Source organism: Strongylocentrotus purpuratus, unplaced genomic scaffold (assembly GCF_000002235.5).
Source record: "Strongylocentrotus purpuratus isolate Spur 01 unplaced genomic scaffold, Spur_5.0 spur5_scaffold_7, whole genome shotgun sequence".
Taxonomy (NCBI): Eukaryota; Metazoa; Echinodermata; class Echinoidea; order Camarodonta; family Strongylocentrotidae; genus Strongylocentrotus; species Strongylocentrotus purpuratus.
This window is the reverse complement of record NW_022145613.1, coordinates 24,061,432-24,133,520: the sequence shown is the minus strand read 5'-3', so window position 1 is coordinate 24,133,520 and position 72,089 is coordinate 24,061,432. Positions and strand designations below refer to the sequence as shown.

Here is a 72,089-nt window from a genome sequence, read left to right as displayed (position 1 = left end):
TCAGCACTAGATGGAGCCAGCATGTTGCACGCTCCTTGTTTTGTACTTTATGGATCAAAATGAAACGAGCGTTTCAAAAGAGGAGAGCTCTTATTTCTATGGGAACATAAAAACAGTCTTGATTGGTTCCATAAATTGTCTTATTACCCCGGTTTCTGGAATTGGTCCCTGAACTATTGCACATTAAAATGTAATGCCTTTCCAGTAAATTGAACAATTCAATTAAATGAAAAAAGCCTAAGTGAACATAAATTTTTTTATGGGAACAAGATAAACAAAACTGCTTAGTATAACCTTTTTAATTTATATATTTTTGTAACACCCAGATTATGCTGGCGTCTCTCGCACACGCCGACACAACCCCACACACAGACACACTCTCTCAGAATTTGTCGATTAATATTTTTATTCTACTAGTGCTTCACTCGGTATTCTTAATCATTGAAGTCAGGATGTGTCTCTTCACTGTAAGTATTTTCACGCGTAATATTGTGTATTTCAGCGATCGGAGATCTGGCGACATTTGATCCGGGATTGAATGCGTCCGAGATATAGGGCTAGGGTAAGGGTTGCATTCGGGTTAAAGGTTAGGATAGGATAAGGGTAAGATATCACTTTTGGTCTAGAGTTGAAGTTAGGAATTCGGTCAGTGTAGGATATTGACTGTGAAACAATATTGTCATCGGAAAAGTTCTCTAACAACCGATATTTTTGGCATAATGTTATTTCAAGGAGATAAAAGGGAGGTCTTCTTGTTTAGTCAATTAATTGAAATATCAGCGTCTTTTTGTATTTAATTTAATGTATGATGAAGAAATCCGTTTTTATCATCATAACCTTTAAAAATTCATGTTAATTGACTAAATGTTTCAGGATGTATTTATCTATTTATCCAGTATTTGTATAACTCACGGCTCTGTATACGATTTCCCTACATTGCCTCTCCCCGAAAATCTAGATTTTAAATTATAGTTTTGTCTAAGTTAAGCCTATATCCCTAATTTGAGTAGTAACGGCATGCGGGATGGATCTATAGGAAGTAAAATACAATGATTATACATTACAATCTCAATCAATGGAAACAAATATAAAAGCACAATTTAAATTAAATAATGATAATTATGACTGGCTTCTGGGGCAATGTATTGTTTGGGTTCGGAATATTATCTTGTCATTATGCAATGTTGAGTTCTTGTTTCTGTTTTCTGGATAAGATCTACTACCCAATCGTGCTTACTGTGATAAATGGAACTGGTCTACCAGGTAGGTCTAAAATATATTTTTTTCTTTCTTAGTTTTATTGACTGCTGAATATCGATCGGTTTTTACCTCTGTTGTTTTGATATTACTATATATTAATAGAAATCCTTACAATAATAACCTTTTGTATTGAAGTGTTGAACTAAATTTTGCCCCCAAATTGCCGAAAATATCTTAAAACAAGCAGAAAGACCGATTTGTCACTTCATGTTCAGAGGGTAACACGTGATCCTGTTTGCGCGAAATCTCTAACAATCATACACAAACACAATCTCAAGATGGAGTGACTTAAAACAGTTAAAGATTTATCATTCAGGATAGAAAAATTGAAGCATTTTGCCTGACTTGCATTCATTGGAATAACTCGTTATTGTTTGATTTCGGAGTGCAAATAGTCTCTTAACCGCTGTTAATCAGAACATTATGTTTTATGTTTTCAGAGCCTCCCCCCCCCCCCCCCCATTTTTGTTTATGTGTAAAATGCATTGATATACATGTAAAAAGTTCTAGGTACAGTGTAATTGCCATTAATATCCACTTTGCACGTTTGAAATCAAAGTCATGTGGCGGATGCAAGATATTCTACTCATTTCACCGTGCATTCTATTTAAAATTCTCTCTCTCTCTCTCTCTCTCTCTCTCTCTCCTCTCACACAGGTGTACATGCCCAGTCATGTCAAGAAAGACCTGAGGATGCGTTAACAAGATTCTTTCGACTCCGATGTCAAAGAAGTGACTCGATGATCGCGTCTGAGCGCAATCTAGCACCGTGGATTCACAAAGGGTGGGGAATAAGAATCAGAAGACAGCACGATGTTTGCAGCGTTCTCGGTAAATACAGAATCAGATATGTCGGATAAATCAACAGATTTACCCGTTCAAGAGCTAGATGTATAGCAATCAATTTACTTTAAATGAAATATTGAATGGAGAGAAGTACTTCTTCAAGTGCCCGATCCAGTGGACTTTAAAGATTATTATTATTATTATTATTATTATTATGTTACTTACTTTCTTGAAAGACAAAAATACTCTAATCCAAGAGCCATTGAGGCATAAAATTGCTGCCGGGGCCTTAAAGGGAGTATTGTTTTGTGTTCAATGTTAACATAATACTTTGCTTTGCCCTCGATTTGCCAATGTCTTTCCTGGCATTTCATCTTTTTAAAAATGATTATAACTATTCTTCAGCGACGTAGAAACCGCAATCATAATTTATGAAACTCAACCTTCTACATTGTCCCCAACAGCACCAACGACACTTTTAGATGACAGAGACTTCCATGGTTCTCTTGCTCGGAGCGGTAACTTCACAGGTAATTAAAATCATGTATTTTATGGGCAAGAAGCTAGTAAGTGGCGTTTCCAGAGATGGATCGCAGGAGGTACAAGAGAGGAAACAATGGAGGGGGAGGGAGTCACCCACGACCCCAACATATTTTGGGGGAAGAAAAAGGGGAAGGGAACTGATGAATTAATGATTACCTTAACATGTGTGGGTTGTCTTTCTTCTATAGTTGGAAATATGTCAGGATGGACAACACCCCCCCCCCCCTTTTTTTTGCCCCCTTCCAAATAGTGAACGTATTGGTGATTTGGTGTCTCATACGTTTCCACGTTTTGTGTTTTATTATGGCATAATAATTACGATATAATTCCCAATGCGCTTTACATTATAAACTTAAACTTAATACAGAACAATTTTTTTGTTTGGTGTTTGTAGAGCATTAATAAAACATTGATTGATTGAGTGAGTGAAACACTCGGTTCACTATAAAAGAAATCTACAAAAAGTTATTTCATGTTATTTCTTTAGGTGATATCCATCTCCGGACTACGCGATGTGATATTATTGGAGAGCGGTTCCCTTTTGACCAATTGCCGCCTGTCCCAGCCGATAAATACATGAATTTGAGTATTCGGTTTTCTACTCGGTCAGTAGGCACTACCGTTATCGCGCTGGCAGAACGATCTACATTACATACGGTTTACAGAGAAAGTGAACTAATCTACAGCATATGTAAGATGATCAAAATGATAATGTAGTTCTTGATTCATTCACAATGTATCATTATAAGTATATAGATCATGCAAAGTGAATGATACTTAAACGAGCAAATATTTTGAGACTTCGATCGTTTGTGTCAGTATCGGGTGTTGCATTACGCAATTCTGTCATAACATATTCATAGGATTATGAACACGGACACGGCGTAAAAAATACAACAATACCAATTTGTTTCCAAAAAAAATGGTTGTCCAAATTTCATAGAAATGAGGGAAGGGCACCAAAATCATCCTACCCCACCCACTACAACGCTTATGTGTAAGTTGTTAGATACAAAGTTCAATCGATGAAGGTAGGTCATTTTGTAAGTTCTGTATATTTGCCCACGAAATGAGTAATTTTTAAGATTTACAGGCATCTACTATCTACAGTCAGATACATTGGCGTATGTACGGGGGGGGGGGGGTACATTGGATCCCCAATTAAATGGCAAAATCCCCAGGAAAATAAGAGATAGCGGGAATATGAAGGAAAGAAGACGCTGCGACACCGCCCACACCCTCCCCTAAGCAATGGCTCTTTTGCTTTTGATCATTTCATCCATCGAGTAAAGCCTGTGTCGCTGCCGCCCCCTCCCCATTATGCCAGTTCCCGTATAACGATGGAATCGTTTATGGACCTGTTGGTTATTAAATTGGCTTGAAAGGACTCAACTGTGCCCCCCCCCCCCCCCTCTCTGTTTCATATCCGGATACACCGATGTTTGTTTAATGCTTGTGGCCGAGAATACGCATTCATTTTATCTGTTTTTATTCTGTTCTCGTAGATATAGGAGGACGTTCTCATCATTCCATTTATCGGTGTAAGGCTACATGTTTGGTAGTGTGGAAACGCAACCCGTCTTACGGACTGAGTATTAACAGGACGATGTCAATCCTCGTCACGTACGAGCAGGGAGTCATCAAGGTGTTCGACGATAACGACCGAACCCCGTTTATGACATACACCGATCCTCACCCGCTCACTATTCGTCATGTTGCAATTTGTAAACTGACTACAGAGGGAAGATTTGTTCTTCACATCTGTGATTCTTATTAACTCACGTGAATCCGACAAAGACTTTCGAAGAATAGCAACCTAAACCCCCCGCCACATACACGGATTTTTCGTACGAGTCCTTACGGATCGCACAAATTCACGGATCTTTCACGGATCCTTACGATTTGGCCATTTTTACGACCGATTTAAGAGTTGTTATGAGTTATTACGAGCTATTAACAATTTCTTACGGATTATTACGATTTTTGTTTTCTTTCCAATTCTCGTTTTATTAATTCCTTCATCCTGATTTCGGATTCTCACAACATATCATAAAAAAGTTCATAAAAACCATACATGTTTTTTTCTTCTTTTTTTTTTCCTCATTTTTTTTAAATGTGCAACATAATATAAACTATACAGTAGGTTTGCGGGTGCACCATGTGTGAGAAAGAGAGAGAGAGAGAGAGAGAGAGAGAGAGGTTTGAGGAGTCCTGAAAAGGACTCTGACTCGGTAATCTTTATTGGAGGAGTGTAGTCCTGAAAAGGACTGTTGTTATCTTTCTTAGCATAATAGTTCTCAGGAGAACTATAGCGCTTGGTTGACTATCCGTCGTCAGGAGTGGAGAATGGCTGGCGTGCGTGATATAATATAAACTGTTACTTATTTGCTTCAAATGTACTCTGATAGTCGATTAAGAATATCATATATTGATTTGTTTTTATTTCTTCGATTCTGATCAATTTCAATTTTTTTTAAAGCTCCGAAGTAAAGATATACTTCAAACCAGATTTTCTAAGATCTTACCCCTTTTTGTTGCGTATAGTATCATTTTATATATTGACCAAAATGCAAAGGAAATTATGTGATCTGTTGAGTTTTCCTCACCTACTTTAATAAGATGATCTGTTGTAATTGTTATTTCTGTATCAAACACTTTTTCTATTAACCAACATGAATATGATATGAAAGAATGATTACATTGACATGACATAAACGCATGAACAATGTCTTCACTTGCTTCACAAGTTTTACGCGAATCATCAGATGCAAGATTCTACTTCAAAAGATTCTCACTGATAGAATGTTATACGAAATCTTAAAGTGAATTTCTTTCATTAATGTTAAATAAATTTCTTTTAAAACAATTTGGCCAGCTGATAACTTTATCTTAACGCTTTTCCCAAAATAGACGACATCTTGTAACCCAATCATCTAGGCGTAGCATGTCATAGTATCGTTTTGTTTACCAGTTAACTGATACAGCCTTTTTATTTTACCTCCACTAAGAATTCTTGAAATTTGTAAATTTGTTCTTTTAAATTGAGAGTTATTTCCTTTGGTAAGCAACTGTTTTGGAATCGCTTTTTGAAGTTTTGCAAGGTCAAACAATACATTGCATTTCCCCTTTTTGTAATTCATACCCAATTTGAGCACTACTTCTAAAGGTACCGTTTCCAAAAATGTCGCCTACATACAAAATGCCAACTCTGAAACCAGTTCTCAAAGAACACCAATTTCTTTTTGAAAATAATGTTCTCATTAAATCATAAGATTTCCGATGAGACATTTTTAACTATATACTCCTTTACTTTATACCATGCTAGTAAGATTTCACAATAAAACATTGGCAATTTTGATACAATATAATGTAAAATTCTTTCATCGAAATCTCGGTTTAATACTAAAGAGAGCCCACCTATCTGGTCAAACCAGAAATTAGCCATTCTTTTTCACAGTGTGTCTGACTCATCAGTAATTCGTCCTAGCCAACGCAATCTGAAACTCATAATCTTAGTTTCAACGTCCATCATACTTACATCCCCATTCTTACAATTTTTGAACATATCAAATCTCCTTACTTTTTCTCTTTTCCCCAGCCAAATAAAATTTAAAAATATTTATATTCATTCTTTTGACATAGATTTTAGGAACAGCTTCAAACATTAATAGATGTACCACCAAGCTAATTGCTCTCCTTCACCAAAACTACTCTTCCAAATATTGTCAGATTTACTATTCTCCAATTATGTAGTTTTTTTCTTCTTCATTTTCTCCATTTTACTATCCCACATGATCTGTATGGCCTTTTCTTTATCTTTTGAAATCAGCATGCCAAGGTACTTTACAGGCTCGTCATACCATGACAATGTGTGGTCCAATAGATTCTTCTCTCTCCAATTCGCTTTCCTAATGACAGAAAACATTTTGTATTTCTCTCACCATCTTCCATCCATCTAACTCTACTTCTTATTCCAGCACCTTTGCATTCTATTTTATATTGCTTTTTGACCTGCTCTTTTACTGACACATACTCATTAAAAATTGTTAAGTTACCATCTATCAGTTTAGTATAGTTGACTTCACAGCTTTCTTTGATTTTCTAACTGCAAACTTCTGAGAGAATTCTTTACATTTTATCCTTATCACTTCCCATTTTGTAACAAAGTCTATATCTTGATGTTCTTCACATTCACTAACAGTTTTTTATTCCCTCTTTGTACGACTCGTCTTTAAGAAGAGAGACATTAAAGCCCCATTGTACTACTTGTAGCTAATTCCTCCCTCTATATAGAAAACAATGCCTAAGCGGTGCCCGTTGGTCCCCTATGATCCTCTTTTTCTTATGTGAATAGCCAGTTGAGTTGATGAGATAACCAACTGTCAGTGACTACGCTAATCACTTTAATCCCTCCTGGCAAAACTAGTGCAGAGGGGCTTAAGCTTCCAGTAGCTTTCACGGCCTTTCGTTGTTTTTATTATCAAAGAAATTGCATAAATATTACGAGTTTTTACGATGTATTTTCGACAAAATTCCACGATTTGTTACGAGTTGTCACGGATAACTACTAGCAACTTAGGGGCATTTACGACCTGTTTACGTGTTAGTTACGAGTTAGTTACGAGTATTTACGAGTCCTTACGATTTTGCAGCTTGTATACCTTTCCCCAAATTGTAAATAATACGCAGTAAGAATAGGCCTACGTTAAGTATACGCATCTATTCGTAAAGTACTCGTAATTACACGTAAAGTGCCCGTAATAACTCATAACGATCCGTAAAGCCAACGTAACACGACCCGAATTGAGTCTTAATCATAATGATAACATTAATCCTAAATCCTAAAACTTAAGCGCAACCCAAACCTTATTTAACTCACATCATAAATCACATTTGTAGGTCTACTAACAACAGGGGTCGTTTTCCGAAACTTTTAGCCGATAGCATTGAAATCATGAATTTGTCCCTAATTATTTTTTTTGTGAAACGGGTTATCCGCTTCCTGACATCTCCGTAGGTCGCGGACAAAGATATGACTGTCATGGAGTTGGTTTCGTCAACCTCAGGTTACTGATTAATGATATCTAATCATTTGTATTAAAAAGAGCATGAATAATTATGAGGTAGTCATCCTACGATAACAAGAATACTTTTTTTTTACAAGGACAATAGACAGGCTATAGAAATTGAGAAAAATTCAGCGTTAGTTTTACGATGTATTTTACTGAATATAATAAAGATACCTAATTCAGCCATTGGCTGTGATAAATTTAAACGAGTAATTTGATTTTTGATATGATTTTTATTTGTTTCCATATATACCGTCAGATGTTTGTATGATTTGTAAAAGTCAGCTCGTTTAAAAGTATACATGGAAAAGGGAGTCGTCATACTAGCACAGCTTAAATTGTTGTCCTCGTCATATTAAATAAAATTAGATCAAAAACAGTGAGAATTTGATATGTAAAAATGCATAATGGAAAGCAGAAGGCCAGTTGAGAAGAAGAAATCAGAAAGAAAAAAAGAATGAAAGACGGAAAGAAGAATGACAGGGTGAGTGACTTGTGTTAATAATTGCCCTAAAGAAGAAAGTATTTGTATCCAATAGAATAAATAAACAATAATCATCGTGATCTTCTTCTTCTTCTTCGGTTGGTGCTATAATGGCAATCAGTCAACTTTAACTATGGTTGCCAATTTCGTCTGTTATTTTCTCTCTTTCTCTTAAAGCCCCTCTAATGTGTTGGGATCCCCAAATAATTTGGGTTTTTTGTTGTACGCAGAAAACCGAAATTTCGTATATCAATATTCGACTTCAAACACATTTGTTTTGAAAATGCAGAAATGTGTCTTAAATGACATCCTCTTTAACATTATGATACAACTTAAGTAAAATTTTGCCATCAAATTTATGGGCCTGTCAATACTTTAGAGGGGCTTTAATAATCCTGTGTAACCATGTACTTGTGTGTATATATGTCCATGTAAAACCATGAGATAATGCTCACTTCACCTGATGAGAATCAATCGAAAGCGCTCGAGAAGTTCAATCCATGCCTCTTGCGTATTCCATCTAGCATTGTGAATTGATATATTTTCTACTATAATTATGTATGTATGTTTATATACATGTATATTGTTTTACTTTCATTTTTTTCCCTTCTTCTTCTTATCTTGTCTTTCTTGTTCTCGCTGGAAAAAACGAAGAGAGAGAAAAGGGTAAGAAAGGGAAAAGAGACAAAGAGAGAAAATAAGTTGTAAAAAGTATTACGAGTAATGTAATTTATTTCATCTCTATTTAATGTTCCAAAGAGACATGCGGCAGTAAGTTAATTTTTAGCTATTCCTGGTTCATGTCATTTTGACATTTGAACTCACTTATCTTTGTTGCACTATAATTTTGAATTTTGTTATCCGTTGATTTAAAAAAGAATTGAGGATTATCCTATTGTTGGGGGGGGGGGGGTCACTGAAGGTGACATGCAGTACTAGTGGCAAGTGAAAATTCTCTAAGTAAGTTGAGTTATGGACTTGAATTTGGTGCACATGTGGGGTAGGGGAAGGAGCAACTTTAGAATTACCCACCACAAAAAATTGACAAGACGTTCGTAGGTTAAAGCCCCCATCCAGGGGCAGCGATCCCGAGGGGAAGAGGGGGGGGGGGGACACGTCCCCCCTCGATTTTCTTTTAGGGGGGATCGTCCCCCCCCCCCTCGGAAAATGTGAAAAAGTGCCCCCCAAAAATGTATAGCAGATACTGACAAAAGATTGCAACATACTTTTTAGGCTCTGGAGGGCCCAAGAGTGCAGTGTTTTGACAAATAAAAATGCTAAAATCTTCTCGCTCTGGAGCTACGCTCCCTCGCATAATATCCTTCAAAATATGCAAGTAAATATTGTAGAAAATGTGAAGTGCGATAAAGGTATATTGTTTGGTTTTATACTATAGTTTTGCTAGGGAATGTAATTTGTTGATACAACAAAACTTCAAAAACCTGTGAGGGGGAAGTCACTTCCGCCACCTTCACCCCTCTCGTTCACTATGCTCCTTCGCAGTGGCGAACTGATGAACCAATGAAATTCAAACGTGGTTTATTTTTAATTCGATACCAGTGATTTACAAATATTGCTGAGCTTCCAGGGGCTCTGCCCCCTGAACCCCACCCAGGGCCCTAAGGCGGGCCCCTGGATGCTCATCTGACCGTTATTAAATGCATAAAACCCCTGAGCTTCATGGGGCTCCACCCCCGGAACCCACGCCAATTTACGCTCCACTTGCTTCGCTCGCTTTACTCTCCCTGATCGAAAATACTTTAGCTCCCCTCTCCCCATTCTGAAAAACGTTCTGCGGGGCTTGCATGTAACATGTACGAGTGGTGGTGATGCGGGAGGGGATGTTTGGGGGTTAGACCCCCTTTGTATTTTTATGTGTATAACCCCCCTAAAAAAAAACCTAACCCCCCCCCCCCTTTGGGTTTTTTTTATTTTTATTTTTTTTAATAATAATAATAATAAAAAAAAATTATTCCCATGGCTGACCTAGAAAAGGCGACCTTACCCCCCCCCCCCAACGGAACGAAATGTCAAATTTTCAAATTAAGAGACCAAAAAAAAAAGTGTCCTCTTACCCCCCTAAAAAAAAAACCAAACCCCCCTCCCCCTTTTGGGTTTTGTTTTGTTGTTTTTTTTGTTTTAATAATAATTAAAAAAAATTAAAAAAATATTCCCATGGCTGACCTAGAAAAGGCGACCTTACCCCTCCCCCCAACGGAGCGAAATGTCAAATTTTCAAATTTCGAGACCAAAAAAAAAGTGTCCTCTTACCCCCCTTAAAAAAACCAACCCCCCCCCCCCCCCCCATTTGGTTTTTTTTGTTTTGTTTTGTTTTTTAATAATAATAAAAAAAAAAAAAAATTATTCCCATGGCTGACCTAAAAAGGCGACCTCCCCCCCCCCCCCCCAACGGAGCAAAATGTCAAATTTTCAAATTTCGAGTTCCCCCCCCCCCCCCCCCCCCCCCCCCCCGCTTATTCAGCGGCTGGCTGAGTCGATGCGAAATTTTCGGCCCGATTTAAAAATGTAAAAACACCCCCTTGAAAAAATCCTGCGTACGCGCCTGTCTGGAACTGTCCCAGAAAATTGTAAAAACGGGTTGTGGTCGGGGTAGAAGGTGTAAATAATGTCTATAATATGACGATTCTAGTTCGTTCATAAACAGTCCTCAATACGTCCATCTCGTCTGTACCCCGTCCATAGTCAGTTCATATCAAGTTCAGATCGGGTAAATTTGCCATTTCCAAGCAGTCCAAGCCCGTCTGTAATCAGTTTAAACTAGTCCTTAAGTAGTTCTACCTCGTTCCCAATACGTCCAAACCTTTCTAACTAGTTCGCAACTTGTTCTAACTAGTTTGTAACCTGACGACCCGTTCAGGAACAGTTCAACTCGTCCTCATCTCGTTCTTAGTGTGTTCGAACGTGCCCCTGTAGTGCATGTGCAATCCTGTTCTGGTTCGAAGGCTATAAAAACCCAGCGCGTTCTTGCTATTCCTCATTTCCGTTCAGTTATACTACTGCTAATTGATGCTCGACCACATCACGTTGTAACACGTTCCTAGTAGGAACGTTGTCACTCCGTCTAATTGCAGGACAGTGACAATTTTTAACAGGCTCAAAGTTCTAGAGCACCCTTTCCGTCCAAGCCAGTCCGAGCCCGTCCATGAAGTTTTTAAACAGATCGTAAACAGTTGCTATACTACGTTCACTCTGTTCGCACACAGTTTAGCCCGTTTGGCAACATTTTACAGAACGTAGTGAGAACTAGTTTGGTGTGATGGGGGCCTAACCAATTATTCTCCAAGGAAGCTAAATCTAAAGACTATTTAAAGTTTAAAGTTTAACTTTAAGGAGGGTGGAGAAGAAACACATTACAATCAATGAAATTCAACAAATTTAATATATTATGCCAGTTTAACACTTCATAAACAATATTCAATTCAATTAATGTCTTGAAAACACCCCCTGATGACACTGATGGAGCCACCCTTCTAGAACAAGACTAATATTAAATAGATACAAAATAATTGAATATACGCCGTATAGTGTGCGGCATTACTTTTACTTGGTATTGGGCAGTGATGACGTTGTGAGTGACATGCACTAAGAAATTGTGCTATTTAATTTTCTTCAGAAGTATGAAATTCGTATACAAAACAATCTTCCTGCTTACCCCCAAGTGCTAAATGATATTTGGAAAAATATCTTATCGTCACATAACTTGCCCTTTCGGCTGTATACTCAATCTAATTCATCAAAGATCAAGATACTAGGCAAATACTGAGGGGTACCCAATAAACAGAACACTAAAAAGTAACCTCTTTTGGGAGTGTATTTTAAGTGATTTTAAAGTATAGTGCCTTTTGAACTAGATTTAAACGTTATCGACACGTGCCTTCATTTAAACAAAAAAGGTACTCCTGTTCACGTTTTCATCTAACCTAAAAACCACCAGTTTATCACGCGACTGGAGTAACGTGATTCCACTTACCTCTGTAAATCAAGTGTTCATGACCAAATAACCACTTGACCAAGCAACGAGTTTTTTGTCAGTTAACCGATGGTGGCGATAAATACGTAATTATTTGGTATTTTAAGCACCTTTATTGATTGGTTTCACAGGTTATCCAAGGTTGATGGTAATACTCACGTTACTTTCACCGGCTAATCGTCTTATTGTTCTGTCAGTAAATCTCTGGTTATATTCAACTAGTAATTCTGAGGTGTCTTACACACCTCTTTAAAAGGTTTTAAAGTTACCATAAATTTCTTGGTTATGATCACGTGGCTCAAGCTGATTACTAATCTAAGCTGTGAAAACGTGATATGTAGGTGTGAAAATTAGTAATTATTAAGTGTTTTAAAACACCTTTTTAAATGGTAGTCAAAGTTGCCATAAGTTCCGCGGTGATGATCTCGTGACTCAAACGGATTATTGTTCTAAGCTGGTCATACGTGACTTTTAGGTCTGAAAAATTAGTCATTATTAGGTGTCTTAAAACACCTATTTAAATGGTTTCAAAGTTACCATAACTTTCTTGGTGGTGATCACGTAGTTAAAACTGATTACTAATCTGAGCTGTGAATCCGTGATATTTAGGTGTGAACAATTAGTAATTATTAGGTGTCTTAAAACACCTATTTAAATGGAAGTCAAAGTTGCCAGCAGTTCTGCGGTGATGATCTCGTGACTCAAACGGATTATTAATCTAAGCTGGGCATACGTGACTTTTAGGTGTGAAAAATTAGTCATGATTAGGTGTCTTAAAACACCTATTTAAATCGTAGTCAAAGTTGCCAGCAGTTCCGCGGTGATGATCGCGTGACTCAAATGGATTTTTAATATAAGCTGGGTATTCCGTGTTTTCCATGTGTGAAAATGAGTTATTCTTGGGTGTCTTGATGGTTTCACAGTTACCATTTAAGTTCCGTGGTGATAATCCCGTGACTGTTGGCATATTTCTATGTTCACCAGTTGATAACTGACTGTTGGCATATTTTCATTGCACCAGTTGGTAACTGGAGTGTGCATATTTCCAGTTGCACCAGTTGATGACTGAGCGTTGGCATATTTCGAGTTGACCCAGCTGACACCAATTCATTTGCATATTGAATATGGGGTGCGTGCAGATCTATGTTTTTTAAACAATTTATCTGAATTTACAGCATATTTCTTAATTACTGATGATTTAGTTATATGCAGTTCATTCCGAAAATACTACAAATATAAATAACCAGTTATTAGGACATTTCGCTACTTCGTATAAATGACATTTAGTTAAACATGAATAAGGGAAACATTAACTGTGAACTAAAATAATTTCAATAAAGTACAAGTATACGAATTTTTTTCGATTAATTCAATTATGTAAGTCTACTTATTACCAATGCCCTTACATTGGAAATACAGACGTACCAGTATTGAAGTATTGTTGCTGTTCAACTGGTTGGAAGTTTTACCAAATGGTTCTAATGGCTCAGCTAGACCAGTTGAATTATAACTGGCCTGGATCAACTGGATCATTTAGCCCATCTCAATTTCCAGGGTTACCAGTTGGCATTAAATGGTCCATCAACTGGACCAGTTGCAACTAGCTTTCTCTTCTGGGATGTTTGCACCCACCCCCCCCCCCCCCCCCACCCAACCCCCTCTGATCCCAAACTGCTTCCGGCGCGCCTGGACGTAATTATGGAAGATCCAAGACACGATGTTCAGAAACGGGATGAGAACGTCATTATTTTGGTTCATTTATTGTGTAACATTTGCGTAATTATTGGGTTGAACGCGGGTTACAGTAACATACTTCCTCTTCGACGTAAATTTCACGTGAATGAAGAACATGATTCATCTCAAGTCAGCCTCGTGATATTCACGTGAATTTTACGCAGATATTTTGACTAAAACTATCACTAATGCTTCACGTGTTTCTGTGACGCGATAATTTCGTGTATGAAGATGTAATTTCATAACCAAACAAACACGGGAGTATTAGGTTTACAAACCATGGTCTCCAAGGTAGGGATAATCACGTTATTATAATGGTGATATTGCAGTGACAATTGCGTGATTTAGTGTACGTGTGTTTTAAGTTACCTAATGCAATAAACGTATTAACATATTTACGTAAATGTCCGGTGTTTGAAGAACGTAACTCTCCTCAAGTCGATACCTTGATATTGACGTGATTTTCACGTGATTTTGTTTATTGGGTAATTTTCAGGGGTGGGAGGTAATTGCCCTGGGCGGGGGGGGGGGGGGGGTAACTGTCCACGGGGTTAACTGTCCTAGGAAGGAATTTTCTGGGGCGTGATTTTCCAGGGGTTAATTGTCCTGATACGTGTGTGTGTGTGTGTGTGTGTGAGCACATATGAAGTATTCATCTGTGTGGGATTTACCATTTTGGTACAAATGACCTTTATCTGCCCATGCGCAGATTGTATCTGTAAACTCCCTAATTGGAGTCCGAATTGTTGTTGTATTAGTGTTTTATGACACTGAATTGTATGGAAGTTAAGGGTTTGATTCAATATTATTTGAACAGAAAGGGCGGGAATCTCCAGGATATGATTGGGTATGAGGATTCTTCTTGGTTGTGTTCCAATCTCTCTGTTCTCTATTCAGTCGCTGGTCACTTTGAACAAGTAAGGGTGTATCAGGGGGAATAATACAAATAAAATAAAATAGCAATATGAAATAAGGATTTGGCGGGAAAGGTAAAGAAGAAGACACAAGTTAACCCGGGAGGAATAATGTATTATGAGGTACATTATCATGGGGAGGGGTGGGTTGGGTTTTCAGTTCAGAGCCATGAGCGGGGTCGGAGGGTGTACTGAAGAATTGTGTTAAATGAATGATATTGTATTATTATGGGTGAGTGTGTTTGTATGCTGTCTGTGTTGTGGTATGTCTGTGCGTGAGGGGGGGGTCTGTTCCTGCCTATACTCACGAGTTACAACTTGGGGCGCATGAAATGAAGCCGTTTGTTTTTAATTTGAGGCCAATAGATGTTCATAATTTCATGGAAACTTTACAATTGATAACAAATTCTTACTGCAATTTTGGTTTAAGTATGTGTATAGATAGAAAAGAAAATCAATGAATAGTGTCAATTTTATTTCGGTAAATGTTAGAGGTTTAAGGGATAGGACTAAACGATTAGCTATTTTTAATTGGATTAAAAGTAAGAAAGGGGTTGTAGTAATGTTGCAAGAAACGTACAGTACACCAGCTATCGAATTGGCGTGAAGAAAGGATTGGGAAGGGCCAATGTACTTTGTCATGGGTCAAATCACAGTAGAGGAGTTCTTCTTCTATTTGCGAAAAATGTAGATGTTAAAGTGGAGGAGGTATTCAAAGATGCGGATGGTCGTTTTATTTTATTAAAAGGTTTGATTTGGGAAATGAGGCTCTTAATAGGGAATGTTTACTTCCCAACAAGGGGAAATATTCAGCAACAAAAATTCATCTTGTAAAAAATAGACTCTGGTATTTCAACTTTGTACTATTTGAATTATTCGATCATTCTAGGAGGAGACTTTAATGTTATTTTTGATGAAAAAGTGGATTACATGGGAGCTACGAGAGTAGTTAGATCAACCTTTGTAAAGGATTTAGAGATGTTTTTGAAAAAATTAGAATTGTACGACGTATGGAGGAAAAATAATCCGGATTTAAAACAGTACACGTTTAGGCAAAAGACGCCATTGGTTCAAAGTCGGTTAGACTATTGGTTTATTTCAAATCAATTGGAACAAGCTGTATCTACTTGCGAAATATTACCGTCTATCACTCCTGATCATGCCGGAATCATTCTGGGAGTTAAGTTTGTAAACTTATGTTTGTACCTTATTTCTAAAAAATTAATTTGTATTGTTTGGAATCAATAAAAAAAAAAGTGTGTGTGTGTGTTGTGTGTGTTTGTGCGTGCGCGATCGCGCGCGCTTGCGTAAATTAGTGTGGGCGTGTGCTCGTGCTAGTATGTGTATATCGCCGATCACCCCCCCCCCCCCCACTCCTCGGTACGTATTTACGCCCCTGATGTCAACGATAGTGGCAAAAGTGAATGAGATAGACTTACCTGGTTCTTAGTCAGTTTAATACCAGCTAGGCTATTTACCTCTGTGCTGCACGTTCGGCATAGTCCGTTCGACTGATTGACATAAGTCTATTTTGTACAGTTATAAAGAGTGACAAATGCAAAGAACTAAAGAGCGCGGCGGGTCAATCGGATAATAAATTAGGCGCCGCAATAGCGAATAAATACAATTACCGCTTCTTGGGGGTTCGCACTAGCTCGATACCAAAGAAAATTAAAATTCATAGTAACTTTTTTTTCTGAAGACACTTAAATACAAACTTAAGTTCTGGTTATGCGACTGCACTTTGAAAGAAATTATGTGGAAGCGATTGGAAAGGTTGATCATCCAGCACATAATTGTATACTGTGAGGGATCAGTCGTGCTAATTAAGTTGCCTATAATATTGCCTAAAAGTCACATGCACTGTACACATACATTATGTGAGTATGGGACTACACAAACTTGTGGCATGAAAGTTGTGGCCCACAACCTTTAGATGTTACTTTTCATAGCCATAATAGGTCCTATATCACAACTATATACAGTTAAAGACATTAGAATAACTGAATGAGTAGAGCGAATATTGGTATTTTTAGAATGTTCGGGACTGAGGGGAGCAGGTGCAGCAGTCCCTAGCCCCCTGCCACGTATTATTTGTATACGTGCACTCCGGATCATTCTAAAATGTCATTTCACTGCACAAAAGTAACACAAATTCAAACTGAAGTAACATCACAATCCTCATCATGAAGAGGGCGGATCAAGGATATTTTTTTTAATGTTTGGTGGAGGGGGCGTGATTTTAACAAAATTGAAATACACTAGAAGGCAACTATTTTTGATTATCAGGTAGGAACTGACGGTCAGTAAGGGGCAACAAACCGATGGTGCCCCCATTCCACCTGCACAGTCGTGCAGTGAATGAGGTAAACTTGTATAATATTACACTGATCAGAAACAGAAAACAAGTCTTGTGATTATTCACAAGCGAAAACATAAATGGTTTCATAACGAATGTTGATCTTCGAAGAGGAAACAAATACAGCCAAATAATTTACAACAGCAAACATTTTAAAGGTTACGTTTTACCTAGTCACCGTAGTGGGCGTATGTTTATGTTAAAAAGCAGAGCCATTGATTAGGAGAGACCTCTATATCCATTTTTTGTTTACAATTGGTCACAATAATGGCGACTAATGCTTTGTTAGACAAGCCCCCCCCCCCCCAAAAAAAAAAAATAAATAAAAAATGTACATGATATGTGATGAGGGAATTCATACATGTACATCATGAGATATCATAATTATTATCAAAAAAGAAGAGAAAGGGGAACACAAATAATGTGAGATAGATAAATGGCGCTCTTGGAAATTGCGAGGAAATCGGGAGGATTACCGTAAATGAATGACTACCCAGGTCGTAACTTGTCAATAATCATTGCGACATACCTGTACTGGTGAAGTCAGAATCTGGCCGATTTATTTTGTGGTCTTCACCACACACCGTACCAGCGCAAATATTCATATATTCAAATATTAATATGCAGCGCTAGGATGGCAGAAAAAAGAAAAAAAGATGCGGCCGCTCTAGGGACCCTAGGAAATTTTGTAAGCATGCATAGGTTGTATCGAATTAGAAATAAACCACGTCTGAATTTTATTTTGGGAGTGGGGCAATTACTGCCCCCCAAGCCTCGCCCCCCTCCACCCCCCCCCCCCCACACCAGTACGCCAGTGATCACCAGTGTATCAAGTTTAACAAGAAAATGCCACCCGAGCTCCCTCCCTCTCCATGCAATGTGTCCCCCAGGAGCAAATTGAGGTTTCACCCCCCCCCCCCCCTCTCCAAAAAAAGAAAAAAAGAAAGTTGATAACTGTTGTTGTTTTTTTGTATTCCGTATTTTCTTTGATTGCTTGTTTTCAGTGAAAATTCAGTTACGATTTTAAAACTTTTGACCAATCGTCATCCAGCGCTGCAGGAAGTTTCGACGCGTTAAAATATGGGCGTGGTTCTACGATGTGTTTATATTGTGGGCGTGGTTCCACAATTACAGATCGAGATTGAGAGTTTACCGTTCTCACGCTTTCCCTCCATTTAGATTACAAAATCATGGCTTATCCAGGTGGAAATCAAGGACAGGTATGTATATTCAAGTGGTCTAATCTTTGTTACTATATTTTGAATAGTTTTTATTCACAAATTGTCGTATATTTTTCGGGAAATACTACAGAAATTCCAAAGGATACCAGTGGCATTTGAATTCGAATGGTCCCATGCGTTCGATTCGACGTATGACAATGTGCCTAATTTTTGAGGGGATATTCGAGTGCTCGTTCACACATAGTCTAGCTGCATTACTATCCTGGCTGTGTATTAAAAGATGTGCTATATATTTCAAACACCACTGTACAAAACTCAACTGATTCCACTAAAAATCGGTACTTTAGTGACAATTGATGACATCTAAATAGCAGCAAAATACAATTTATTTAACTTACCAAATTTAAAAAGAATAATTTAAAAATCATATTGTACATGTAGAGTAGAGTCTCCAGTTTGCGGCATAGCCCGGTTTGCGGCCAGGGGTATCGTTCTTCAAAATAAAATAAATATGACTCGATAATAATTATTGAAACCTACCGTGGATTCCCCGGTAAGTTCTGCTTTGCCGAAAACGTCCGTAGCAGATGCTCCTCACACATAGGAGCATCAGTTTCCTGGCTGTGTAGTAAAAGCTGTGCTTTTGATTCTCAACATTTCAAACTTCACTGTACAAAACTCAACTGATTTCACTCAAAATTGGTACTTTAGTGACAATTGATGACACCTAAATAGCAGTAAAATACATTTTTTTCAACTTACTGATGTTAAAAAGAATAATTTAAAAATTCAAATTGTAAGTCTAGTGTCAAACTTTGCTTACAGCTGCATCGACATGATTGTGTACAGTCTATGCGATATTGTGTGGTGTGTATATTTGTGTATAGACTTCTAGGTCCCTGCCTCACAGCATGTATGCAGTGCTAGAGGTCAATACGCTTTAGCATTGACTCTCTATGCTTTGCTGGAGTGATGCTCCTGTCGGTCAGCGATGTCGGAAATCTACGGCACCAGTCGCCGATGAAATAACTTTTAAGTTAAGAGATCGAGGCATGACTAGATCATTATTGTAGCTCTATTTGTCCGATATTTATCCGATTGAAGGTGAAATTTGATGTTTTTGTGGAAGTATGATGGCTGTGGTCTGTCTCCTATCGCAGATATTTTGATTGTGCCACCGCATGGCCAGTTGCATGGGGTGGCCGCAAACCGGCACGTAAATGCGTGTTTTTCTGGTTTGCGGCCGAGGGTGTTAATACACACGTAACATGCGGGATCGTGTATGATGGTATGTGTGCTGATGTGTGTACCCGCTATGACCCGTTAGTTTCTAGTAGTACATACCCCCGTATGGGATGATGATGATGATCCATTCTAGGAAAAGGTGAACTTGTTTAAAACTTGACAAATTTACCGTAGCAACAGATAAACATGAGAATTTGGGTTACCCGTAGTAATTTGGTACATGCTTTGATCGTGACGTAGCGCATAAAGCTTTGTGACGTACGTGTGCCGCAAACCGGGTAATGCGTGCCCGCAAACCGGGGAACTCGAAGCATTTCGAAACGTGGTCAATGCTGACCACGCTGTGGGTCAGTTAGGTTATTTGTGACTTCTATTTAATAAGTAAGTATATGGACTCTATATTGAGGGTTGAAGTATTCTGTGAGTATTTGCATAAAAATAGAATCGGCAGTTCCCGCCGATCGGCCGCACACCAGAGCCACTACTCTAGACCTAGAATAAAGGAGGGGGTAATCGACCAGCTTCAGTTTTCGGCCGATTGGTTGGATGCATGGTAAAATCCCTTTAAAATACATCGCATAATAGCATATCACATATCCCACACATACCATACCATGCCAGAGTCACTGAAAAACCACATTTGCAATGAAAAATATATCCTAAAATACCACATTTTAGTGATGTAATCGGCGGTCCCGCTACCCAAATCTGAAAAATCGAGTATCTTACGCGTGTCTGTAAGAAATATGGGTACCATAAAATGAGCTTTATTTCAATGCAGCCGGACACCGCATCGCACACACGATATCTCTGTCTAATTCAGATTCCAATGTCCGATCACTGCAGTACTAGTTTTTGGCCTGGCGAGCTCCGGGGAGCTCCGGCGTGGGATACCTGCTCCGCCCGCTAGTACTATAGATCAGCGCGGAAACGCACAGCGCGCATTCCTATTGACTTTGTACATGCGGCCGAAAACTGGTTCGCTATGCCGATAACCGACTCTGAAACAGTGAAAATTGAAATGAATATTGTCATGGCAATTTGTGATTTTTTTCTGGGATTCTTTTTTTGTTTAAATAATAATAATATTTGCTTCATGATTTGAACAAGAAATGATAATAAATAGGAAGTAAAGGGTCCAAAAAATAGGATTTTGGCCGAAAACCCCCTCCTTTACCCAGTACTCAGTGGTGTTTAAGAGTTCTGATATTCTACGGAGGTTGTCTTACCATTTTTTATCACACTCAAAGTACAGTAACGCTGCCATGATCAGTGCATGACTACAGACTACTACTGGTCTTTTCTGGTATTTGACATTCATGGTCATCATTAATAATAATAATAATCATAAGAGTTCTTAATAATTCATCCGCATCTATCCAAAGCATAAGTACTTTTAAACTGTGTTTTGTACCCTCTCTTCTGGGAATTAATAACATCAAAAGAAGACTTTTTCAGGCTTTACATACCTACCAATGTAAAAAGGATTGATAATAATGATATTAATAAAACGGTGCTTATAGCACTTTCCACCAAAGTCTCGAAGCGATATCGCTCTATGTGTCTATTCCATCTTCTTTTAACGTTTTCCTAGGGCTCACATGTATATGTGTGTCTAATTACACAGCATTTATGAGATTTTATACTCTCTTATCTAGTTGAAGGTGAAAAAGTGATTTATACAAAGCATTTAGAAAAAATTTTATCTAAAAAAACAAAGGTCTAGCTGATTAAATTTATTAGGCTGTTGATCTTTGTCTGCTTTACTTCTTCAAAATTCAAGTAATTATTATTAATGGCCAATCCCAAATCTCTCTCAGATGAAACTTGCTTTCTGACGGCATAAAAACAACTACCAATGACAAGTGTTAGTTTCACACAATATGAGTTTCTTATGACAATTATCATTGTTTTACCTGAGATAAAATTAAGCATTGTTTTCAGAATACAGCCCCAGGACTAAAAGTTTGTGTTTAACCTTCCTTTCAAAGAACCCTTTAGCGCAGTATGCTGGGGTGTATGGACCTCCTCCTACTGGAGCTCCAGCACCAGGACAAGGGTACCCGGGGCAAGCCCCACCTCCTGCCGGCCAGCAACCTCCTCACCAGGGCTATCCTGGCCAGCCACAGCAAGGTTTCCCACAGCAAGCTCCCCAAGGCTATCGACCACAGGCTCCACCCCAGGCTCCACCCCAGGGATATAACCCGGGACAGTATGGACAACAACCAGGTTAGTGGGCACCACATTTAGGGGTAGGGGTGGGGGGGGGGGCATCCCCTTTAAACTTATTACCCAAAAGCACCTGTAATCTTTTTTTCTCTCTTGTCAGATGTTTTTGCCAGAATTATGCTCCCCTTCACACTTTGTTTCATAAATCCTGCCCCTGAGCAAGACAACAACTGTGTCAATTAGATCTACACATGTGATATTTTTTGTGGAGGTGTTGAGCTAGTGCATACATGTACATGATACATGTAAGTCTTCAGACTGTAAACCGCAAGGTACAGGGTTTGAATCCTTGTCGCAACGCTAAAGTCCTTTAGCAAGTCATTAATTTGCCACACTCCACCCAGGTGAGGTAAACGGGTACCTGGCATAAAAGAATTCCTTAAAATGCTTGAGCACTTTATGGCAGCCATGCTAAAGCTAGGGTGATAATAAATATCGCCAGGAGTGGCAACGTGCCAGACATAAGTGATATATATGTCACAAAGTGACTGGTAATTTAAGACTAGAAGATAGTGACTGGTTTTTAGACTAGGAGATAGGCATCTGGAACACAATAGAATCCCTAGCTACAGTACCTTTTCTCAATGGGAGAGCTATGTATGTGTGCTTGTGTGCTGTGTGCATGTGTGCTGCTGTTCAGGCATAGTTTGGGCTGGGCAGAGCAACTTAAGCATTGGTCAAGACAGGACCTGTATGCTGAGTGGGTGTGTGAGGAGTTGAGATGTGCAGCATGTAGCTACTTACTTTGGTTGGCATCTACCCTTAAATTCGGGCAGCACAGGCCAGGAGAAAACTTCTCAACAGCTCCACATCATGTCTCTGACACCACAGTCAGGCAGCTGGGTTCCACTTTGAGGTTCCAGTTTAGGTCCCATTCCGGGTCCATTCGGATTCCATTCCAGTTTCATTACGGTTCAACTCCACAAGAGATCTTCAAGGACAGATCTTCCAAAACAGATCTTCTCTAACCTCTGAGATGAGACTTTTCGTCTACTAGACGAGCTACATCATACTTCAACGCCGAATACGTCAGAAACGACAAGCTTCGGAACAGCGACTATACTCAAACAGCCAGGGTTCTTCAAGTTCGTGCGTTTGTCTACATGAGACACACCTGGAGCACAGGAAGACAATGTAAGAACGTTCCATAGGGTTGAGAACGGTCGCGGACATTTAATTCATATCAATTATTCTGTGATAAAACTCGTAGTATTTGAGTTTTTAGATATTTCTAAGAGGCACAGTTTACGTACTTGAGCTCAAGGTTTTGTACGGTTTTACACATGCAGTACTGCTTTACCAAAAAGGGGTATTGGGTTTCCTTACGGAAATTAGTGAATTACTTGTAAAATCATTTAAATAACTCAGACTGAGTGAATCATTTACATGTGAACAAGTATAGTTAATGCATATGACTGAAATATATTCATCATATTGGCATTTCAACTTTATATCAGATATATGTAATACTCATTCTGAATACAGTGAGTGAAGAAGAATAGATGAAGAAATGTGATTAATAAATCATACTCTCAAGATTTAAATATCTACATAATGCATTGAATTTGTGTAATTATTGTTGTGTGAATTCCTAACCAACATATCTATAGTAAACAGAACAGCTTCTATCAGCCAGATATTGCCAAACAGGGCATTAATCTGACAAATTGGCGACCACGAAGGGACTCTCTCTTTTTAATAGAATCAGTTAAAATTGTATAGAAGTTGGTATGGAATGTAGGAATTGCAAACTGAATTAACTTGTTTGTATTTTCATTTTTATTCCCTTTATATAGGAACATTGCATTGCTAGGGTTACTGGAGCTGAGAGGAGTTTTCACCTAAAGCCTGTGCCCGTGATACTTTTTACGCCTGTTTAATAGGTTGGTAAGTGCGCTGCAAATTGTTAGTATGGATAGAGAGAAATTCATAGAACAGGGGAAAGTTTTTGGCTTGAGTGGGAATGATCTGAAGGTGTATGTGGATGATTGTGTGAACGAAGCAAGAGATGAAAGGACTGAAGCTAGAGCTTCTGCAGTTGAAGCAAACAGGTTTGAAACAGAATCTAAGAAACTAGAATCAGAAGCTAGGAGGCAAGAGTCAGAGTTACTGGCACAACAGATTAGATTAGAGGAGCTTGGGAAAGATAGAGGAAGTACTCCGCATTCAAATCCTAAAGTCAAGATTCCACCTATCCCACCTTTTCAGGATGGGAAGGATGATATTGATAGCTATTTATGTCGTTTTGAAAGACATGCCTCTAGTGTAGCATGGAACACTGATGATTGGGCTTTAGCATTGTCTGCTTTGTTAACAGGGAAAGCACTTCAGATTATTCACGACTTACAGTCTCTGAGGCTAAGAATTATAGTGCAGTAAAGTCCGCCTTATTGAAGGGTTATGATTTAACCGAGGGAGGTTATAGATTGAAGTTTTGGCATGCAAAAATCCAATCGGGAGAAACTTATGTTCAGTTCGCATCTAGGATTGAAAAATACTTTGATAGATGGCTTGAACTTAGTCCTTATGATAATAGTATAGATGGAGTCAAGAGTCTCATACTGCAGGAACAAGTGTTAGATACAAGCAATAAAGATTTGTTAATGTTCATTAAGGAACGTCAACCTTCAAGTTTGCAGAATCTTTTAACCCTTGCAGATCAGTATAGAGATGCTCACAATGACCCACGGTTACGCAGGATGAGAGATAAACCGTTTACTGGAACCCAGACATCTGATGGGAGCACTTCAAAGAGTCGTGGACAGGAGAGACAGTCTTTCGGCGGCAAGACAACATCGGAGTCAAGCCCAAGGAAAGAGAAGACCTGCTACAATTGCAAGAAAGTTGGACATCTTTCTTGGGACTGCCCCAGAAGAAGAGACTAGAGAAAGGAGCAAGCATGACTGTTAGCGAACCCGTCAGCGAACCAGCTGAGACAGGAACAGTTAACGTCGAGACCGGAGGTATGTGTCTTATGGTTAGCAAATCAGCAATCTTAGAGGGGAGCCTCACCGAAGATGGAATGGGTGTTAAGCTGGTAGGAGGAGGCATCTTGCCACTACTGTCTGCAGCAGCATGTGGAATACAGCAAGACGATATGATAGTATGTGAGGGCCTCGTGAATGGTGAATCGGTGGAGATGCTACGAGACACAGGTTGTACCACGGTGATAGTGCGACGAGATTTGGTGAGAGAAGATCAATTGTGTAAAGAAGAGAAACTGTGTCTTCTTATTGATAGAACTCTGAGATCTTTTCAAGTTGCACGTTTACAGATTGATACACCATACTACACAGGTGAAGTGACAGCCCTGTGTGTTAAGAACCCATTATACGACTTAGTACTTGGACAAGCGCCTGGTGTTAGGAAAGCGGATGACCCTGATCCTGACTGGACACCACAACGTCATCAGGCGAATGCAGTGGAAACAAGGGGACAGAAGAGGCAAGCGACACGCACCAAGCCACCCCTTTGTGTACCCAAGCCATTCGATGATATTGTGACTGCCAAAGACTTGATCGAAGCCCAGGCTGAAGATGAATCGTTGTCCAAGTCGAGGAAGTATGCAGATAACGGAGAAAAGAAGATAAGTCGGCAAGGAAACTCTTCTCGTTTTCTCTACAACAAGGGAGTGCTGTACAGAGAATACGTAGACTTGAAACCTGGAGCGGACAATATCTTGCAAATAGTGGTGCCTGCTAAGTTGAGAGGACAGGTAATGAGACTCGCTCATGAGTCTATCCTAGGTGGACACCTGGGTTTGAAGAAGACAAGTGACAAGATACTTATGCATTTCTTCTGGCCAGGAATGCATGCGGATGTTAATCGTCACTGCAGGTCATGTGAACCATGTCAGCGGACTATGCCCAAGGGTAAGGTCAGTAAGGTTCCGCTTGGTTCAACCCCTCTGATTGACGAGCCTTTTCGTAGAGTTGCAATGGACTTAGTTGGACCCATTGAACCTGCTACCAGTAAAGGGAACAGATTTATCTTGACTGTCATGGATTATGCTACCAGATATCCAGAGGCAGTGGCACTTCGAAGGATAGATACCCAGACAGTAGCAGAAGCCTTAGTGGACATCTACTCACGAGTTGGTGTTCCACGTGAAGTTCTGACGGACAATGGCGGACAGTTCACTTCGGGCTTAATGAAGGAAGTTAGTAGACTCCTTTCGATCCGCCAGATGACCACAACCCCATATCACCCAGCGTGTAATGGATTAGTGGAGAGATTCAACGGGACTTTGAAATCGATGCTAAAGAAAATGTGTGAGGAACGACCCAAAGACTGGGACCGTTACATTAACCCTCTTCTTTTCGCTTACAGGGAATCGATTCAAGAGAGTACCGGATTCTCGTCTTTCGAACTGTTGTACGGTCGTGCAGTTCGTGGTCCACTTGCAATTCTTCACGAGCTTTGGACAGGAGATGCAGTTGAAGCCGAGACGAAGACTACGTATCAGTATGTCTTGGACCTCAAAGATCGGCTAGAAGCAACCTGCAAAGTAGCTCAGGAGAATTTGGGCAAGGCCGCGGAGCGATACCGAAAGCAGTACAACAAGAAGGCGAAGATGAGGAGATTTGAGATCGGCGATGAAGTTCTCCTTCTTCTACCAACTGACAACAATAAGTTGTTAATGCAATGGCGGGGACCATTCAAGGTAACAGAGAAGATAGGAAAGATGGACTACAAGCTGGACATGGGTGGAAAATTCAAAACTTTCCATGCCAATCTCCTTAAGAAATTCTTCAGAAGGGAAGAGCATGTTGGCATCTTGGATGTGGTGTGTACATCAGTCGTCGATGATACCATGGATGAGGAGGAAGAAGATGATTTGGAAGAGACATCAGCTGTGCGCAGGGATCTAATCCAGCTTCCATCCCTCACCCAGTCGGAGAGCATCGAAGATGTACAAATTAGTCCACACTTGACCCAAGATCAGCACGACAAAGTTGGCACCCTTCTTCAAGAGTTTGAAGAGACAATGACTGATGTACCAGGATGGACTAACCTCGGGAAACATGACATAAGGCTGACTGATAAGGAGCCCATCAAGTGCAAACCTTATCCTTTACCACATGCGCTACGAGAGCAAGTCACGAAGGAAGTTCGGAAGATGATTGATCTCGACATAGTGGAGCCTTCATCCTCACCATATGCATCTCCGGTGGTCATGGTTAAGAAGAAGGATGGTGCAATACGGTTTTGTTGCGACTACCGCAGACTCAACCAAGTTACAGTGACGGATGCTGAACCAATCCCCGACCCAGAGGAAATCTACAGTAAATTGGCCAATGACCAATTTTTCACCAAGATAGACTTGACAAAAGGTTACTGGCAAGTGCCACTAACGGAAGAAGCAAAGCCACTCACAGCTTTTGTGACGCCAGATGGTTTGTTTCAGTTTAAGGCTATGCCTTTTGGTTTGGTAAATGCTCCGGCGAGCTTTAGCCGAATCATGCGTGACTTGTTGCGTGGATTAGACAATGTTGATAATTTTATTGATGATATTCTTATCCACACAGCTACCTTCGATGAACACTTGAAAACTCTCAGGAGGGTGTTGGAGAGACTAAAGACGGCCAATCTGAAAGTAAGGCCAACGAAGTGTGTCATCTGTTGCGAGAATGTAGAATTTCTCGGACATCGAGTAGGACATGGTGAACTACGACCGGTCCCAGACAAAGTGGAGGCGATCCAGAGTGCGCCTCAACCAAGAACCAAGAAACAGCTACGCTCGTTTCTTGGCCTCATAGGATATTACCGGCGGTTTATCCCTAACTTCTCTGCACTAGCAGCTCCTTTGACAGACAGAACCAAAAACGGTGAACCTACACAGGTAAAGTGGGGTACATCTGAGGAGAATGCATTTAACGCACTCAAGCAGAAGCTGGCACAGGAACCAATTCTCCACCTTCCAGATCTGAGTCAATCTTTCATCCTAAGGACAGACGCATCAGACGTGGGACTTGGAGCAATACTCCTTCAGGATGTCGATGGGCAGAGGTTCCCAGTTGCATACGCAAGTAGAAAGCTGCTTCCGAGGGAACGGCGTTATGCAGTGATGGAGCGCGAGTGTCTTGCAGTTGTTTGGGGTATACAGAAATACGAACCATACTTGTATGGAAAGCACTTTCATCTTGAGACTGACCACCAGCCGCTTAAATGCGTTGCCAAATCAAAATGTGCAAATGGGAGTATCTTGAGATGGGCATTGGCCCTACAGCCGTACAGATTCACCATCACTGCCATTAAGAGTAGCGAGAATATTGGAGCAGATTATCTAAGCAGAATCCCAGAGTGATTTGTTAGTTTTTTTTTCATTTTGTATTTAGTTTAGATATATATTAGATAGTGTGCGGGAAATTTACTTTTAGACATTTATTGGAATTAAAATGTAATTAATGTCTTTAAGGAGGGGGAGAATGTCACAAAGTGACTGGTAATTTAAGACTAGAAGATAGTGACTGGTTTTTAGACTAGGAGATAGGCATCTGGAACACAATAGAATCCCTAGCTACAGTACCTTTTCTCAATGGGAGAGCTATGTATGTGTGCTTGTGTGCTGTGTGCATGTGTGCTGCTGTTCAGGCATAGTTTGGGCTGGGCAGAGCAACTTAAGCATTGGTCAAGACAGGACCTGTATGCTGAGTGGGTGTGTGAGGAGTTGAGATGTGCAGCATGTAGCTACTTACTTTGGTTGGCATCTACCCTTAAATTCGGGCAGCACATAGGCCAGGAGAAAACTTCTCAACAGCTCCACATCATGTCTCTGACACCACAGTCAGGCAGCTGGGTTCCACTTTGAGGTTCCAGTTTAGGTCCCATTCCGGGTCCATTCGGATTCCATTCCAGTTTCATTACGGTTCAACTCCACAAGAGATCTTCAAGGACAGATCTTCCAAAACAGATCTTCTCTAACCTCTGAGATGAGACTTTTCGTCTACTAGACGAGCTACATCATACTTCAACGCCGAATACGTCAGAAACGACAAGCTTCGGAACAGCGACTATACTCAAACAGCCAGGGTTCTTCAAGTTCGTGCGTTTGTCTACATGAGACACACCTGGAGCACAGGAAGACAATGTAAGAACGTTCCATAGGGTTGAGAACGGTCGCGGACATTTAATTCATATCAATTATTCTGTGATAAAACTCGTAGTATTTGAGTTTTTAGATATTTCTAAGAGGCACAGTTTACGTACTTGAGCTCAAGGTTTTGTACGGTTTTACACATGCAGTACTGCTTTACCAAAAAGGGGTATTGGGTTTCCTTACGGAAATTAGTGAATTACTTGTAAAATCATTTAAATAACTCAGACTGAGTGAATCATTTACATGTGAACAAGTATAGTTAATGCATATGACTGAAATATATTCATCATATTGGCATTTCAACTTTATATCAGATATATGTAATACTCATTCTGAATACAGTGAGTGAAGAAGAATAGATGAAGAAATGTGATTAATAAATCATACTCTCAAGATTTAAATATCTACATAATGCATTGAATTTGTGTAATATTCACTCTTGAAAACAATGGGAGAACCAATAAAATTCTTTATGGTTACCAACAGGTGTGGACAAAAAACAGAAAAATAACGAGTCCATTATAACAGTAATACTCATTTTTCGATTCTAAATTAATCTGAATTTCTGAAATTTTGTGGGACAAATCATATTTTAATCATCTTATTCCTGATTTGAAATTATTTTTGCATTATTTCAAATGATACAATATGAAATTCCCTGATGGCTAAATCACCACTTCACTATGAACCTTAATGGATATTGAATAGGATGTGAGTTAATCATTACCCTGTCCCCTTTTAGTTGAAATAAACATCAGTTTGATGGCAGCAAAGGAGGCATTTCTTGAGTTTATTTGATCAATGTTAATGATTGACGTAAAAAGCTCATCCATGACGCAAATCTATTTTTGGACGATACACAGTTTCATATATTATATGCAATACATGTACAGTGTGTATATTATTTGCCTGTAATTTTTTCTCTTGTGTTGCAGATTTTCCTTTAATGATTCATGCCACTTGAAATTTACTCAATGCATAATTACCTAGTTGATTCTACACCTCTGTACAGTGTATCTGCAACTTTGAAAAGCAAGAATAAAAGCAATTAAAAATATTATGCACACATGCTGTGTTTGCTTTAGCCTTTAAAAACCATGCATTTTAATTTCTAAAGAGAAAAGGAAGATGGTATTTTGAAGGCATTATATCAAATATAAAGACCTATACAAGTAGATCTTTTGAAGATATTTCTCTGCATGTAGAGGAATGAAAAGAAATATTAAGAAAAAGATGAGGAGTACACATTTTTAGCTTTAATAGTATTTGGATATATATGATATACCATATGGCATGTAGAAAAGGGGTACATTACCCTCAAAAACTTGTTTGCAAAATAGAGAGTAAAACATGATTGTCTAGATATCCTGTGCCACCACTCCATGTCTGCATGTATTATTCTTTGATCTTATTCTGAATGATATGTGCACTAGCAAATGGTGAACCACAAAATACATGATACATGTACATGTATATGCACCCACCACTTCTTCTTGCCATCTGTGTTTTACTCTACTGCTAATGGTTATGGTCCCGCTTAGTTTGTTAGTTTGGTTAAAGCTAGCATCATTTAACAATGTTAAATATGAGATGCATGGCCCTACATGTGTTATCAGTGTCTGTGATAATGAAGCCCTTAAAAATTGTGCTTCAAAATAATCATTAAGTGCTTCAAAAAAGTAAAAATCTTTGAGTGACCGGTTTTACCATTTTCCCCAATAGACTGTAGTGTTATAAAAACAGTTAGGAAAACAAATTTTTAAATTTCGATTTCCAATCATTAATATCTTGATAATTAGACAGGCAATCGGCTTGTAAAAGTCATGGGGTTCCTGACTGACCTAAGGCTTTATAATGATCATGGCAGCATGAGCTAAATCCAGGATTTTGTTTCAGAATCTGAGACAAAGTTACCCAATCCCTTTATGGTATCCATGATGGTATATCAATTTTTATCAAAGCTAGCAAGAGCTAAGAAATCTGGAGTTTGATTGGTAAATAGCTAATGCGACAAATTATTTTTGCAGACTATAAAATCAGTATCTGCTTCAGTTCCCTATCAATACCAGAATTAAAACAATTTCAATCCATAACAAAAATGCGCAGCTCGAGAGGAGGCCCGGCCATGAGTTGAACTGTTTAGAGATTCTGATGCGTATATGTTGCTCAAGGATATAATAAGCGAGTTCACGGTTGCAGTCTGAGCATGAGCAGATCAAGGTCATTGCAGAACAAATTGTGAAATACACGGAGACGAAATACTGGATACGTGCTCATGAAAGTTATGTAATCGTTATTCATTCTTGCACATTCAGTGCAATCCATGATACACAGGTGGAAGTATTCTTTCAAAGGGGAAAACAAAGGCTATGTTATATAGCACCTTCATCGCTGTAGGAATGATTATTTCACAATGTACAAAGTGGGACCTCTTCATGTTTTGAAGATCTGTGGATATTCGGGGTCATTGCAGTAATGTGCTAACCGTGAACTGGTCTATTGATGAATTTTTGATTTTCGCAATTCAAAAGCTACCTTGTGCACATGTACACCACTGAATTACAACTGACTCGCCCATACCTGCACATCATTTGTATAGGCCTTACTGTAGAGGTGTCGTGGTCGAGTGGATATGTCACCGGACTGTGGATCACAAGGTCCATGGTTCAAGTCCCGCTGCAGCACTAATGTCCTTTGGCAAGACATATACATTTGCCACTCTCCACCCAGGCGTTAAATGGGTACCCGGTAGGATGCAAAAAGTTAATATGGTTAGATAAGCAAGTGTGTGCTTGTAAAAAGGATGCCTGGCTGGAATGCTCCCCAGGGAGTGAACAATATGCATACATTGTGTGCGGGTAAGCCTGAATCCGATGACTGGGTTAATGCCCGCCCCCCCCCCCCCCCCACTCCAGGGTCGGAATGACCGCATGCGTGTTACCAAAATGTCCGGTAAAGGGGTACTTTTCACGCTCCAAAGTCCGGCTCGTACATACACAAAATTGACTTTACACACCGGACTTAGAGAGTGTTTTCAAAAGGAGGGAACACGCATATGCCCACCCTAAATAACACTGAGTGGGGGGGGCAGGGGTTAATAATATATCTGTAAAGTGCTTTGAGAGGGACTGTGGTCCTGAAATGCGCTATAATTAAAAGAACAAACTATTATTATTATTATTTCATGTTTTTTATTTAGGTTATGGTGCTGCCGGTGTACCACCAAGTGGCCAGCCACAAGGCATGCCCCCTGGAATGAGCCCAGATGTTTACTCCTGGTTTGTGGCTGTAGATCAAGACAACACTGGCAAGATAGATTCCAGGGAACTTCAGCAGGCCCTTACCAACGCCAACTGGTCTAAATTTGATGAGGCCACCTGCAAGCAAATGATCGGTAGGTGAACATGAGGAATCATTTCACTGACCTATCTAACTGGGCAAAGCATTAATATTAGGTCAAATATAACTTAGTGGAATGTAGTTGTGGAACGAAAAAGACAGACTGCACATTAGGGATAGTTGTTGGTAACATTAGGTAAATTAAAAATTGTAATTCATCCTTTTTAATTAAACCATGTGTGATAACATTATAATGCTTAATCAAGGAAGTAAATGGACATATACAGTACATGTATTTACCATGTATTTACCTACATGTATAATGATACGATTTTTCCTCCATCCACCATCCACAAAAGTTAGGTTTATCAACAATTATGCATTTTAAGTTCTGGAAGCATCTTTTCGTGCCGCTGCATTTCACCATGGACCTATAATGATTTTACTGACTTAAATAGCCAGGCAATGCATTATGTTTACCCCTTCAAAACTGTTTTTGTAATGGTCTTTTGACTGTTTGCTCTTACAATCTAGAATATTTGTCAAACAATATAATGGTCTGCCACAATAATGTCAAGCACAGGTATGTGCATATGACCTAATATGGTTGAAGTATTACATTAATTACCATAATATATGTGTGAGTAATAATAACAATAGTAGGTCGTTGAATTTTTATCAGCTACCCATTTACATCACCCTACATCTTGCCAGAGGGCGTTACTGGTGTGACAAGGACTTAAACCTAATCGTAGTCTGAAACATCTCTAAATCTTTACCAGTACTTTGTTTCATATGAAGCTTGTACATGCAGTGTCTTGTTATATTTTTGTGAATTCACAGGAATGTTTGATAGAGATAAGAGTGGTACGATAGATGCCAGCGAGTTCTCCCAACTATGGAATTACATCCAGCAATGGAAGCAGGTCTTTGAAGGGTTCGACAGGGACCGGTCTGGAGGCATTGATGCTAATGAACTCAACACAGGTAAGATGTACAAGGTCATTACACCAGATATACAAGTACACAATTGAAAAACTAAGATTATCATGGTTGCAAATCATATGTAAGAATCCCCAATACAACATGTTAGTCTGAGAGCCTCATAAGATTAGACCCTTCAAAACTACTTACACATGAATTTCGTTGAAAAAAAGGTTCCAGAGCCCTTGAAACAGACCCAAAGTCAGGTACAGTCGAGTTCACATAATTTCTGCGCTCAACCCAGATAGTCTAAGTAACTGAGTGGTAAAATATTTTGTAATATTAATCAGGTGACTATTTCAGAACATATGGTACCATGTTACATTTACATATGAGCCTAGTATTCTAAAGTTTGTAAATTGCAATTTGAAAATGTACTCAATCATTTTACATAATTTTAGGCTATTTCCATATGATCGACCTTATGGTAGGAATACAAAAATGTCATACTTGAGTTTAATGACCATGCAATTACAACTGTAAAGCTTTACGAAATGAATTGATGCACACTAAGACCGATTATTGTGTTACTTTTACGTTATTCTGGTCATGCATATATAGCTCTGAATCAAATGGGATACCACCTGTCCCCTGCCTTCAGCCAGATGGTGGTCCAGAAATATGACACTGTCCACCACAAGCAGATAGGACTCGACCACTACATCAAGCTGTGTGCTGTCCTTAACAGCTTGACCGCTTCCTTCAGACAGAGAGATACTCAGATGACTGGAAGTATTAACATCAACTATGAAGATTTTATGATGGTTGTATTGTCTTCTCAACCATGATGTGATTTTTTTTTTCTTTTCCATCATGAACTTTGTTTTTCAGGGAGAAAGCACAGATTTTGTCAATGATTTGTCTGATGACCAAAGAAAATTTACTAGTCGCTTTCAATTGGTATTCAAAATTAGAACCATATTTTGTTTATTTTGTTATGATGAGGGAGGGGAAGGGATTATTAATTAAGATTAGTAATTGAGTTATGAAAGGAACCAATGAAATGAACTTGCCAAATGAAAAATCATATTTCCGCAACAAATCTAAAAAAAGAGCTCCCTTGAAAAGAAAAAGTAGTATACAGGCTTTTAGAGTAGACTATAAGGTAAGATGTTTCAGATTGAAAGGGATTCTTAACTTTCAAAATTAAGTGTGAAATACAAAAGAATAATGATAAGTGCTTTATGTCTCTTAATTTCTTCAAAATTTGTTTGATTTGCTTTGTATAAAAGAAGGACGTGCAATGTCCCGAAATGGTGATAATTTCTGTGTTTTGCTTAGTTTAGACTTAATTTACTGCCTTCTAAAAATACTCTATTCTAAGCATTTATCATTCATTCAATAATGTCTCTTTGTAAAAAACATGCTTATAAGTAAAAGAACACATTGTTTTTATAACTTATTTGAAATTTTATGTTCTGGCATTTTATGCAAAGAACATTTTGGTTTATTTTAACTGAAATCAAGTCTAGAGGGTGCAATCATTGAGTGTTTTGTGTAGATTAGCTACCTCAATAGATAGCTTTACGGAAATATTCAAATGTTATGCATACTTTTGAAATGAAGGTTGTTCTTGATGATTTGAAAGCTTTTCCTAGGCTTGCCTGACAAAGCAACATGTAATGTATGCAGACTGGATACAAATTATTTTAGTTCATTCATTAATAACATGGCAATGGAAAAACTCATCACTAGGTTCCCAGGTAAGAAACATCCATAAATTTGAATATATTATGAAACCATTCAATTAAAACCAGAATTCTAAACCTATAATGTACATTTTTCAAAATTAAGAGCACGTGGTCAAATGTACTGTCTTTTCGATGGTAGAGTATTCATGAAGACAGCATGCATCATCATTTAGTGTACTGTAAAGTATCATAGGACGTATGGATTGTAAATAGTTATAATTTTAAGAACTTACATTCCGTAGAACCTGTTTATGTTTCATGAGATAGATATACAGTATTATGTTTGTATTGGTACATGTATGTGTGTGTAGAGCAACTATCGGTATGCAGTCCATATTCTGTCTTTTTAGAATATATTCTCTTCTCTTCAATTGTATTTGTTCACCTCCCTTACACACACATCCCAGTTCCAACACAGAGCGAGATGTCCTCAGTAATCTCGCGATCCTACCAGAAAGGATTGTCTCCGTTTTAGTGTTGAAATGTGTTATTTTCTCTGTGGATGGGGTGCTCGACACAGAAACGGTATAGGTAGTGGACTAGGGTATATGCCATGCCAAGCACATGGACTTCAAGTACTGCACAATCTTATGTAGCTTATCATTTATAGGCCTAATCTCTAATGCAGTAAACCACCCTAATGGCTACAAAATAATGAGGAAGATAATACCGAGATCAACAGAGTTATTGAATGAGCTCTGTTGTACTGGTGCCTTTAGCTTTTAACCTTCACACCTCTCTATCCAGTGCATTGTATTTTGGTGCAGGCTTTTATTTAGGAAAGGGTGCCTCCTCACAATACAGTAGTGCTTTTTTAAAATCTTAAGTGCATGGCTTAACTTTACTAGGCCCAGTCTGTCATAAAGCACCTCAATGCTTACAAAGAAAGGACAAAGATATCTGGATTAACATTGTTAATGAATGAACAGCTGTTGTAGAAGTGGCTATGTATTACAATGTTTACACCTCTATTTTCCAATGCATTGTATTTTGGCGTAGGGTTATAATCTACAGGGGTAAAGAGGTACAATGACATAGCTTTTTTTTAGCCCCCCCCCCCTCTCAACTCCTTCTTGATTAAAGCAAGTACAGTTTCGAACCCAGGACCTCCTGGTAAGACCACCGAGGTATCACACCTCCAATAGAGACAACCTTCCCATAAAGATTGCTCTTTTTCTTTCCCTCGAGTGGTCTTTGTATACAGGTTTCACTGTATATGTATACAGACTGTTAGTATGATGAAACATTAATGATGCATGTGTTGTCACAGTATTTCATCCCCACTGATCTTACAGCATTTCAAATTTCTTTAAATGGCAATCCAACCCTTGTAATAAGTTGATTTATATGAAAGCAGACAAAATAAGAGAAACAGAATATGCCAAAAGTCTGAAATGAATTTGACCAATAGTAAGGAAGTTATGAATGTTTGAAATATGAGATCACTAAAGTTTCTGCGAATCTCAAATTGGTAGTTTGGTCAGTGGATTGTGATGAAGGACGTAAATAACTCTCCCATTTGCTGTATACAAAAATTATTTTTTTCTTTCTCGTAAGTTCCTTCTGCTTTCTTATATTTAGTCAGATTTAATTGAAACTTTTGTCAATTTGCTTCTCTGATTTTTCTGCTTTCTTTTAGAGTAGTTGTCTAATTTTGATTGGATTATAAATTCTAGGTAACCATGACAGCTATATCATTTTGTATGCAGTACATTTTTTTGGATTCTTGTATATTGTTGGTAATTATGCTAAATGCAATTCAGTTTATTGGGTATTACGTCTGGCTTTTTAACAGAAGAGCTCTTTTTCTCAGTAATACATGTGTTGTATGTTGCTCAGACCTTTATGTCACAGTGTCTGGTGAAAAGAGGAGACTGCAAATTCAGAAATACTTGTTGTAATGGTGAAAATTAGCTCCTTCTTTATGCTGTATGATTGTTGATCAAAGAATTACTGGAAAACAAAAACAGGTTAAAGAACGCATGTGTAACCTGTGTAGTGAACATAGTTATTTCATCATGTTGTATTCATAGTGCAATAGAAATTGGTAGTGAAAAAAGAAAGATCTTAGCAAAATGAATATATTGAAAACTTGCCTGCCAATTGGGCCAAATGTTAATGTTTTGAGAATTATTTTTATACATTGTACATTGTATCATGTGTAATCGTTACAAGAAACCTGTTGGTTCTGATTATTAAATGAACAAAAAATATGATTCTTTTGTTGTTGTTTTTTCCCTGTAATACTTCATCTGATTTTCACTCCTTCCCCATCTCAAAATTCTTTCTCCAATATACATCTAATCATATTTTCCTTCTCCATTTATGCAAGATATGATTTGTCATCAAAACAATAATCTACATGTATGTTAAGTTACCCATCAGTTCATAAAACTACTGGTAAATTAGATTGATGTTGAAAATCTTTGGCACTGTGTCCAGATGTAAAATATGGACGACATTTTTCTGGCTACGGTACTCAGAAACATTAATAAATCATCATGCAAACAACATCACATGTACTTACTACACACTGTATAAAGGAAGCCAATAACCGTTTCATGGTATATGTAATAACTTTTAGTTTATTTAACTCTCCTCAAAAGCACTTTATTAAAAAAAAGAAACATGTATTTAATAGCACAAGTACAGAATATGATCCCATTTCAGTTTTATATGTGGTATTCTACTTTCGTTTTCCTTTTTCTACTTCAAGCATGAATAATAGAGACCACGTTTAAACAGTAACAGGCTAGAAATGGCAATGTGGTTATATTGTGGTGAACATAAAAACTGGAGGGCACAACATGTGCATACATTCTTAAAGTTACAAACAAACACTATCCGTGGACACAGAGTTATCTTGGAACCAAGCCTGGTGACCACTACAGATGCACAAGGGAGTGCATTTTCAAGCATGGTTAATAAAGGGGATTAATTTAAAACAAATGCTAAAATAATTACCAGAAGATAGTATCAGTGTTGGAGGTGGGGTTCTGTATATCAATAACGCTATTTATAAAGAGCCATGACATTAAAGATATCATTGTGAGATTGAACTTCATAATTACTATTTGTACAGTACCTGCATGAAGAATGACATGAACATAAAAACATTGTTTAAAATGATGACGACCTTGAGTTGGGTTGATATGAACTGGCGGAATTCCAGCCATCGTCTTCTAGCTATTTAAAATTAGAATACAAATATGCAACACAAAGTCCTTAAAGAATTACATATGCATGTAAACTTGTATTTTACAAAAAAAATCACTTATGTTTAAGATGCTCTCCAGTCAAATATTGTTAGTTGAAGAAAACTTGATTTCTTTTATATTTAGTATTCCATGATATGACATTGATAAAAAATAAAAAACAAAGAAATGCCCAGTTATCAAAAGTTTACGTAATCCATACACAATATGTACATGTACATGTCTGATAAAAGCATGCTTCAATGTGTTTATCTTTGCATTATTAAAGCATATCATTTACATTCTCAAGTTACAGGAATATACGACATAATGATATTACAGCGATGGGACATATTGGAGTATTCATATCGCATAAACTGGAGGGGCTTTTATGAATACGACATGAACAAAAACACTATTTTGTTCCTTTATGATGCTCTGAAATTATATGATCTCACTTTCAAACTATGTCCAGAGATAGTAATGAAATTAATGGGAGCCACATGCGTTATCTTCAGTCGTACCTGTAATGCCCAAATAACACTGTAAATTGTACATGTATGATGGATCAACAAGGGAAAACTATAGTATTTGTCTACTTTACAAAACTTCTTCTTCTTGTTCCTGCGTTTCTTCCTTCGATACTTCCGAAGATCAGTGGTAATACCACAAAATGCTGAAGTTGTGCAGGAGTTGTGTAGCGATAGAACTGAGCTTAGATATTAAGTAGGGCAGAGAGAGGCACTTTTGCTCATTACCAACACTGTAGTGTTTCACTTTCTTGATTGTCTTTTTGGAAAGTAACTTAAAATGATATATGATGTAAATCTGAAAATATATATCGGATATAAAAACATGATGCAACGTAATATCATTAAGAGAAAAATAACCATGCTGAAGTACCGACTGGCAGCGCATTGTATACAGAAGATATGTCTTTTCACAAGATGAAATTATAATATGGCTTCCAAGTACTGTACCGGTACTCAGAGAAGAAGATGACACAACTTTCATTTTCACATCAACTTGATTCTTCCACTATACATTGAATAAAAAGCTGTCATAATGTGTATTAGCAACACTTGTTCATTCAAAGTAGACAAAACTTGCGAGTTTGTTGTATTTGGCTATTTCACTATTTGGCAAGGTTTGTATATTTCAAGGATAACAGTTAAAGTTAAACCAAGGGAAAAGGATGCATACTATAATGCAAATAGGAAAGAGTCTTGACTGTTGGGAAAAGTCAAAATCCCCAGTCTATTTAAGAAACATACATACACTATTTTATTGTTTATTTTTAAACCTATGAGTTCCATGATGTACATGCATGCACATGCATATATTCTAAACTACATGTATATGACTACCAGGCCAATCACCATGAAACATCAAGCAATGTATAGATAGGTCGATTAGACCCAAAGAAGCCTATCCATACGTCTACAGACCTACATGTTTATGTTGAGCCTCGGCAGCATTTGATTGATTTGAGTCGTAAAGTTGCCTGATAAAGCTATTTTCTAGCCCCAGTATGAACGATACACAAGGCAGAAAATATATATTGCAACACTGTTGTAGTAAGTAATGAAAACAGAGACCCTATTAAATTTGTTTTCTACACATTCTGATTGTATACTTCCACCGAAGCACTGTGAAAGTCTGAACTATCGACCATTACAGAACTTCCAAATGGTGAATTTCTCTTGACAGATGTAGAAAAAGCCCCTTTGTCCTGCATCCTGACACAGTGACATTTCACATGTTGATAAACCCATCGCCCCTCCAATATCACTTGGATCATAGTGTCATATTATCACAGGAGGAATATCACAATGCTCATTTCAATAAGGTTGCATATTTATGTTTTCCATGGGATACCCTAGACTTGTTGTAGAACCACAGTGGACTAGCGCCCCCTCGTTGTTTGCTCTGCTACACAGCTTTATCGCACAATCTGTCAGTCGAATGTTTTTGAGAATAAAGCAGCAAAAGACGTTGACGATTCCTTCGCACCTGAAAAGACATTGCATGTTCTCATAGCAGCAAAGAGGCGACATCTGCTGGAACTAGGGCTGATCCAGACAGCTCTTTCATACAACCTGCCCGTCTTATATCCAAGAGATTAAAGCAGCAACGGAGGCCATGAACAAGTCTGTTCACCTATGGCACCACCATCAATGTTTCCATTGCAGCAAAGAGCTAACATTTCCAGCAACTAAGCCATTTCCAAACAGCTCTTTCATACAACCTGTCCATCTTATCTTGTGGAAAGTGAAGCAGCAAAACCTTGATGAAGGTTTTGTCACATATGACATCACAAAGTTTGTTTCCACTGCAGCTAAGAGTCAATATCTACAGCAACTAGGCCACATTTCCTAGGGCACATAGATAGTTAATGTTCAGTTCGTCTCGGTACAGCGTTAATGAAAGACGCTTGGACTCCCTGGAAAATGAGAAAAGGAGATGCTTGATAACAAGTTCAATAATAAGAACAAACAAGTCTAGATCAGCACCCTGGCTACCTTCATGTAAATCAATATTCTTTATGCTGTCTTCATTGGAAAGTAACCCTCCCCCCCCCCCCCCCACCTCTTTAACAAAAATGACCATGTTCCCTTCATGATGAAACTCTTGACTTGGAGTATGATTCACTGTGCAATCTCAACAATTAAATCATTATCTGCAGGACAATAGCAGACCATTGAATAGTGTTGATCTGTATCAACTTTTAGGCCAATAAAAAAAAAAAATGTGTTTCTCGTCAGGACATTTTTTTTAAAGGAGCAGGCAGGGCATTACTGTTTTGCAATTTTTAGCTATTTTTCCAAGATGGTTGCCATGCTAATTATAGCTGGCCAAGCCTATTTATTCACAGATATTGTGCTATGTGAGTATGCTGATAAATTGTATGACAAAACAAATGATTTGTATCACTTTAGAAGCTATTTAAACAAAATGTATAGCACAGTAAATAGTATAACGAAAGGAGGCGGGCGGGGACGAGAAACACTTAATTTTTGTTATTTGGCCTTATCACAATGATTATATTCAAACACGGTTGCCATCTCTAGAGTGAGTGACTACAAACATGTCTTGACACTGCTGACATGAACGATACTGAATATAAACACATGATATACTCATGCAGGACAATCTATATGTATTGTAGTTTCACACAGCCGAGTCGTAAATTGTGAGGTGCATCTAGGTATCAAAAGATTCTCAAAAAGCAAAGTACAGTTCTCATGACTTCTTGTAAGTTATATGTGCTCTAAATTTTGGTCAAGAGGTCAATATACTGACATCTTTATAGTATGCTTGTCACAGGTGATATACATGTATGCATGATAAAGTAAGAACTCTGCCTAGACTTGAGTGCATAAAAATGGACAATGACCTGGGGGTGTTTCACAAGGAACCTAAATCGAACTTTAAAAATTATGGAAGGCCATTTGTAGCCTTAAAAATATTATTTTTAAAGCGAAAATTCAAGAATTTTAGACTTTTTATTAATTCCACATCAAGAGCATAAAATCTCCTTGATAATAGAAAATATGAAAGATTTGAATCAACATTTTATGTCTTTTAAAATAACTTGTAAAAAAACATTTGAATAGATGCTAATAGCTTTCCATAATTGTTAAGTTCAACTTAGGATCTTTGTGAAACACTTCCCTATTAATTGTCGATTTGGATGACATCCCCCTGTCTTATAATTTAATAATGGCTAACATCAATCATTACAGGAGGATATCTCACTTACTTTGAAATAAGCTGTGCTAGCCTACTCTGACCCAAAGCAATGCTGCAGAATCTAGTTGTTGCTGTTTCACTAGCAGCCTTATAATCCATACCATGCAGCTTGCAGGGAATCGCCTATGGACAGAAGAGAAGGATTAGTTTATACTCGAACTGTCTGAGCTAGTGGTCACCTGCCTTTAACATTTTCTTTGAGCAACATTACTCATGTTTAATAGCATGTATTCAATGAAGGTTAGTACAGACACTTTTAGTGCTTTAAAGGCATTGTTTAATAACATTAAATCTGAGACGGCCCCACATGTTATCAGTGTCTGTGATATGGTGAAATATTGAAGCCCTAAACAAATTATGATTCAAAATGATCATGAAGTTCCTCAAAAAAGTAAAAATCTTTGAGTGACCGGTTTTACCATACTCATTTCCCCAATAGACTGCAGTGTTATAAAAAACGTTAGGAAAACAAAAAACTAAATTGTGATTTCCAATCATAAATATCTTGATATTCAGACAGGCGATCGGCTTGTAAAAGTCATGGGATTCCTGACTGAGTGACCTAAATGTTATAATTATGATTGCAGCATGAGCTAAATCCAGGATTTCTCTTAAAACCTGAAGCAATGTTACTGAGTCACTTTAAAACAATTTTTTGTTTTTGGGTGTACCTTTCTCAGAACTCAAATCTTCCTAAGATCTACATCAAAAATATTCTGCTACGAAACACACAATTTCCAGCTGGTTATCCACTCATATCATCTTCCATATTTCAGTGAATTAATGATTACTATGTAGCCTGCCAACAGACCGACTGATTGATGACTATACCTGGAAAGCTAGTTCATAGAAGGCAGGGCCTAGAACTCTCAGATCTTCAAGTGGAACTGATTCTATATCACCATGGTCCACCAGAAAACAGCCAGCCTGAACAAAAGAAAATAGTTTAATAAGGATATTAATAACCATCATGTGACTATTCTCGCCACATTTTCATGTACTGTGACGGGAATTCTGTAAAGGGAAGGGGAGATGAGTAGAAATTTGATTCTCTTCCACTTTTATATCACTGAAGACTGCATAGTCACAACAAATATTTTCTCCCCAATATTCTCTTTCAAGGTATTTCTTTAAAGACATCCTTTTCTACTAAAATTTCAAAAATCAAACTATCCACTACAAGGCCAGATGAAGAAAGACATATAGACATGAAAATGGATAAGTACTTTACAAAATACTTTAGCAGCCAAGTAAGATAACCACCACCACTTAAAATGACTCTGTACCACATTCATTGACAAAGTTATAAAAAGTAAAACAGTGTAAAGATGTATGCAGGAAGCAGCCCTGATTTTTGCGATACTTCAAGGATAACTGCATTGCCCCAAGCACTTTATGAATGCAACTAAAATGACTCATAACATTTTTTCCCCTAGGGATATTATTTCACTTATAATCCAGTACCATAAAACAACAAATTATCAACATCATCATCATAAAAATTGACCTTTCTGCTTTTAAACAAACTAAAACATCTCTTAATGCATGGTGAAATAAAATCTTATGCCCAAATTGGAGTTGCTAAAAAAAATGATGCACAAAAAGGCCTTACCTCCTGCTCGTCAACAGCAATGACCTTCACCCTAAGCCATTCGTCGTTCACCTGAGCGGCATAAAGACTGCCCACAACAGGCAGATCCCCCAATCTTAGAGTGGGAAGGTCTGTTTCATAGAACTCCATCATGTTATCTTCCATGGTGCATAGCTCATTCTGAATAGAGAATGGAAAGAAATTAATTACACACTTGAAAGCTATACAAACTATGGTATTTTGGCTTATCTAGTCAAAGGCACGACAAGCTCTTTCCGTTTCTCTGTATGACCAATTGTTGAGGTAGAGATTCCATTTTTTCTGCAAAATGAGCCTTAATATGAAAACCCGAGGCCAATACTCCAATGTCCTCCTTCCTTTTAATCCCTGTCTTCCCCTCCCGTCTTTCAAGATTCATTTATCTTTCTCTACCTTCTCTTCTTTGTTTTCTCTTTTTTGCTTTCTTTATTTTGCTTTCCCTTTTTCTCCCTTCTCGCTTTTCTTTATGTACATGCACTATCTGCAGTTCCACGCTTTGATTTTATATCAAAACCAGTATCAGTGGGAAATTTTGTACTTTTGATAGACCTGTATGAAACAAAGTAAATATTGTACCAATTAACATTTCTTCGAGTTAGTAAATACCCACGGTGCCCAAATGTTTAAGTGAATAACAAGGAATAAGAGTATGTCCACCAACTATGAATTAATCTCTTTTTAAACTAGAAATATCGCAATCTGTATTGCCGCGCAATGCGAATGTATCCCCCGGCAGTGGCAGCGATTTTGTGTTATCCTTATGTGGAAGGAGGGACAAAGATTCCCTCTCCTCTTTGTGAAACAAAAGGATGACGTAGAGATTGCCGCAAGTGGCTCAGACTATTGTCAAGACTAGGAGCAGCATCACCAAAACAATAGGTGTGTAGATCAGATTATGATGCATATTTATAGAAAATTTGAAAGAAATGTGATTTGCATAGCGACACAAGATATTCCTTTAAATATGACCTTTGACCCTATAAGAGATGGAATACTGGGGGGTAGCAGCACCAAATTTGTGGAGGTCTAGAGTAAACTATAATGAACCTTAATACAAGCAGCATCACTAAAATCTATAGGCTTGTAGATTATACCAAGATACACCTTTGTTCAAAATTTGAACAAAATCCCTTTAGAAATGTGGCCTATAGAGCGCACACAAACAAAAATATGGCCTTGTACCCTATAGAAGGCGGAACACTGGGGGCAGCATCACCAAAAGTTATAGGTATGTAGATTATACCAGGATACACCTCCATACAAAATTTGAAAGAAATCCGTCAAGAAATGTGGCAGTTAGAGCGCACACTAGAGTGCACACAAGACATCTATCAAAATATGACCTTTGACCCTATAAAAGACGGAACATTGGAGGCAGCATCACTAAAATCTATAGGCTTGTAGATTATACCAAGATACACCTTCGTTCAAAATTTGAACAAAATCCCTTTAAAAATGTGGCCTATAGAGCGCACACAAACCATCCACAGAAATATGGCCTTGTACCCTATAGAAGACGGAACACTGGGGGCAGCATCACCAAAAGTTATAGGTATGTAGATTATACCAGGATACACCTCCATACAAAATTTGAAAGAAATCCATCTAGAAATGTGGCAGTGAGAGCGCACACAAGAATATGACGCGGCGGCGGCGGCGGCGGCGTAACGCTGCTGAATCCAAAGTACCCCACCGGCATACTGCTGGGGGATACAATAAATGCAGCACGCTTTATAAGGTCACTGTATTTTCGTTTGAGATTATACAATTAACACATACCGTACATGTATGAGTAAACATAACAACGGGTTAGAATAAAAATTAATCCTGATATGAAACTTCTGCAAGATAGGTAATTTGTTGCAATCTGAAACACAACCTGAGCCTTCAATAATGCAATTTGTAAAGACATCATGCGGGTATGTTACTTACAGCGTAGTCATCGCCCATGATAATACAGTAGAAGTCCATTACGCTTATGATGTACGACACATACACCTCCCATAGACCATCGTCTTCAGGGATGACTATATCAGGCACCGACGGAGGTCTGCTTCAGAAACAAGAAGAACAAATGATGATCAAACTACTGCGAGTGCATTACTTGTTGAAATATTCAGGCTCCTGAATTTTAAAACTTGTTATTTTATATATATATATATATATTCTTTTATTTATTCATAGCAACCAAAGGGTTGGATTGATGATACATACATTTCAACATGATTATGAACATTATTAAATTGAGTACAATGAAATTGATAAATTATGAATATAAATACATGTACACTGTAGATCATTAATACAAACATTACAAATCATTCAGGTATATCATATTACAAATAAATAATTACAAGAAAAAGGGAAATAACATAAACTTAAATAGAAAAGAAAAGGGAGCAAGAGAGGGGAAAAGAAAAGAAAGTAAAGAATTGAAAAAGCTGCAATGATCAATCAAGTAAACTCTACATCCAAATATCAAAATAGATAATATAATTATCAATAACGAGAAAACTATTATTTTTGCAAGCTACAGTAATCCTGAAATTTGACTGGCTACGAGCAGATTTGTCATAGATCTTTGCCAGTTGTTATTAATAACAAGTTTGAGGAAATGGGGCCTTGATCTTTATTCTTTCTAATGTAATTATTACAAAATAATTAAGTTTTGCATTCATGTCTTACTATTATTGTGCTATCAATTGTACATGTACAATGTAACATAGGGTTTTTCACTAACACCTTCTCATGCCACAACTAACTCTCTACAATATCAAATGTTGACAAAGTTGGGACACATGTTATTTGTCCAAAGACATTGAAAACAATTCTTAGATATAGCATTCATAGCACTGACAGGCTTATCTACTCACAGGGTAACACATCTCTAGAAGGCACAGAAAACAAATGTCTGGGAGCTACATCTAAAGGAGGTTAGAAGCAATGGTGCCAAAATATTCACTTTTCAATTTCAAAACACTTTTGAAAGTCGTGAAAAATCATATAATCCATGTTCAGGACAATAAACAAAAGTTTGTGAGCTACAAGTAGGGCAGGTTAGGAGCGATGGTGCCAAAATATTAACTATAAAATTGAAAAACACTTTTAAAAGTCGTGAAAATCATATAATCACATGTTCATTTTTCTTCCTTCTTTTTTATGAAAGATAAATTAAACAAAATCTGATGTAATCAAGGGAAAATTATGCCTGTGTCTCAACTATTATAACTATACTCTTACCTGGTTAGTTGCAATGGCTGGTTTGTGACGTTCCGCCTTTCTTTGCCGGTGAGTGGTGATTGTGAGATCTCTACCTTCAGGCTAGGGTAGAGGATCTGATCATTCCCGACAACACTGATCAAGAGGGAAATACAGGAATGAATTTTAAAAGCATAACTACATTAAAAGGGTGAGGCATTAACAGAAAAGAAAGAGAGAGAGAAAGACGTGGAGAAAGGAAAAAGTGGAGGGGGGGGGGTAGTAAGATAGGATGATAGTGAACCAGAGTGAGAGTGAGAGACAGAAACAGGAATACAAGATGGACAACGACAGTATGATAATTTGAACAGAAAATGTATAATTACACCAAAAAAAAAGAACTGAAGCAAAATATAAACCAGTATATATATACTCTATATATATATCTAAAAAAGAAAGAAAGAAAAGGATTCAGCCACAAGGAGTGAGGAAGAGAGAATGAGCAAGGCAGAGAGGAAGCTAAAGAATAAGCTTACTAAAGAATGATGAAAATGAAATACCTGTATACAACTATTGAGGTAAAAACAAAAAAAGTAAAGAAGGGGTTTACGTGTAAGAGAGATAGGTATTTTAAAAAGATACCGGTAGTTGTATGGCATACACATACATGAAGTGAAAGAAAAGATTGAAATTATAAAATAAAGAACAAGGTAGGTTGCTGACACTCTGTTCAAGCTGCTACAAATCTTATACTTTGAAATTAGTTTTTCTTCTTAAAAACAATCCACACAAAAAAGCTTTGCAATATACATGAATATCACATTCTTTTGGATAGTCACAAGTGACTGAAAGCAATTACATGTAGCATTTTAAAGGGAAAATTAAGCTCACTGGCATTTATAGAAAGAAAGGAGAAAAGTCAGAGACAGATTGGGAAGAGTTTGAAAAAGTTCATTTGATTATTTTTTTTAATTTGTGCACTTTTAAAATAAAAGTTAAGACCACTATGTTGGGAATTTAAACATGACAAATACTAGTAGACAGTGTCATTTTGCTCAAAATGACCAATACATTTTTTTTTCTTTATGTGACATTGCAGAGCAGCACCTTCGTTATTTTAAGACAAAAATATGACAGCATGCCTGACCCAGCATGTTTTGAGATAAGCCTGGGGAAAATGCGATAGGAGAAAATGATATTCTACAGTACATTAAATGTAACATTTGTCCACACTTTTCCACAAATACATGTACATCACAGACTAATAACCAACAAATATTCACTTATTTCAATTGATTTTAGCTTTTGACAATTCATAGCTTTCTTCAAATTTATCTTATTTATTTCACAACTTTCACCATGTTGTTTCTCAGATCTTGTTTTCATAAACATATTATTATTAATATTATTCTAAACTTCACTGCAACCCTCAGTCAAGTTTGGAATGACTATAAATAAATCCATTCATAACTACATTCATAGTACACAGAGTAGAATGTAAGCATGCAATATTGTTAATGCAAAGAAACACATCAAAGCAACAAACTATAAAATGCATGCATGGAGACTAGTTAAAAACATCTCCACACAATTATATGTAATGAAGCCTTTCCCCACTGTCTCAAATGTCTCGACACCTCTTTCAATGTGGTGCATAACTCATACTCCTGAAGCATTGTATGCTCTTTCTAATCAGAGCTGCCAACAATCGAGAACAGAAAATCAGTAATTACAAGGCTCAAAATCAGTAATTTCCTATGTGGCGCTATGAATCTATAAAAATTGGCACGCCAAAACTGCGCGGACACATGCGCGCATCATTATCTGAATTTTTGGTGATTTTACTCACATAAAGTTGCTAAGTTTTGATTTTCAGGTCATCACAACACATCAGTTTTCCATGAAAAAAATATGGCTTCTTACTATTAAGAGAATACTTGATACTTTTCCTTCTTTCTCAGCGAGTGTTGGATGGCCACCATACTGCACAGCACTCGCTTCGATAAATCATATTTACGCCACTAAACAACGTTCCTTACCGCCATAATGATCGTTAATTTCCAGACCAATTACGGGAAATCCGTACTAGTTGGCAGCTCTGTTTCTCCATCAATTATCTTTTCTCATCCCCCCCCCCCACCTCCCTCTCTCCCTCGTATCTTGGTTATCCAAGAGCATGTGCCACGAGATAATAATGATATTCTGGATTTTACCACTTGGATGTCTCTATTAAAGCTCTTTACAAATAGACAGAACAGTATTTCCATAACTAGTCCCATGATGGAGCAGCATTATGCAAATCAAGTGCTGTTCACTATTAAAATACACCACAAAATGAGAGAGAGAGATCAAATAGAACAGTGGGGAAAAGCTCTTAAGCATGCACAAGGCAAGCACCTAGCAGAGACCCGGTGGCTCTCGTCGGTGTCTGAGGGGGCTTTACATGTAGTATCCTTTAACCTCAAGTTGGGGTAAAGAATGGGATCACTCTGACACCTGTGAAGTGAGAGGAAGGTAAATGTAGGTAGAGATAACATGTATGGAGATGTCAATTAAAAAAGAAAAATTGAGTTCCGGTAATGAAAAAAAATGTTGAGGGCTATATTCCATAGCAGGAAGTAATTACACAGAAAGTCCAGATATTGCACGGATGATTTTGAGGAATTTCATGTTAGTTTGGATCTTGAAATGTTTGTTTGAAAACGTTTGCCGAACCTCACAACTTTGTGCATAAAGTATTTAGAGACAAGTCCCCTACACATCGGTATATAAGCTGTGATGTGAACCGTATAACCTCAAACCGAGGTCAGCATAATTTCGGACCAAAAGTTTGATGTCCTTTACATACTATGCAAAATTCAGATTTCTCAAGGTCTACATGTACCAGAAACAATACATGCTTTAAAGGTACTATGTCCCTTTTGCAGCCAACCTCAAATTCTGTAGAACTTTGCAGGAATTATGAATATGTCATCGATGTCCTATCTGTGAAATTTAAACGTTAGCAGTGTCCTCATATTCAAATTATGCAAGGAAACCCGTTTACTTGCTAGACTTCACTGTCAGACACTATTGAGTGACTAACTGGCTTTTTTTCTTCTTTGGTAATAACATACATGAAAAGAGTTGTAAAGGGTACATGAGCATTTGTCTACATCAATAACCCACTTCTTGTGATGGCCAAGATTAAACTGATTGAATCTTTGCGCAGCATAAAATGTATGACCATTCGGTACAATTGTCTGAAAATCAAGCCTATTACTTTTGGGCTCTATAGCCCTAAAATCGATTTGACATCTAATAGTCGTTATTTTCCCACTTGAAGACATTTTCAAGTCCCACCTTTTTTAGGGAAGTTCTAAATTAGTATTATCTTTCAAATGCATTTAGAATTTAACTTTTTTATTTTTTTGGCCTGCAAATGGGACATAGTACCTTTAAATTTGAAATTCCGTCACTTGAAGAAAAGTAAGAATGAATGGCAACCACAAATTTTCCATTACCAGAACTCAACCTTTACTTTAAACTTTAAAGAACCAAACCATACTTGCCACCCCAAATGCTGATTCATGATGTTATGGAAGTAAACACACACAAAGAGAGAGAATTCTTTTAGTTAAATAAATGGTCAGTGCCCACACAGTTAACACAGTTACAGACAAATTACAGAGAAGAATCAAATGATTTATGTCATGTTATGTATGGAAACTCAAAACTCAAAAGTTCAATGTTCCTTTCAAAATATACTAGAAGTTGGTGATTTAGTTGAAAGGCCTTCCTTTAATACAAGTGAAAAGTTTGTTCATATTTAGGAATATTAGTACTACTTCAATATTAGAATGTAAATACACAAACGAGGAGAGAGGTAGAAAAGGAGGAGGAGGGGGATTAACTAGTTAAGTTTACACACATAATGAACCCACCTGCCAGATCTGGTTTGTATTCACATACAGGGTACATGGGGTTGTATGGTCATTTGATGAAGATGAAAATGAATTGTATTAGTCACATTGAAACAACATCTGAATATAATTCAAGGACTCCATTCGTGATATAATGACTGTCTATCCATTTTGTTCTTCTTCTTTAAACTGAATGATGTTGTGGAAAACAATACAACTTGAGGCTCATTCAGATATGCAACAGTATCCCGGGGCAGGTTGTTTGTTTGTCTAACCTGTTAAGGAAGTGCAACTGCCCGCAAGGTCTTTCGCTTAGCTCTTTGTTATAAAATACAGAAATGTGGGGCGTACTAAACTTTCATTAAGTAAAAAAAAAAAGGGGGGGGGGGGTCTACATGTATTGCTTTATATGTGAACAAGGCTGAGAGATAACTTAGGGAAGGACATTAAAGAGGAATCAAACTTAATCCACAAATTAGGATCTGAAATTTAACCCTTTTTACAATAACCTTTGAACCCAGGCCCCATAGTCTTACAGGAATGACTAATCTCCATGTACCATATTTATACCCACAGATCATGAAAAACCTTTGACTTTCCCCTGTAACTGTCAAGGGTGCGGCTCAAATCCTTACACTTTTGAAGCATATGGCAATAGTACATTTTGAAAGCAGTCTGGACCAAACAGTTTCATTCAATCTTTTCTGCAGTCATGAATATCAAGTAAGGTCAAAGTTTAAACAATGAACATCAAACATCAGGGAAAATGAAAGGAAACTAGTATGAACTGATGCAAGTTAATCAAACATTCATGAATTATAATATCATAGCCCTCTCCTTGGCACAAACAGTCTTACCCAATCTCCTCCGCTGTCCATAGGCTAAGTCTTGAGAGTTTGTGGATCAGATCATCTTCCATGTTGGACTGGAACTTCTCCTTGTAGAGCTTCTTCAGGCCACTCAGCCACAGGCCGCCAGTCTTTTCAGCCAACGTCTTTAATATTCAAACAATAAAGACTAGCGTTTGGACACAAATAATGATAAAAACAAGATGCAATAAAGATATAGATTACTTGTGAAATGTTTAATAATGTAAATTAGATCGAGAAACAAAATTTCCCCCTTGACCTTGTGGTGGTAATACCAAAATGCCAGCTTGAGGGTTTTCAAAACATCAGAGAAAATGAGGATTGCTAGAAATACTGTAGGAAATAATCCAAACTATTCCACATTCATGTCCCAGTTCGCAAATTAACTTTCGAGAAGCAATTTGTTTGATGATCAGCCATTAAAAAAACTTTCAAGAAAGATAAGAGAACTGACCTCATTGACCCAAGAGACGATCTTATCATCAACTGGTGGTGGTTGGGGTGGTTGTTGAGGGGGCTGCTCAGGCAGATCTTCTGTGACATCTTCTGAGTACTGATTATTATTCCTCTCCTCTGTCAAAGCTGATGGTTGAAAGAAATGTTTTGTCAGGATTTATTCTTCAGTTCATTACTTAATACAGAAAACAAGCTTCCATCTGGAATATGAATTTAACAGGATTTATAGCATTAGAAATTGATAGCATTACTGATTGTTGTTCGGTTAGCAGGGTACCCATGTCATTTTTACATATTCATGTAAGTCTCAACCTGTTGACTACCAAATTCAGCTGAAATGCAAAAAACCAGCCGTACTCACAGGCACTGTGTTTATCTTCATTTGGGAAAACACCATACACTGTGTTTATCTTCATTTGGGAAAACATCATACATTCCTGAACAAATCTAAACGATTTTTTTCAAAGGACATCAAAGCCTTTTTATTGAAGTAGATTCCCCAATAAGATAACATTAAACATTCTGTGCTGAAAGAGTGGGGCTAGCATTCACATAAAATGGCTTTTCATAACGTTCTTTGTCTATGAAGTAATAAACGGTTTTCAAATAACACTTTCAGACCAAGGGAAATTTAATGTGGAGTGGAGATTCAGTACATGGCTAACTGAAAAAAGTTTATCATTCCTTCCTTCATGGTAAGGTTTTTGAGGTTTGACAACAGAAAATGGAAGAAGATATTGCACTCAATCTGCTCGTTCAGGAAGACATGCTTATTTTCTTACGGTAGTCACTGTCTGACTTGGACCTAACATCATACGAGGATGGCTGGCTTCTCACGTCATAAGAAGATGGCTCCTGGTAAACATCACTGGCACTCCCAACACTGTTAACCTGCCGCCGGAATCTTGGTGGCAACTCGTAAGAGCTCGAGTGTTGGACTGCCTTTGGCTAAAACAATTTAGCGAGGTGAAAATAAGAGAGAATTAGCAACACGCCAAATATGAACAAGACCCAGAGGAAAAGGGCTTACACACACAAAACAAGCTTGTCTGAAAAATTACAATAAAGGAATAGTTTAAGCGATTCCTACAATTCATGGGTTTTTGGGCAAGGCAGAGATTATGCTGCTCCAAAAACTCTAATCTTAATACTGAAAGAACCTTTTACAAGCTTAAAATTAAACAAATTGTACCACACTCATCAATATGCTGCCGATTTTGAGCGGCACAATTAAGAAGTACTAAGTATGCTATAATACAAAGCAAATATTGGCATTAATGGTCAGTTTTCATTCAAGATTGCCGAGATTCACTCATTCAATTAAACGAAGCTTGCATTAAGTACCTGTACAATGAACTCTCCATTCAACACAGCACTGCAAGAAGCACACATGGTATTACCTGATGTTTTGGAGGGTTTGGAACTGGATTGTTCCTGAAGTTCTGAGGCTTCCTGCTCCAGCTTTCACCACCACCACCACTTGGATAAGTCCTCTGGTGTGGGCCACCGCGAGGTCCATCGAACCTTGAATTAGGAACATCATTCCTTTGATGGGGAGCATCATTCCTTTGATGGGGAACATCATTCCTTTGATGGGGAACATCATTCCTTTGATGGGGAGCATCATTCCTTTGATGAGGAACATCATTCCTTTGATGGGGAACATCATTCCTTTGATGGGGAACATCATTCCTTTGATGATAAGGACCATTACGGGGACCACTGTTTCTTTGATGGGGACCACTGTTTCGTTGATTAGGTCCATTGAAAGGTTCTGGTCCACCTCTTCCTTGCGGATAGCTGGGGAACTTCTTTGGTGGGTACTGATGCTGTTGAGAGTGATAACTGGGCTTGGGCCAAGAATTGCGGGGTGGAGGCCTGCGATTCCCGGTTCCAGAGCGTCCAGAATATCTCGGCAGTCGTGCAGGTTTGCTCTGTGAATTTTACACAAACACAATACACATACATTAAATGTAATTGGAAAATGATAAGCCCTCTGATTGAAAATCCCATTGCTCATTTAATATGAAGTGTACAATGTATTCACCTCTGAATAATGACCAGGCAAATTACATTACACCTACTGACATGAAGAACAACTCTCATATCAATACAGTTAAAGTGAATTTTTCATCACTGGTCTGTTCAAATTAAACCATGCCAATAACCAGAGTTTTTGTGTTGCTTTCAAGCTTTTCAGCAGGTAATTGTTCACCCTTTAATACATGTGAAAAACCGTCTTGCAGCATCCAAGGTGGTAGACAGATTGAAGCAATATACCAAGTTAAAGGTTAAATTGCACTTTCAGATGAATTTGGGTTACTTTGTGCATGGGACATACATGTACATGTAGCTTCCATTTCTTAGAAATACTATTACATCCTAGTAATGCAAACCTCCTTCTTTGTCTTGTTTATGTTTTTACTATAAATATCTCAGGAGCTGTAACTTGCAGACCATTTAAAAAAACTTTTTTAAATTTACTTTTATTTTTTAATAATTGCATTTGTAATTTTTTTCATTCATATTCATTATTATTATATTTTTTTTTAATGAACAGTAATATTGCATTTTGTGACTTTGTCTTGGTTGGAAAGGTCAGCAAACTATCATCAAAACACCTTCCTAAGGAAAATCAACCATGATTGATATAGGTAACTACAGATGACCTGATAGTCCTTAAGGGCAGAAACAAAGTATAATAAATGAGTAATAGATAAGACAATGACAATGTGTATGAGATTGGTCGAAGTGGCCTTGAGCTGATGGCCCGAGTATAGCATCACAACAAAATGCCCCCTGATGAGTCACAGGTTCGTATTATGCAGAATTTGTTGTAGGTTAAATACTTTTATACACATGCATGATGCAAAGTGCAATGACACACTTTATATTGTGTGTTACAAAAAGGGCTGTAATTTATTTGAAATTTCATATTAATTGAAAGTCATCAAGTAATAATTTAAACAGATCTGTTACAAAAAGACACTTTTCTACCAAGCCAAGAACTATCCGAAATCTTGGAGAACTGAATGGAAAAAAAACTCACCAAATCAGTGAGAATTCGCTTGACCCAGTACACATTAATTACCTTTTTCTTGGTTGCCTTCTGTTTCTTGAGGAGGAGAACTGAATGGAAAAAAAACTCACCAAATCAGTGAGAATTCGCTTGACCCAGTACACATTAATTACCTTTTTCTTGGTTGCCTTCTGTTTCTTGACGAGGCGATCCAAATGCTTCGTCTCCTCATTTGCAACGCCCATACAAACTGTCTCACCAGTAGATGGATCTCTGTTGAGTGAAGACACAAAACTCTTTAAAGCCCCACTGCACTACTTATAGCTACTTGACAATTGTGCCCTCTATATATAGCAAACAATGCCTAAGCGGTGACCATTGGTCCCCATGATCCCCTTTTTCTTATATTAATTGAGAGCTGATTTGATGAGATAACCACCTGTCAGTGACCATGCAGAAAGGTCTAATCCCTCCTGGTCAAACTAGTGCAGATAGGCTTTAAAAAACAAAACCCTTTTTAGTACAGGGTGGTCCACAAACGAAAATTCAAACATGTAACATTTGGTCCTGGAAGGAGTACTGCATGAACTAATATGTGAAATACAAAGTCTTTTGTTGCTGGGCTTGCATTGATGACGATGGGACTGACATGAGGATCATCATGATGATAATGAAGTTGACAGAAATACTTTATAACATGGTTATGGTTGTTCAACTTACCTCCTTATTTGGCAGACTGTAGGCATGGTCTGCAGATAGGCCTCCACATTCTTGAAACCCTTTTCCCTGTATGGGATCTCTTGACCCAGGAGATCTTTGAACTCATCTGAATGGAGAGAAAGAGGGAGAGAGAGAGAGACTGTTATCTTAGTTTACGGTGGCTAACTTAACACACGCGCGCGCACGCACCCCACCGTGGTATGCAATTGTAGAATTCCAGACACCTCGACGCAATACCCTGGGTGGCTTGCCGTCCGAAAAGGCACCCCACCCTGGACAACTCGACCGTGGCCAGTTGTCCAGGGTATTGTGGCGAGATGTCCAGGGTATTGTGTCGAGTTGTTACTTACTTGGGTATACTTGGGTGTAGCACGTGAAAAAGTTGTAAATCCTCACAGACATCAAACATAAATACTCATATATGGGACTGATGTGACAATCCAGGCTTCAAAAAGCCATGCTCAGAACAGTAAAGTATCCTCAAAAATCACTGCAATCCTCCTCAGAACAGCCTCAAAAATGTATCCAAAGCAATAAATAGATCTTCCTTGGTTTCAAAAAAGACTTTTTGATGAAATAGCTCAATCCTATCACCAGCAAAAAACAGAAAATTTAAGAGCAAAGTTTCACTACATAACACCATTAACCAATACAAGTTCAGTTTTGGGGCGAGTTGTCTTTGTGGCGAGTTGATAAGAAAATAAGATAAAATTGACACAAAAGAGGTAAGAAACATAACAACTTTTAAATCATGACCAGGCATTATTTGAACAATTCGTGATGATTTAGTCGATTTTCGATATGTTTAAGTATTAGATCTAGACTAGGTAGGATATCTCCACGCCGGAGTTACAGATCAAAGTCTGGATACACTTCTGAACTAGCGCCCAGCTTTTAATACACAGCCAGGATAGTAATGCAGCTAAGCCTATGTGTGTGTAGATTCTAGACCAGGTCTTTTCAACTGGCGGCGTGCGCGCCACTTGTGGGACTTGCGGTCAGTCAGAGTAGCACGCGACTGTTGCAACAACAAAACAAAAAACAGAAAGAAAGAAAGAAAGAAAATACATATTTTAGAATTAAATACTCAGCTAAATCAAGAAGTTGCTGCAAATTTGATTCCAAAATGCCTGCTTAACAAACAGGAAGAAAGGGGAATTTATCGTTTTTTACCATTTTATACGAATCTAAACCGAAGGCCTCAACAACAATTAGCTTACGAAGGGATACCAATTTTAACATGGCCAATCTCTGGAAACATCTTGTTTTTGTTTGTTTGATTTTACTTTATTTTGACATTTCCCATGTTTATTGCACACAAAAAACTACATATAAATATACCTCCAGTGTACCAAGGAATTGTACTAATTTATTCACATCAATATGAAATTATGATTGATTATATTGTGGAATGGAATGGTGTTAAAATTTTTAAAAGGCCCTAGATCTAAATCCACCAGCTTCAGGGGGATCCGCCCCCCCCCCCCCCCTCCCACTAGGGCTTCACCCCTGGACCCCACCCATGTTCGGCTCGGTCGCTAGGCTCCCTCGCAGCACAGTCAACCATACAGGGTGGCACTTCAACTACAAATTTTTTACGCTTTGGCACTTCTAATAAACTAGTTGAGATGGCCTGTTCTAGACCTTATTTAGGATTTGTTTACATTACAAAACCATGCATCAGACATCATGAATGTCATGGATCTGAGATGAGTATGGGTGTCAAACTGTCAATCAATGCGACATTGTAGGTGATATCTAAATCTAATCTATATCATATTTCATATTATCACCTGGCCCTGAAGGTCATCATATCATGATGAAGTCTAAGTATGCAGGTAATGAAAAAAAAAACAGGTGGGTGGTCATGGTGGTTAAACAGCTCAGCTCAGCTCAGCTCAGCGCGCAGCGCGATCGCGAAGAGCACGCTGCACTGCACTGCTCTGCTCTGCGCTGCATCTATAACATGTCATGTGCGCCTCGGCCCCAACGCAGCCCGGCCCGGCCCAGCTAGCGGCACAGAGCAGGCCTGCGCATTGACCGAAGTACCACCGGGCACCAACACTGACACCGACAGCTCTACCAAATAAGACAATATTTGTTGAACATCGGATTGATACAAGCGTGTGTTTTTTTAACTTACAGTTGAGTTTCTGTAGAGGTACTCCACCTTTGCTGGATATAAGGACTGATCTAAGAACTTTCTCGATAAAGTCGGCCATGTTGGAATAACTATGTTTATGTTCCTTGGCCTTATATGTACGATATGTGCGTGCGCGCGCGCGTACGTACGTACGTGGGGGCTGGGGTTGAGGGGGGGATTGGGGGGGGGGGGGGGTGATGCCGCTCTCTAATGGGTCACAGAACCCCCTTCCTGAGTAGGATGCATTTGCAACCCCATTAGACGCATTTTTAAGGCACTTCCTGGAGTAATAATATGACGTAAAATTGCTTTCTCCTAGTTACCCCACTGGCAGGCGTAGCCAGGATTTTTCAATAGGGGGGGGGGGGGGGGGGGGGCAGGCGTGAAGGATCGACTAAACAGGAAAAAAATCTGCATCACCACCAATCTTACATGCGGGTCCATTAGGCGGAGCCCCCAGAAGCTCAGGGGTTTTAGGTATTAAATTTTTTTCCGCCTTTTCTCTTCTCTCTCTTCCCCTTTCTTCCTTTCCTCCTCCTTTTTCTCCTCTCCCCTTTTCTCTCCACCCTCTTTTCTCCTTCTTTCTCTCTTCCCTTTTCTTTCTTTTTCCCCTCCTTTTTCTTTTCCCCTCCCTTTTCTCCTGTTCTCCCTTTTTCTTTTCCCCCTTCCCCTTCCCCATTTTTTTTTTACCGGAGGGGGGGGGGGGGGCACGTGCCCCCTGTGTCCCCTGAATCCGCCACTGTTTACCCACCGGCGTACTTTTTGTGAGGAGCGACATGTGTCAAGGAGTGAGAAAGAGGTAGAGTGTAATTATTGTTGATTTTTGAAGACTTCCATCCAACACAGCTTATTAGCTGATTATAGACGTAATTATTATAACTAAAATCTCCTTATATCGAGAAAAATAAGGGGGGTCAGGTCCCGGGGAAATGAAAAATGGCCCTTATCAGAACAGATAAGGAAAATGGTTTACTATTTAATTAAAATGGAGAAAAAAAATGTCAGAAACCAAGAGGGCACATAAATTATGTGATACTTGAAAAGTCTTGCAGTTCTCTGTTAGGGATGGCAGGGCCCTGTCGGGTAGGGCTTAGGGTTCAGTATAGTCAAATGGACATAAGGTCAGACAAGATCGAGCCGTTATATTCAGGGGGTGGGGGAGTAATCGCAGTAAATAGCTTTTTCCTTACTTTCTAGTTCAGGTCAATGTGATATGTTGATGGTTCTAGTAATGTGTGTAAGAAGTTAAGAACGTCACGGAAAATACATATAGGCCTCCTATCAGAATATGATACAGGCCTACCCCCTTAACGGGATTCCTTCCGTAAGCATCAAATTCTCACCAAATAACAAAGTGACCGATGAAAACTGTGGATTGGAGTGTGCTGCTCTATGCCTATGGATCAGAGGCATGGACTCCAAAAACAGGTGACATTTAAAAAAAAAACGGTTGGAGAGTTCTGAAATGTGGATGTGGAGAAAGATGAAAAAGATAAGTTGGGTGGATATAATAGAGTGACAATTTTTTTTTTTTTCAGATAGACGGTAGGGCCGCGAGGAATATGGCAATCTTATCAATCATGGACTCCTGAGAGATATCATCGAGGGAAGGATGGAAGGAAATAGACCGAGGTGAAAGAAAATAATTATGATGTTTTAATACATGGTATCAGAGCAAATGATCGATAAATACCAAAAGATGAAGGACAGACCTCAAGATCAGAGTAGAAAGGTGTGTTTAAGTGCTTAAAACCTGCTAAACAGCAGTCGAGCACAATAATAGAGAGAGAGAGAGAGAGAGAAAGAGAGAGACCTTTATTGCCTTTATTACAGGAAATTGCGTATACCATTTACCTTGTAGCCTATAATCTAGGCGGAGTGCCGAGCTTTTTTCTTTGCTGCTAGACTAACCTTAAGCAGAACGTCTGATACAAATGGCAATTTATTTTCCCTCTCTGGTTTTACAAGGGAAATATTACATCAAGTTATCGACTTTTTTTTACCACAATCAAGGTCTACTTTTAATAGAGTTTAACCGCATTGAGGACACAGGCCTATATAATATAAAGTGCAATAAAATGTCATTTGTGAAATAATAATAATAAAATATTGTAAAAGTTTGATATAGGAGCTTTCACTTGTTAATGTTTATGAATGCTATAGTGTATGCAAGACCTGGGCCTCATTTCACAAAGCCTTTTTCAATGACAAATGCAACAAATCAGTGACAAATCTGCTGATAATCAATCAGACGCAAGGATTTCACTATAGCTTATAACAAAAACTGTCATTTGTCACTGATGACAAGTTTTGTAAAATTGGGCAGTAGCGTAATGGAACGAACGTGTTTGACGGGTTGACCCAGGATGAATTAAAACATTTCTTAAAAGCTCGTAATCAGGCTCTTGTCTATAGGCGGATTTTAGTTGGGGAAGGGGGGGGGTTCAGGCATTATGAGGTAAATTGAGGTTGACCCTTTCGAGGGGAAGGTCTGGGAGAGGGTGTCCCCTATAGGGTGACGGAGTGTCTTCAAAAGTGTGTGTGTGTGTGTGGGGGGGGGGGGGGGGGCAACAACAAAAAGGGAGACCTACACAAAGGGAAACATCAAAGCGAAAATATACTTTTATATGTACATTAGTATATACCCCTACATTGTGATTATTGGGGGTGATAATTTAATATTTGTTTCTCTCTTTATGTGGTCCAAGATACTGATTAAGCATTAAACTTTGATGCTGGGATACGATTTGTGGAGTCGCAGGGCGAAAATTTACACACAAAAAAAACTAATCCTAATTGGAAGTTAAACATAACATAATCATGAAAGTAACATAATTTTATCAACTATAAATGCAAGCGAGCGAACTTTGAGGGGGGATTAAAGGGGAAACTCGCTATTAGTTGCTTTCAACTGAAATTAGGGGCACATGTTATCGAAAAGGGAAAAGAGTCTTATTAGATTTACGTTTGCTATTATATTTTCATATTGACGTTTTCCGTTCGTCCAACCGTCTTTCATACCTTTTCTCATTCATAACTCTCTCTTTCTCGTCCCCGTCTTCTTCTTTTTCCTTTTCTCTCTCCCTCTCTCCCTTTTATCACTTCTATCTGGTCATACTCACTCTCGTCCACGTCTTGTTTTCTTTCTCTCTCTTTTTTTTCCTCACTCCCATCGGGTCATACTCTCTCCCTCTCGTCTACGTCTTTTTTTCCTTCTCTCTCTCTCTCTCCCTTTTATCACTCCTATCTGGTCATATTCACTCTCTCTTTCTCGTCCCCGTCTTCTTCTTTTTCCTTTTCTCTCTCCCTCTCTCCCTTTTATCACTTCTATCTGGTCATACTCTCGTCCACGTCTTTTTTTCTTTCTTTCTCTTTTTTTCCTCACTCCCATCGGGTCATACTCTCTCCCTCTCGTCTACGTCTTTTTTTCCTTCTCTCTCTCTCTCTCCCTTTTATCACTCCTATCTGGTTATATTAACTCTCTCTTTCTCGTCCCCGTCTTCTTCTTTTTCCTTTTCTCTCTCCGTCTCTCCCTTTTATCACTTCTATCTGGTCATACTCACTCTCGTCTACGTCTTTTTTTCCTTCTTCTCTCTTTCCTTTTTCTCACTCCCATCTGGTCATACTCTCTCTCTCTCTCGTCCACGTCTTTTTGTTTTCTTTCTCTCTCTCCCTGTTCTCATTCCGATCTGGTCATACTCACTCCCCTTCTCCCGTACACGTTTTTTTTTTTCTCCCTCTCTCTGTGTAACCCGCAGTACATGTATAAATCTGGCCTCCGAACTCCTTCTCTTGCTAGTTTGTAATTACCGACCGAGGCTATTATAGTTGTTCTTTCACCCTTTGAGCTTCTTATGTAATCTCCATTCTCCCCACATTTCCTCTGCAGCACTCAGTTCTCTAAATTACACATCTCTCTTTTCTTCAAAGTACCGCAATAAATCTACTTAATATTTCCTCAGTATATACCATCCCAAATAAATCATAAGAGAAAATAAGCAACCCATACTGAATGTACATTGTAGCATTATTTAAATTTAATCATAGGTGAGTCTCGAACACATTAGTAATGTGGAGTTGGCGCATTACAAATATTATTATTATTATCTTCATTCCAAATTTGACAATTTGATAAAAGTTAGAAACAGACTGAAGAATTTACAATACAGGGCAGTAACAAATGGAGAAAAATTCTATCATGGCAGCACAGCTAAAGCTGGGGTAATAATCTCCAAGTTTGGAAGCGCTTAGTGATTCTAATAAGCGCTATATAAAAACTGAGTATTAGTATTATAATTACTGTCGGCCTTAATTAATTACTGTTTTTTAAGTAGTCCTATTAATGCCAATAAGTCTCATATTTCAGAAAAAATAAAGTTTAAATTAACTTAATAAATTATACATGTACAACTATCTTACAACAAAAATATAAAACATCGGGTCGAAAGTATATACAAAGTCATGTCTGCTTGGAGCATGTTGGCAGATGCGCTGAGTGACTTCATCAGCTGTATGCTCAATCTGTAGAAGAGAAACAGACACGGAGAGAAAAACAAAATGCTTGAAAATATTTGTACGAAAAAATATGAAAACACAGAAATAGTCAATGAATTTGTTCCGGTTGTTGAAAAAAATATACAAAAGTCATGAAAGACAGGAAGGTCTATACATATTGTCATAACTTGCAAAGATTTTCTAATTGGCCTTTTTTATATATCACAATGCAGTAATGTCAATCTTATTTTTTGTGTATTACTTTATTGACATTTTAATGAACATTAGATCAATATTCAAATTGATTCATTGACAATTGTTTCATTTCATTTCATATGAGAGCCGCTCCGGATATTGTACATATTCTTTTAGTTTACATATATCACTAGCATAATTCTTTTTAATTGAAAGTACTACGCACCAGTTGCTGTCCTAATGAAATTCATGCAGGAGAGGAGTTTTTTAAACTAGACACAATTCCATAACAGAAGTAGCAAAGCTAGACTTTGACCATCTCTGGCAATAACAGGTGAAACATAGCCCTCATAAATAACACATTAAAACTTTGCCTCTAGCTAAATATATGTCAGACAGAAGGAGCTAAAACAGAAGTTCTATTGATGCAGTGCACATTTACAGTCTTACACTTCAAACCCTGTAATATCTATTATGACTGGCAAACGTTTTTTTATAGCCAAGAACATTAATAAAAACTCACCTGCCATCCCTATAGCAAAGGGCCCAGCTCATCTAGCATGGACAGTTCCCCTCAGTACATGAGCAGCCGCTTCCACACTTGCAGCCATCAGCACACGTCTTGCATGCCGCATCTGTGGACAAATAAAATAAACCAAGTAATAACATCAAATCAAAATGTCTCTACTCTATTGTTGGTATAACTGCATTTCTCTTTCATGTAGACTACACAGCAGGATATATAATGGGCACAATTGGTCTGTGCCCCTCATTTAGGCATACATGGAAAATGCAACCCCCCCCCCCCCCCCAAAAAAAAAAAAAAAAAAAATAGATATATATATATATATATATATGTATATATATATATATATATATATGTGCAGGCACACATTTGTGCCCAATTCACTTGGCAGACCCAAAATTCACCAGGAAAATGAGATAAACATGTTTTAAACTATTTTCAACATCCTTTTCCTTAAGCTTGTCAGTGATTTTTAAAATAATTTAATAGGTGACAACAATAAAACCTAGGAGATGTGAAATTCATATCTCCCTGACAAATCATATAGACCTGTATCTTGGCTGTCAATATTTTTGTCAGATCCCCCCCCCCCCCCAAAAAAAAAAAACAAACAAACAAACATGGATACCAGTACACCAGAATATTGATATTGAGCACAAATAATCATTGCCATTTTGTCTGACATTTAAGCCTGCACCCATTTAAAGGTGAGAGTATAAAGAAATTTAAAAAACGCATGAGCAATTGGAACAATTTTTTTCTATAAATATATAAATACTTTTAAAAGCCTTGTGTAAAGAGTTTAGTATACAAATCCTTAATTACTAGGAGGCACTTTAATTTTTAGGGTTCACTGAAAATGATGAAAGACTCACTTGAGCATTTTCCAGTGCAGCAGGTTCCACCCTTGCAGCATTCGCCAGTTGTACAGCAATCCTGTCCCTTGCAGGCACACTCATTTCCCTCTGTGTTCAGAATTTAAAAAAGGAGACAATATAATAATATAAAATATAAATTATAATAAAAGTAACAACAATTTTGAAACCACATATCCATCACAAATGCATCAGTGCTTGTTGGTATAAACTGTTATTGACAAAACTGTAGATGTAACATAAATGAAGCAACAGGCAAGAAAACATGACATAATTCATTTGTCACATACATTTGGAACACCGTTGAATGCAAAATTTCCATGTACACATCTACACATTCGACACTCATTTTGGGGTCTGCAACTCAGACTAAATAAATGTAGATTGTACGTAGTACTTACGTCTCATTAGCATAATATATATTTTCATGAAGAGTATCTAAGAATGTATATACCCTCATCCACTTCTACCTAAATATTTGCCTCGATGAATAGATATTACGTAATTCTGTGTAATAATCATATGATTGAAAGAACGGACCCTATTTCACACCGCACTGGCTACGTTGCAGACAGGCTGCATTAGGGACCTTTAGATTTGTGTGGACTGATACGTGTGACGTCCATTCAAGGCAGTGCATTAAAAGGACGTCGATCGTAGCAATCCCCATTGTCTTCGTGCGAATCTAAAAGTCCCATGGCCGTATCGTATGCACGTAAATAAAATCGAGCGGTTCGTTTCTAGAATATTAGAAACGCACCGTACACTGTATACGGTAACTGGGTATTTTAAATTTAATGAGAAAATCAAAACATTGATTTCGACTGTTTTCTTACCCTTGCAGCAGACACACTTGACATCAGGCATGGTGATAAAATTGAACTCGAGTTGTACGTTTCAAAAGGTAATGTAAATCAGACTTAGCTTCACTCTTAAAGTCTCACCCTTCCTGTATCAACTTATGACAAAAACTGGTGAAATTGGTGAAATTCGGGGTTTTATGTGTTTTCACTCCAAGATCCGTGTGCAAACAAATAGGTAAACACACCACGTATAGGCACGAGCTAGACAACCTGTTCGCGGTGTGCAGGAGGCGATTTAGGTAGGCGTTTCTAGTTTTGCACACGCTTCTATCCAGGAATGGTGATGACAGGCTGATCGTGTCGGATAAATAAGGGATATGGAAGGGAAGCAAAAATCGGTTTTTAAAAAAAGCGTCGGGGGATGCCCTCCCCTCCCCCAAACGTTTGCCCTCAAAGAACAAAGTGTTGCTCATGTGCTAAAACATTATGAAAGTGAATGATAAAGGTAACACTGTCAACATTGTGTCAAGGTCTGGTAAAACGTAAGGTTTCCATAAAGTATTTCAAAATCATGTAGCACCATGATTATTATATAATTTATATAGGCATGTAATTGATTTGCAAATAATTATTACTATGATTAAGAAATGAAAAAGAAGAAGAAGCAGGAGAAGAAGAAAAAATGGGAGGGGGAATAAAAGTAGAGGATTCCCGACCTGGATATCTCCGCCAGAAAATGCAACTATCCCTCCATTTCGAAATATTCATGGTGTTCACTGCATAATGATGATCAACCTGTATAATAAAATGGTTATTTTTTTATACTAAATTACGTATACCTGTAAATATTTGCCCAGGGCGTTACCTAGAGACACTTACCCCCAGTCAAATTGTCATAGGAAATCTCTCCCCCCCCCCCCCCCCGGCCCCTCGATCTCCGAGTCCCGGATCTGCCCCTAATGATTGACCCCGTTTTAAGGGCATATTAAAGGAAAATGTTAAGATGTTTACCATTGAAATACACAAGCTTTTAAAGAAGAATGTAATAGATATCGAGGCAGTCTGGATGGCAGTTGGTATACTGGAAAATTTCCTTCCAGTTTCATTCTCCTTTCATATGGCACTGACATACACGTTCTCAAGGCTTATACGCTCCTAATCCTATCTGATGAATTAAAACATAACCAACAACCACTTACAACAACAAATCAACCCCGGGCAACAACAAAAACCACACCGATAACTATTTACGATATGACCCCCCCCCCCCCCCTCCATGTACAGACACAACACACCATTCAAAGTTCGCGTGTCACTATAATATACGCTCCTCCCCTAATACCAGAGAAGAAGGTTCGATATCACTGAAGATATCTCTTAAAAATAGAATCAAAACGCCTGACGTGGAGACGAGAGGATAAACTGCATGGTTATACTTTTTACTCGTTGTTTCACACGAAATGCAAAAAATTGAGCATGGACGTATTAAGAATATTGTTATAATTATATTTTTTTCTCAAATTTCGCCTTCCCTACCCCAAGGGGAAAAGGGGAGAGGGGGAGGGATACAACTATGATTATGATCTCTTTTCTGTCATACTTTGAGATAAAGATTTAAACACCTTAGAGACTAGAGGGGGTTGGGTTTGCACTCGAGTAGCGCTTGCATGCTCGCCCTCATTATTGCACACGAATAATAGTTTGAATATTCAATGTTATTTAAATACGTGACACGTACAGTATTAAGTGCGGGCAGTTTTTCTGAGTTTGGCTGGCTTGAATCATGTGACCGGCCTTGTGTGGCTTCTAGATGGATAAATAATGTTGAACTGCTCTTGTTTTCTAAAATTCGCTGAATAACCATACCAAAATAAACTATTTATAATGCCTGTATGTTATGGATCACCATTTGCAAAAAGGCTTCGGACTGTACGAAAGACACCTAAATATTCTAATGCAATTCCATTTTATGCAGGTAGGAATAATAAGTTATTCGCAAAGAGGGTAGTCATGTTTAATCTTTCGAAATTTAATGGAAGTCTCGATCATTTCCCTCTATTAGTATTTTGAACCTGGAGTAGGCCTGGAGTATATGGCCCCTCCCGGTTATGCCAACCCTGTGAAGAAATACAGAAGCCTTCTGAGGAATTACATTAAATATAGTGTATTTGATTTGATTTGATTTATTTATATACCAACAGCAACAGCAATACATTTCATACAGTAATTTACATATACATCTAAAAGAAGAGAAACTATTGGTTGGTAAAAGGGGCCAGATAATAGCACATGTGCTAGTCGAGCCTATCCCCTTAAACAGCTAAACAAAGTATTTTGGTACAAATCAGTTTAGAGAACGTAACAAAAAAAAAATAATAATGAATTTACTTTTACAATCGATACTTAAAAAAACCAAACAAGAATCAATACTCAACAATGTCTTACAATAATCAAACTAATAATGTAACATATGAATTATGAATTGTGTACACTTGACATTTCATTCATGACTTGTTCAACAAATGACTTGTAACAGAATTCCGAAACCTGTTTCTAGACCTTGTCAATCTGACATCAACAGGTAATCTATTCCAAAATTCACAGCCCACAAAAGACAATGAAAATTGACCTTGTGTCGTTCTTAATTTTGGAAGACGTGATTGTCCACCTTCTTTTTGTCTTGTGGAATAACTATGTTCTATAATGTCACAGTACTCTATCAAAATATGATGCAAATAACGGTCATTGACTAGATCAAACATGAAAGTAGAAATGGATAAATCATGTGATTTATACACATTTAGGATTCGCAATCTTTTAAATAATGGATCTGAAGGAGTTCTCCATTCACTAAATGTTATAGCACGAACTGCCATTTTCTGTGAATATAATATACTTCTTAGGCTAGTCTTGTAAGTGCTCCCCACACCTCTATTCCGTAAGAACAGTGAGTACTATTCATGGAATATCAGTATTACTGAAAAGTGTCTGGACGTTACCATTCACAGTATGTATCAAATATGAATAATATTATTGTATGTTTGGAAATTATCAGGATTTATTGAATTGCTGAAATTGCTAATCATAATCAGAGGTGGCACTCCCGAGGGGCACGGTGCAACCGCCAAATTTGTTCAGGTAGCCTCAAAATGACACTATTTACATAGGAAATGTGCCCCCATTTTACTTTGACAATTGCCCCTCTTCCTTTGTAAGAACATGGATCTCTACTTTTATCTCCATGGTAAGAAGTGCCCCTTTCCAATAAGTGCCTCTTCGATTTTGACATGTGCCCCATTTCCATTTTATTAATCGCCCATGTTCCATGTGATAAGTAGGCCTACCCCCCCCCCCAATTTTTGTAAATAAAAGCCCCTTATCTTTCTCATAAATGTCCCTTTTCAGGCTGATAAATTCCCCTATTCACATCTGATAAGTAGGCCAACCCATTTTCTTTTGACAATTGCTCCTTTTCATTTGCAATACGTTTCCTTTTTCCATTATCATTAATGCCCCTTTTCATCTCTGATAAGTGCCCCTTACTACCTCTGAAAAATGCCCCTTCACCTCTGATAATTGCCCCAATTCACATCTGAGAGGTGTGACACGTTTTACTTTTACTTTGTAAAAATATTAGCAGCTGCATGAAATCACATAGAATACATCCGATTTAAAATTTCTCCCAAAATGTGCATTGTTTTCCCCAAATCGACCTTCCAGTAGGCCCTTCAAAAAAAGAAGCCCCTCCCCGACTCGCCTTTATTGTTGATATAATTATGTTAGTTATTTGTTAACGTTTTGTTATAGTTTGTCATTAATATTAGATTGTGCTTAAACTCATCAGGATTTGTTTTAACCTGTATAACCTAAACTACATAAAGTACATGCGACCTTAAAGATCTATAAATGTTTATTAGATGGGCTGTATCTAATACAGACCACCTTATATTTTTGTTAAAATCGCCTTTATTTATTATTTATTTATTTATTTATTTTTCTTATTTCGAACCACTTTTTTTGTGAGCAAGATAACTTTTAAATGGTTCAATCAAATGCTTTAAAATTTATCACACATATGTATAGGCATATAGAGAAATCAAAATAACGTTTTCAACCTTGACCTTGACTGATGACGTCATCTAACCGCCATTTTGTAAAAATCAACTCATGATCATATCTTTATAACCAAAAGTCATTTCTAATTTATATTTATCATGTTCAAGGTCATTATCAGTCCGGTCAATTTCAGGTCAAAAAACGCGCGCTTGCGCGTACGTCCGCGCGTCATTGCGCGCGCAAAATTTTTAAATGCTCAAAATCGTCTCAAATTTATTTTGCATACGTTTCAGGTCATTTTAAGCATTTTATAAAAATTCGCGCGTACGAGCATGCGCGCGCGTTTTCGCGCGTAACACCATTAACAAACATAGAATCGCCATTTTTTTTTCTTTCATGATATTTCTCATATTTTTTCAAGGAATTTGATACCATGTTTATCTCTTTATGACCATTATTGTCAAGATGAGCGTAAATTCAAGATAAATGTCAGTGCGCGCGAGCTCTTTTAATACATAGCATATATGGGCAAAAACATGCCTATACAAAATCCGTTATAGCTCTTTGGAATGCACCGGAATCCTCAATTTTTTTTCATATTTAGATAGAGTATGAGTCGGAAACACGATTCCATGTCTCATTTGGCCATTAAGTGTATCGTGACATCATCACAATGGCCTTGGAACTCAAAATACGAATTTGCATATTATGACGTCAGCATATTTATGTAAAATTTATTGTATCTCTGTAAATATTGATCAATTTTCTTCAAAATTTCGATATGTTGTAGCTAAGACAATTCTCTACAAGCGCAGTAATAACCATTTTTCATTTTGATGACGTCATCATAGTGAAAATTTTGGTTAAAGGCCTCATGTCAAAAACTTCATAATTTGCGTGTTATGCCTATAGAAGGTGAATTTAGTTCACGTTATGAATCTACATGATATTGTCTTTTAAGAATTTGTAAGCAGTATGTCGCTTATTTTTGCTCTATTTTGTCTCAAATTTTAGTTGACCAGCCCACCTATACTTGTTCCAAACAAGTATTAGGCCTATATGTCTAGTTTAATATTTAGATCATCAGACCTAACTCCGAAAATGATATCATCCCTGATAATGTGGAGATTAATGAACATCAATCCTCTAGAAATTAAAGTTCTTTGTATTTTTCTGTCATTTATGAACACAGGAGCGTCGAAATTTGCACTCGAGCCACAGCTTGTTTTGTAGTGCCCCGAGTGCACACAATAACATAATGAATATTCATATACCGCACCACGCCCCCTTACTATCCTTGTATAGATTATAGAGCAGACCTGTGCGTGCGGTCTCACGTTCCGAGTGCATAAAACTAATAATGATTAATGGAAATTATACAGGTCACGTCTGCAATACAAAACACATTCAACTACTTTGTATCGGCTACTTTAACTTGTATTGTCAAAAATAATTACATAATTGACGCAATTCGTACAAAATATTTATGAGGGGGCTTATCCCGGGGTCTTATCTGCCAGACTATCCGCTCTGCACACGACACTAATACTGCGGATGGTGCACTCGGTGGTCTACAGATGTAGTCTTTAACTAAGGCACAATCACCGAAGTCTCAAATTCTGAATGATCATGATAACAGTTAAATTTGATTTGATATGTCAGTCTTAGCTATACATTTTCATTTCAATTCAAAGTCATTTTCCTCTTTCATCGTGGGATAAATCTATCAGAGCATGCATGCGGAATTAGAAATTAGGATCTTCTCAATTTTCTGGAAAAAAGGAAACATAGATTCGGGTAGTATACTAATATGTTAGGTTATCAGCACTTATTTTCCATCTTTCTTACATTTCCTGGTTTGTGAATTGTAAGTGATGTTACCGTTTCTGTTCAATTGAGCTACATTGACTTCTTTTGCCACTTGCAAATCTTTCGTAGCAAAATTATTATTGCATACTCTACATAGGCTTATTACTTCAGTAGGCCTATAGCTTTAGGGCCTACATGTTCTTAAGAAAAGAGACGTTATGAATTTTCTTCTCTTTATTTTCTTTTTTCTTTTTCTCATTATAAGGCATATTATCATTAAATTTATTTTCATCATTGTATTATAAAAGACTGGCATGGGCTTTTTCTCTTTGCTACTATGTACTATTTCTTCCTTTGTTACTAAACTGGAGTGTTAATAAAGTGATATTGTAACAACGTTTTTGTTGTTGTTATTATTTTTAATATCATTACCTTATTATTATTATTATTATTATTATTATTATTATTATTATTATTACTATATAGTAGGAGTAGTATTGATCATGGGCCATCTGTATGTGTATGCGATAAAGACTACTTTTCAGTTTATGCAGTTTTGCACACGGTCCCAAATGGACTTGTCCATCGTCTGCAACTACAGACCTGAATGTTGTTCTTAATCCAATGAACCCGTTTTGGCCTCCGTCAACAAAATAATACCAAGCGCTTTGCCTCTTGGTTCATATTTCATGCAAAATACTTGTATTTGTATTTGTATTTTTCCTGTGTTTTTTTTTTTTTTTTTTTGGGGGGGGGGGGGGGGGCTTATTTCCGTTCGCTTTGTTTGCTTGCTTGTGATACTTTTTCTGATTCATATTCAGTGCATTACTGAAATTGAGCGCCGTCAAAAAGCTATATTTCCAATCGACTACTTTTCCGTACCCATTTCCTCAGTCCATATATTTGAATGGATAGCAATGTTGCTCTTACTAATATTATTGTATAGGGGAAAGGGTTTTACGTTGACAATATAAGTAAATCTTACTAAGCAGTTTTACACACAAAAAAAAACCTTAACTCAAGTTTAAAAAGAGACCGTGGTTTATCGTAGTAAAGATCAGTTTGGCACATTTTTGCAAGGGGGCTGGCTGACACTTTTCAGTTTCTTCATTTTTCAGAAAAATACAATATTCGAGTACCCCTTGTCCCGATTGTGTCTTGAGACTATGCGGTGCCATATAATTTCAAGCCGTAGTTGCTTGAATTCGAGAACTTTAAAATCTCGTGGGGTGGGGGGAGCTGATGCAGTCGATCCCCTATCCACCCCCTTCCCCGCATCTCAGTTTTGCCCCTGTGACGTTACCATGACATGGAGCTTACCTATCCATGTTTTCTCTATAGGGCCGTACTTCCACAAAGCGGGGAATACCCACTTCATTGCATTATCATTACGCGCTAGTCTTGTTTCGAGTCGTTTTGTAGTAACGGAGTAATACTATAGTATAACCAGTCTCCCCCAAATCTATGTTATCTTTATTCATGGCTTTATGTAAAATTTGATTTAAAAAACTCGATGGGGATATGAATTAGTGATCGCGT

The 72,089-nt window shown here is 37.9% G+C and overlaps 3 protein-coding genes across 6 annotated transcripts; 1 reads left to right on the top strand and 2 right to left on the bottom strand.

Annotated features, from left to right (window-relative positions):
- The first annotated feature begins 18,036 nt into the window (after window positions 1-18,036).
- LOC577699 (peflin) lies at window positions 18,037-35,830 on the top strand. Its single transcript, XM_030974728.1, has 5 exons — window positions 18,037-18,360; window positions 21,558-21,795; window positions 32,094-32,288; window positions 33,077-33,220; window positions 33,779-35,830. The coding sequence occupies exons 1-5, from the start codon at window positions 18,331-18,333 to the stop codon at window positions 34,003-34,005; spliced, it is 834 nt and encodes a 277-aa protein (XP_030830588.1). The 5' UTR covers window positions 18,037-18,330; the 3' UTR covers window positions 34,006-35,830.
- A 1,640-nt stretch (window positions 35,831-37,470) lies between these two features.
- On the bottom strand, window positions 37,471-57,900 carry LOC577641 (tudor domain-containing protein 7B). 4 transcript variants are annotated; one of them, XM_011671089.2, is made up of 14 exons: window positions 57,793-57,900; window positions 55,650-55,755; window positions 55,103-55,202; window positions 53,311-53,844; window positions 52,693-52,858; window positions 51,909-52,036; window positions 51,443-51,579; window positions 50,607-50,615; window positions 46,726-46,839; window positions 45,418-45,538; window positions 43,468-43,626; window positions 42,687-42,782; window positions 41,866-41,978; window positions 37,471-40,545 (listed from the first exon to the last, which is right to left on the bottom strand). In XM_011671089.2, the coding sequence occupies exons 1-14, from the start codon at window positions 57,869-57,871 to the stop codon at window positions 40,464-40,466; spliced, it is 1,944 nt and encodes a 647-aa protein (XP_011669391.2). In that variant the 5' UTR covers window positions 57,872-57,900; the 3' UTR covers window positions 37,471-40,463. The 4 variants fall into 4 exon arrangements, with proteins under 4 accessions (XP_011669391.2, XP_011669388.2, XP_011669389.2 ...); XM_011671086.2 differs by lacking the exon at window positions 50,607-50,615 and adding an exon at window positions 49,081-49,179; XM_011671087.2 differs by lacking the exon at window positions 50,607-50,615 and adding an exon at window positions 49,081-49,179 and having other exon boundaries at window positions 45,418-45,535.
- A 3,907-nt stretch (window positions 57,901-61,807) lies between these two features.
- LOC752861 (metallothionein-B-like) lies at window positions 61,808-64,864 on the bottom strand. The gene is made up of 4 exons (XM_030974619.1): window positions 64,719-64,864; window positions 63,883-63,972; window positions 63,005-63,116; window positions 61,808-62,313 (listed from the first exon to the last, which is right to left on the bottom strand). Exons 1-3 carry the CDS (start codon window positions 64,747-64,749, stop codon window positions 63,037-63,039), a joined length of 201 nt encoding a protein of 66 aa, XP_030830479.1. The 5' UTR covers window positions 64,750-64,864; the 3' UTR covers window positions 61,808-62,313; window positions 63,005-63,036.
- Between the last annotated feature and the right edge of the window lie 7,225 nt (window positions 64,865-72,089).

Coding starts and splice junctions, on each gene's coding strand:
- LOC577699 (XM_030974728.1), top strand. CDS start 18,331: ATGGCTTATCCAGGTGGAAATCAAGGACAG. Junction 21,796..32,093: donor ACAGTATGGACAACAACCAG/GTTAGTGGGCAC, acceptor TTTTTTATTTAG/GTTATGGTGCTGCCGGTGTA. Junction 33,221..33,778: donor TGCTAATGAACTCAACACAG/GTAAGATGTACA, acceptor ATGCATATATAG/CTCTGAATCAAATGGGATAC.
- LOC577641 (XM_011671086.2), bottom strand. CDS start 57,871: ATGGCCGACTTTATCGAGAAAGTTCTTAGATCAGTCCTTATATCCAGC. Junction 51,580..51,908: donor TCGTCTCTTGGGTCAATGAG/GTCAGTTCTCTT, acceptor TGAATATTAAAG/ACGTTGGCTGAAAAGACTGG. Junction 49,180..51,442: donor TGGACAGCGGAGGAGATTGG/GTAAGACTGTTT, acceptor CTCACTTCACAG/GTGTCAGAGTGATCCCATTC.
- LOC752861 (XM_030974619.1), bottom strand. CDS start 64,749: ATGCCTGATGTCAAGTGTGTCTGCTGCAAGG. Junction 63,973..64,718: donor CAAGTGTGTCTGCTGCAAGG/GTAAGAAAACAG, acceptor TTCTGAACACAG/AGGGAAATGAGTGTGCCTGC. Junction 63,117..63,882: donor CTGCACTGGAAAATGCTCAA/GTGAGTCTTTCA, acceptor ATTTGTCCACAG/ATGCGGCATGCAAGACGTGT.